The 72,089-nt window shown below is 38.2% G+C and overlaps 2 protein-coding genes across 2 annotated transcripts; both read right to left on the bottom strand.

The window, feature by feature from the left end:
• Window positions 1-42,042: 42,042 nt before the first annotated feature.
• On the bottom strand, window positions 42,043-42,993 carry LOC126061040 (olfactory receptor 150-like). The gene has a single exon (XM_049857422.1). It carries the CDS (start codon window positions 42,991-42,993, stop codon window positions 42,043-42,045), a length of 951 nt encoding a protein of 316 aa, XP_049713379.1.
• Window positions 42,994-68,426: 25,433 nt separating this feature from the next.
• LOC126061039 (putative olfactory receptor 8G2) lies at window positions 68,427-69,805 on the bottom strand. Its single transcript, XM_049857421.1, has 2 exons — window positions 69,790-69,805; window positions 68,427-69,109 (listed from the first exon to the last, which is right to left on the bottom strand). Exons 1-2 carry the CDS (start codon window positions 69,803-69,805, stop codon window positions 68,427-68,429), a joined length of 699 nt encoding a protein of 232 aa, XP_049713378.1.
• Window positions 69,806-72,089: the final 2,284 nt, after the last annotated feature.

The raw sequence follows: 72,089 nt of genomic DNA, 5'->3' as shown, positions 1-72,089 counted from the left end.
AGAAATCAGAACATAGACTTGGACAAGTGGAAGACAGAATTTCTGAACTTGAAGATAAAGCACTTGGCACTAATATATGTAAAGAAAAATCAGATAAAAGAATATTAAAAAACGAAGAAACCTTAAGAATCATGCGTGACTCTCTCAAAAGAAATAACCTACGAGTGATTGAAGTACCAGAACAGGGAGGGATAACAGAAAATACAGGGAGAGTTGTTGAAGATTTGTTGGCAGGAAACCTCCCTGATATTGTGAAAGATGAGAAGATATCTATCCAAGAAGCTCATCGAACTCCACAGAAGGTAGATGTTAAAAGGAAGTCACCAAGACATATTATAATCAAACTTGACAAAACCAAAGATAAAAAGAGACTTTTCAGAGCAGCTAGGGATAAACAAAAAGTCACCTACCAAGGAGAGCCAATAAGAATAAGTTCAGACTACTTGACAGAAACTATGCAGGCAAGAAGGCAAAGGGGTGACTTACATAGAAAAATTGAAGGAAAAAATTGCCAGCCAAGAATCATATATCCAGCATATATCATCTCTCAAATATGAAGGTGAAATTAGGACATTTCCAGATAAACAGAAGTTTAGGGAATTCGTAAAAACCAAACCAAAACTTCAAGAAATACTAAAGGGAGTTCTTTGGTTAGAAAATCTATAATATCAGGTATCAACCCAAGGCTAGAACAATGGGCAGAGCAATCAGAAGTCAACTCAGGGAAATCAAAAAAAAATAAATCAAGATGAAAAAAATGCTCAAAACAGGGTAACAGCGATGTTATTATGCAAAAGAAGAAAACAAAAACATTAAAGAGGGACTAAGAAATGTAGTTAGATCTTCCATATGGAGTGGAAGATAAGGCTAGACAAAGAAACTAAAACTCAAAGGATAGAAAAAAAGTACATCAAGCAAACAGCAATCAAAAAGGAGCAGAAGCGGCAATATTAATTTCTGACAAAATAGACTTTAAAGTTAAATCCATCAGAAAGGATAAGGAAGGACACTATATAATGATTAAAGGGACAATATACCAGGAAGATATAACCACATTAAATATTTATGCACCCAATGACAGGGCTACAAGATATATAAACTCTATCAGCATTGAAAACTGAGATAGACAGCTCCACAATAATAGTAGGAGACTTCAACACACCACTTTCAGTGAAGGACAGGACATCCAGAAAGAAGCTCAATAAAGACACGGAAGATCTAAATGCCACAATCAACCAATTTGACCTCGTAGACATATACAGAACACTCTACCCAACAGCAACCAAGCATACTTTCTTTTCTAGTGCACATGGAACATTCTCTAGAGTAGACCACATATTAGGTCATAAAGCAAGCCTTGGCAGAATCCAAAATATTATAGTATTATAAAGCATCTTCTCTGACCATATGGCTATAAAAGTGGAAATCAATAACAGAAAAAACAGGGAAAAGAAAGAAAAAACTTGGGAACTGAACAATATCCTGCTCAAAAAACACTGGATTAGAGAAGACATTAAGGATGGAAAAAAAGAAATTCATAGAATCCAATGAGAACGAAAACACTTCCTGTCAGAACCTTTGGGAGAGAGCAAAAGCAGAGCTCAGAGGTCAATTTATATCAATAAGTGCACACATTAAAAAAAAAAGAAAGGGCCAAAATCAAAGAATTATCACTACAACTTGAACAAATAGAAAAAGAGCAGCAAAAGAAATCCATAGGCACCAGAACAAAACAAGTAATAAAAATTAGAGCAGAACTAAATGAAACAGGAAAACAGTTGAAAGAATCAACAAGACCAAAAGCTTTTTCTTCGAAAAAATCCACAAAATTGATAAACCATTGGCCAAACTGACAAAAAAAAAAAAAAAGGAAAGGAAGCAAATAACCTGAATAAGACATGAGATGGGCAATATTACAACAGATCCAACTGAAATTAAAAGAATCATGAGGTTACTATGAAAAATTGTATTGCAAAAAATTTGAAAACCTAGAAGAAATGGATGAATTTCTAGAAACACACTACCTGCCAAAACTAACACAAACAGAGGTAGAACAACTAAATAGTCCCATAACAAAAGAAGAGATTGAAAAGGTAATCAAAAACTCCCAACAAAAGAAAGCCCTGACCCAGATGGCTTCACTGCAGAGTTCTACCAAACTTTCAGAGAAGAGTTAACACCACTACTACTAAAGGTATTTCAGAGCATAGAAAAGTATGGAATACTCCCAAACTCATTCTATGAAGCCAGCATATCCCTGATACCAAAACCAGGTAAAGACACCACAAAAAAGAAAATCACAGATTTATATCCCTCATGAACACAGAAGCAAATATCCTCAACAAAATTCCATCCAATAGAATTCAACAACATATTAAAAAAATAATTCACCATGACCAAGTGGGATTCATACCAGGTGTGCAGGGATCGTTCAACATTAGAAAAACAATTAATGTAATCCATCATATAAATAAATCAAAAGACAAGAATCACATGATTTTATTAATTGATGCAGAAAAGGCATTTGACAATGTTCAACACCCATTCATTATAAAAACTCTCAGCAAAATAGGAATAGAAGAAAAATTCCTCAACATAATAAAGGGCATTTATACAAAGCCAATAGCCCACATCACCCTAAATGGAGAGAGCCTGAAAGTATTCCCCTTGAGATTGGGAACCAGACAGGGATGGCCTTTATCACCGCTCTTACTCAACATTGTGGTGGAGGTCCTAGTCAGAGCAATTAGGCTAGATAAAGAAATAAAGGGCATCCAGTTTGGCAAAGAAGAAGTAAAAGTATCTCTATTTGTAGATGACATGACCTTATACACAGAACACCCTAAGGAATCCTCCAGAAAACTACTGAAACTAATAGAAGAGTTCAGCAGAGTGTCGGGATACAAGATAAACATACAAAAATCACTTGGATTCCTCTACACCAACGAAAAGAACATCAAAGAGGAAATTACCAAATCAATACCATTTACAGTAGCCCCCATGAAGATAAAATACTTAGGAGTAAATCTTACCAGAGATGTAAAAGACTTATACAAAGAAAACAATATACTTCCGCAAGAAAACAATATACTTCCGCAAGAAACCAGAAGAGACCTACATAAGTGGAAAAACATATCTTGCTCATGGATAGGAAGACTTAACATTATAAAAATATCTATTCTACCAAAAGCCATCTATACATTTACTGCAATTCTGATCCAAATCCCAATGACATTCTTTAATGAGATGGAGAAACAAATCACCAACTTCGTATGGAAGGGTAAGAGGCCTCGGATAAGTAAAGCATTACTGAAAAAGAAGAGAGTGAGAGGCCTTACTCTACCTGATTTTAGAACCTATTGTACTGCCACAGTAGTCAAAACAGCCTGGTATTGGTACAACAACAGATACGTAGACTAATGGAACAGAATTGAGAATCCAGACATAAATCCATCCACATATGAGCAGTTGATATTTGACAAAGGCCCCAAAACAGTAAAATGGGGAAAAGACAGCCTTTTTAACAAATGGTGCTGGCATAACTGGATATCCATCTGCAAAAAAAAAAAAAAAATGAAACAAGACCTGTACCTCACTCCATGCATAAAACAAGCTCAAAATAGATCAAAGACCTAAATATAAAATCTAAAACAATAAAGATCATGGAAGAAAAAATAGGGACAACTTTAGGAGCCCTAATACATGGCATAAACGGTATACAAAACATTACTAACAATGCAGAAGAGAAACTACAGAACTGGGAGCTCCTAAAAATCAAACACCTATGCTCATCCAAAGACTTCACCCAAAGAGTAAGAAGATTACCTACAGACTGGGAAATAGTTTTTAGCTATGATATTTCTGATCAGTGTCTGATCTCTAAAATCTACATGATACTGCAAAAAGTCAACTATAAAGAGACAAATAACACAATTAAAAAATGGGCCAAAGATATGAACAGAGCCTTCACTAAAGAAGACATTCAGGTTGCTAACAGATACATGAGGAAATGCTCCGGATCATTAGCTATTAGAGAAATGCAAATCAAAACTACAATGAGATTTCATCTCACCCCAATGCTGGCATTAACCCGAAAAACACAAAACAATAAACGTTGGGGAGGCTGTGGAGATATTGTAATACTTATACACTGTTGGTGGGAATGTAAAATGGTACAACCACTTTGGAAATCGATTTGGCGCTTCCTTAAAAAGCTAGAGCTAGAACTGCCATACAGTCCAGAAATCCCACTCCTTTGATTATATCCTAGAGAAATAAGAGCCTTTACACAAACAGATATTTGCACACCCATATTTACTGTGGCACTGTTTACAACAGCAAAAAGTTGGAAGCAACCAAGGTGCCCATCAATGGATGAATGGATAAATAAATTATGGTATATTCACGCAATGGAATACTACACATCAATAAAGAAGTGATGAACCTGTGAAACATTTCATCACATGGAGGAATCTGGAAGGCATTATGCTGAGTGAAATTAGTCAGTTGCAGAAGGACAAATATTGTATAAGACCACTATTATAAAAACTCAAGAAATACCTTAGGGAAGAAAATATTCTTTGATGTTTACGGGAGTGGGGAGGGTGGGTGTGAGAGGGATATTCACTAATTATATAGTATAGGAGAACCACTTTAGGGGATTGGAAAGACAACACAGAATACAGGCGAGGTGAGCACAACTGGACTAAACCTAAAGCTAAGAAGTTTCCTGAATAAACTGAAAGCTTCAAAGGCCAGCGTAGCAGGGCCAGGGGTTTGGGGACCATGGTTTCAGGGGACATCTAAGTCAACTGGCATAATAAAATCTATTAAGAAAGCATTCTGCATCCCACTTTGGAGAGTGGCGTCTGGGGTCTTAAACGCTAGCAAGTGGCCATCAATTGGTCTCAACCCACCTGGATCAAAGAAAAATGAAGAACACCAAGGACACAAGGTAATTGCGAGCCCAAGAGACAGAAGGGGCCGCATAAACCAGAGACTACATCAGCCTGAAACCAGAACTAAATGGTGCCTGGCTACAACCTATGACTGTCCTGACAGGGAACACAACAGAGAACCCCTGAGGGAGCAGAAGAGCAGTGGGATGCAGACCCCAAATTCTCATACAAATACCAGACTTAATGGTTTGACTGAGACTGGAAGGACCCCAGTGGTCATGGCCCCCAGAGCTTCTGTTGGCTCAGGACAGGAACCATTCCCAAAGCCAACTCTTCAAACTTCGGTTGGACTGGACTATGGGTTGGAGAGGGATGCTGGTGAGGAGTGAGCTTCTTGGATCAGGTGGACACTTGAGACTCTGTTGGCATCTCCTGCCTGGAGGGGAGATGAGAGGGTAGGGGGGCTTAGAAGCTGGTGAAATGGATACGAAAAGAGAGAGTGGAGGGAGGAAGCGGGCTGTCTCATTGGAGGGAGAACAACTGGGAGTATGTAGCAAGGTGTATGTAAGTTTTTGTGTGAGAGGCTGACTTGATTTGTAAACTTTCACTTAAAGCACAATAAAAATTTAAAAAAAGTTTTTAAGAAAATACATACATATATTGTGAGCTCTCACAAAAGAAAGCAATGATGATTCAAAGCCAGCATAAAATTGCTAAGGCATGCCAAGGATTCTTGTTTTGATGTTGACTGGGTTGGTAGAATAAAAGAATGCTATAGTTTTTTTTTAATATAGTTCTAGGTTATCTTGATTTTAGTAAAAAATTTGCTAAATCTCTTGTAATATTCTTATGTATATGATGTGGTTATGTGTGGTGGTTGAAAATATAGAAAATTATCCCATATTTAGATCATATTTAGCCTCAGGACCAAATATAAACAGAATAATCTTGAATTATCATTCTACAGGACTTTATACATAGTCTTGTCTTGAAAAATCATCTTATGAATCATTGATCGAAGCCATAGAAGAAATTACTATAAAATTCATAAATAGCATCTACATAGAAAAGAGTAATGAATACTTGTATGATGAAAATGATTAAAGAAGATACTGTTAGGCTGTGATTATGGACTGATATTTAAAAGAATAAATTTAACAATGTTAAACATATTTTTCTGTGTAACATCAATTTATTAATTTCATGGATATTTGGGCACTTATCACTCGTCAGAAATTATTTAGGGAACTGAAAATAGAGAGGTGAATAAGATAGGATTCCCTGCTCTTCAGAATCTCATGGTCTGGAAAGAGAGGCGGCCAAACTAGAAACTATAATAAATGTTAGGATTGCACAGGCCCCACAGTAACACAGTGAACATGGTACTAACTTAGAATGGGGGGGTCACTGCAGAGGCATAGCGAGAGGGGTCACAGGAAGGCACATGCTCCCAGGAGCAAGTCCAAGAGGGTGCCAGACAAGACTCAGAAGGACATTAAGAGGCATCACAATTAGGAAAGGCACGTGGCTGAGGCAGCTTGACGCGGGGGTGGGGGGGGGCATGTGTGCAGATACATTCATCTTGAAATTGTTGAAGGGGGCAACTAAGAGATTGCCCCTGTGCACTCATTACCATCCCTAAGCCTTAGATCACTGAAGGCTTCCACGAGAAACCTGAATCTAGAAGGATAAGTAGCTATAAGCCAGGCTTGCACAATATTCAAAATTGAGAAGCATTGAACTAACTGAACTTCGTGTTTGAAAGGTCTGGATCAATTGAAAAAAAATCTAAAAATGCAATGAATTCCAAAGGATTCGTTAAAAGGAAGATAATATCCAGAATAATGGACATGACAGACACAGAAGATCAACTTTATCTGGTGAACTGTGCTTAGCTCTAGGTGCTGTACTTTAGGATGAACCTTTACAAATAATAATTATTCAGGAAAATTGAAGATTTGGATCGAGATGATTTATAACAAATATCCACATGACTAATAACATGGTAGAGGATGGGACTTATTGTATGTTGCCTCAGATGGAAGAGCTATGTCTACAGTCTCAATATCAGAACCTTCCTAAGAAATAAAAGTGTCTGAAAGTAGGATAGGTTGAAATATGAAAAAATAAAAAAAGATAGTTTTCTGTCTTCAAATTCATTACAGCAAAAAATGAGTAACCATTTGACAGGTAGCTTTAGGAAATTCCTATATTGTTGTAAGGAGGCTAAGACTTCCTGAAGATTAAAAGGTTCTAGGACAGATGGGATTCAGTTACTCACCTTTTCTCCACGTGGAATGCTTAGCCAGGCTGCTCTGTATGGTTTAGACCAAGTGCCCCTAAAGGAAATAGCTCTTAGTAATGGTGATGCTGGCAGTACAGAGTAGAGACCCTTTGGTTCTCTTTTACAGAGGGCTCAGAATGCAGATCTCAGTTTCTGATTTGCTCATGTAAATATTATGAATCAAAGTCGTGATTCCCTAGTGTATGCAGCTCCCTCACAGTGCTACCTGAGACACTGGCCAAAGTGGCATGTGTTTATCCAGGGTTTGGATATACAAGAGGTCTCATCAAAAACATACAGATAGAAGGTCCCTAAAGATGTCTGTTCACCAGGGATGAGCTACTGGAAAAAAGAAGCAATTAAAATTTTCTTTTCTCATCCTTCTTATGATCCTCTCATTAGCTCCCTTGTGTATAATATTCTCTCTCAGTATTGAAATAGTAGACAGTCATTACAGTCATTACAGTATTGGCTAGAAATTAAGGTCTGGCACACATTGTTCTAGGAGGTTGTCATGACAACAGCTACCAACATGAATATAATTCCTGAAATATTTGAAGACATGGTTTTAATCTTTTTTCTATTTACTTAAGGTTCAGGGAAATAGTTCATTGGATTTGTTAGTGTTGCTCTCTTGGTTTTGAAGACTATTTTTTTGTGCATAAATTTTTGTTTACAATACCCAGGATTTACTGAATTTTTACTGAATGATTTACTGAACACTTACTATGCACAATTCTAAACCTGTTACATTTAGTAACACATTTAATCCTCACACGGCCCAGTGTGGAAGATAATATTTGATTGAATCATGTAGCAATTTCTTAAGATTTAACTTCATATATTATGCTCATTTAAAATCAATGGAGCTGAGGCATAGAAAGATAATTGGCATACACTTACCCAGGTAGTAAGATGAACTTTAGTCTTCTCATGAAATGATTACATTTAGTATGCTACATTTTTAAAGCATTCATTCATTTAACAAACAGGCAAAACATCATTCTGCATGTTAGAATATGAAAAACCGGTTGCCGCCAAGTAGATGCCGACTCATAATGACCCTATAGCACAGAGTAGAACTGCCCCATAGGATTTCCAAGGAAAGGCTGTGGATTCAGACTGCCAAACTTTTGGTTAGCAGCCTGGCTCTTAACCACTGTTCCACCAGGGCCCTGTGTGTTAGAATATACACTTAGAATACAAAACTATATTTTTAAACAAATTTGTTTCTGACTGAGCTTAATACATATTTGGTAAACTCTGGAGGTGCAGTGGTTAAAGCGATTGAGTGTTAACCAAAAAGTCAGTGGTTCTAAACCACCATTGTCTCCAAGGGAGAAAGATGTGACAGCCTGCTTCCTTAGAGATTTAGGGCCGTGAAAGAACTATGAGTCAGAAACTGCTCGACAGCAGTGAGTTTGGTTATTCTGGCTTTATACATCAAATAATGTTTAAAGTACTCTACAGCTTAGTCCTTCCAGGTTTATCTATATGCATTATCCTCTTTTATGAATGAGGAAACTGAAGCACACAAAGGTTAATCAGCTTTACAGCATGAAGGCACTATGAATAATTATGCAAAGACAAATGTTATAAACAAAAATTGTGCATGGTAAGCTGAGGTATGTGGTTACCCCTTATGAAAGCAAAACAAAAAACAAACTAACAAAAATTGAGTTTATTCTATGGCTAAAGACTCCTAAAATCATTCATTCAGTTGTCCATTAAAAGTATTTATTTCCTGTTATGCACAAAGCTTTGTGCTGTGCACTAAAGCTATAATGGTGAACAAACTAAATACAGTACCTTTTCTTAGGGAGATGACTGTCCACTACTGTGCTGTGCTCTCCAGTACAGCAGCCACTAGCCACATGTGGCTATTTAAAATTTAACTAAATTAAATTAAGTTAAATATTTACTCTCACCGTCACATTAGCACATTTCATGTCAAATACTTCTCATGACACAGTTCATGTAACATTTCTCAAGTCCTCAACATTCTAACCACTTAGGTGGTCCCTGTTAGTTTGTCAATTTCCGTTTCAAAAGGTGTTGTCCAGAAATTATCAAAATATAACATATGTAATCTGACTAGGGCTTCACATTTTTTCTACCAACGGATGCCTTCAGGACTTCCCTGACCTGAAAAGCCTTTGGTCATGTATATCAATCATATGATTTGTCTAGGAATTGGTTTTCTGTCTTTTGGGAGATAATACTAGTAAGAACACAAACTTTAGAGTCACTTGAATTATAGCTCAGATCCTTGTCTAGCCATTAACTGACTCCATGACACAGGAAAAGTGACTTAATCTATGTAAAATTAATTTCCTTATCTTCAGAATGACACTAATAACGGTACTTATGTCATGAACTTATTGCAAGAATTGAATAACATAATGTATGTGCCTGAAATGTGGCAAGTATGTAGAAAATATTAGTGATTATTATTATGCATTAGAGCTTTAGGTAACATGGACTCGTTGGTATTTCCAAGAAAATTATTCTAGACACATTTTTAATTTATATTCTGTGGCTACACTAAACTTTCTAAAAGTAACTAACCTCTTCATTTTCTTTCAAGTCCCCTTTCTTTACAAGACCAATATTTCAGGTCTTCCACACCTTGATTTCTATTTTATTTATTTATCTTGCATCTGAAGAGTGTCCAAAAATTACCACTGCTTCCCAGTGCCTTGACCATGATGCTCACAAATAGTACTGCCCAGTACTGTCCATGAAGCCAACAAATCAATAGCCTGAGCTCAGGGAATGAGGCTGATGGCAGTCTGATGCTTTTGGAATAACTGTCTACTGTAAGGACTGCTTTATTAGAGTCATTTTGCTAATTTTAATCCAAGACATTTTTTTCCTTCACAAGTAAAAACAAAATTACAAATAATCGAAAATGATGGTTAGAATTGGAACTCTGAAAAGGATTGGATTTATTCAATACTCACATTGCAATATGAGTATGTGATGTTCTTGATATAAAATAAAGTTATCCTTTCGCTATGGCTATCTTTGCTTTATACTTCCACACTTACGAGAATCATAATCAATCAAGAAATATTTAATAAGTAACTAAAATGAGATTGGTCTTGATGGAATACAGGGAAGGAACACAACTTCGTGGTGGTCAGTTAGAAGGCTATACTAAAACATGTCACAAAATAGTAAGTGATTCAAAACTAAAATGTATACTTGAGTCAGAATCTGAATAACAGGCCATTCATTATTTGCTTTAGAAGTCAGACAGGGCAGCATGGAGAATGGAGAGTGTTAGTATCAATTAGGTCTTGAAGGTAAAGAAATAAAAGTTAAACAGGACATAGAAATCATAATTTTAAATGAATGGAGTAGAATGATTATAAATAGGATGTGGGATGAAGCAGCATGCTTATGGAAGACTGTTCTGAGGAGAATGAGCTTTTTTTTTTTCCTGCAGCATAGTAGGAAATGAAGTGGGTGGCGTTAGGTAGATAGGGCTTTGGAAGCTATATGGAGTAGTTTCTTCAAAGAAACTACTATATGGAGTAGTTTCTTCATGAAATTGGTTAATTCATTTATTTCCATTATCTGGTAAATACCAAATTCTTATTATGTGCCAAAGAATAAGCTGGCTATCGTTAAAAAAAAAAAATTTTTTTTTTTTTTTTAAGATGTAAAAATGAGTTACACTTGGGCTCTATGGTCAAGATGATTACTTTCCAAGGCAGGAAGGAGACATTTACTTGTTTTTCTATTGTTTTCTAATTCTGTCTTCCTTCTTCCCTCCTTAGTGCCTCAGTTTACTCTCCCCTAACTCTATTTTTGACTGTGTTAGTTCTCTAAAATTAATTGCTTCTTTATAGAACCATGTAGAAATACAGCCATAATTAGTTATTTCCATTTTATTTTCTAGATGTGATATTAAAATTGACATCGGTTTTTGGAAATCAGGGGTGAATCATGTTAGACAGAAATAAATTTCTGAATGAATGATGAGTCCTAAATACATGTGGGGATAAGCTTATTACATTTTTAGTTACTACTGCAGGTTGTGGACTCAATAGCCTATTTTCCTTCAATGGTATTTGATTCCTTCAATGGTATTTCCTTCAATGGTATTTGATTCCTTCAATGGTATTTCTTTCAATGGTATTTGGTATTTGGAGAAGTTACAATATAAAAACATCTATTTAAGTGACCTCGGGCATGCCATGATCTTCATTGCCTCATTTCCAGAGAAAAAGGCTTGAACTCTCTTGCCTCCAAGGCTCCTTTCATTTTTGTCAAGCTTTGAGAAAAAATGGAATCCACAAAACAAGGGATTGAAGTTCAGTAACACATTGGTCTAGGCGACCAGCAAAGTATTAAATGCCTTTCTTGGAAATTATAAAAAAATAATACAGTTAATGGTTTACTTTCACTTCTTCCTAGAGACAGTGAACTTACTGACGGCCCCTCTTCTTGTTTTTGTATTTCTAAGGCTTTTTCTCACATTTAAAAATTGAAACCTTTTACCATCCCCACTCGATGGTTTTTGCCATGATTAATCTCAGTTCCCTTATTTCTTTGGACTGAAGACAGATAATACTCTGATACTAGAATTCATCTGCAAGTCCTGTGTTTCAGAGAGCTCACAGCACAGCTTTACCTTGGACTCCCAGAAGACAAGGAACCATGAGATTTATCTAAAGTTTTTTGTCTGGAATTCTTATAGGATGCTAAATTAATCAATCATTGAGGAAAAATATTTCTGAGTCTCTATTAGTGATAAACATCACAGATTTTAATTCTCTCAGGTATAAATAAAAATTCAGGAAAGGAATATTTACATGGAATCTAAATTATTATCACCCTTCATCATTAAACAGCAACGATGCCATTATTTTGACTACTTTTCCATATCTTGAAAGGTCATTGTAAGTCAGTTCCATTTGTAGCCCTCTAGTTTAATCTCTACATTTAGAACAAACAACAGCACACCCATCCAATGATACCAGATTTACTCTGTCTTGATCTTGAGCCCACTTGCTTCTTTGTTACGGATGGAAAGGTAATCTTTCCAATTCTCTGTTATTCTGTTTTTTATTTGGATGGATGCCCAGCTGGAGGAGGCAAGAGTTTGCCTTTCCTGTCAACTTTAGCCCACAGGTTTACCTCTAGCATCCTCTACTCACTGAGCATTCAGGAAAGATCTTTCTGTAAGAGGAAAGAAGAAAATATATTCCTGTTGTGACATAAATAGTTTATGTTCCTAAACTATGAGTTAATTCTGCTTCTACCAAAAGTCTGTGCATGTGTGGTTGGCTGTTCAGTTATATATTTTCTATCATTTGCCCAGAGATTCATCATTTATAAAAATACTTTCACATGCATTATCTCATTTCACTGAATACATAAAGATTTGGTACAAATTGTGAGTCTTGTTTTACAGATAAAGAAGATAAAACTCAGTTAATGTTAGTGATTTTTCCACAGCTGGTAAGCAGGAAAATCAAGATTACTACCTAAAAATGAAATGTGTTGCCATTAAGTCAATTCTGGCTCATAGTGACCCTATAGGATGAAGTGGAATTACCCCATAGGGTTTCCAAGGAGCTTCTGGTGGATTTGAACTGCAGACCTTTTAGTCAGCAGCCACATCAATTTTATATTAGGGATTTTCCCAGTACCCATTGATAAGGTTTTTGGGATGAAATCAAAGGACTTCTCAGCATGCTCCCCGGGTGAAAGAAGTACTAGTCTACTAGATCTTGTCTTTAGCAAAATTCCTTTCTGCTTCTAGCTTAAGGTAGATTCTTTATTTGTTTACTTTTTGGTTTTTTTTATGATACAAAATAAATGGCAATTGCTAGACGCTAATATTTTGTTGGAACACTGGTGGTGCAGTGGTTAAGTAATTGGCTGCTACTCAAAAGGACAGCAGTTTGAATCCACTAGCCATTCCCTGGAAACACTATGGGGCAGCTCTACTTTGTCCTACAGGATAGCTGTGAGTTGGAATTGACTAGAAGGTAACAGGTTTTTTGTTTTTTTTTTTGGAGAAATTGATATTGTAAAGAACCTAGAATAGACAAAATCAAAGTTGAAAAACACAGTGTTGAAAGACAGACTGCCTGACCAAAGATTCTCTATAAAGCAGTCATATACAATGCAGTGTGAAAGTGGCATAAGGATAGACAACTAGATCAATGAAACAGAAGAGAAGGTCCAAAATAGGCCCATTCATAGTCTATTGATTTTTCACCAAAACCTCATAGCAATACAATAGGAAAAGAAAACTCTTCAAAAATTGTGCTGGAACAACTCAATTCCCATATGGAGACAAAGTGAGCCTCAATGTTTATTCCAGATGCTAAACAAAAATTACTTTGAGATGAATCATAGATCTAAGCATCATAAAAAAATGAAGCTATAAAGCTTCTAGAAAAAAAATAACAAACTATCTGGTAATGTAAATGTAATATTTGGCTCTTTTTATGTTACCTTATTTTATAAACCTGTTCCCATGCTGCTACACAATTTTAACAATCGGTAATATTGAGAACCATATAGTATTGTATTAAGTCAGTATGCTATAATTTACTTAATAAGTTATCCCTCTGTGCACATTAAGCTGTTTTCTTTTGCTGTTGCCATTAGAAATAATCTGGTAGACAAGCATGGCCAACATGGTGGAATAGTCAGTTCCTCGTCCCTCTTGAAAAAACACAAGTGAATTGATTATATATGATAATCTAGAAGCCCTGATGATCAAAGACAAAGTTGAGAAGTCTGCCAGAGCAACAGGGGAGAAAAAGACATTTCAGAAGCACTGAAAAAGTGCTGGTCATGAGGTAGCTGGCACCCTGCAAGCTGCATCATTTGGAGCATGTGGACTAAGGCAGTAGTAGTGCTCAGGACTCGATTCACCATGTTGGGAGAGACGAGGGGGAGGAGAGTCTGCACATGCCTCTGGAGCCAGAAGGAAGTGGTGCTGGACCTGGAAATTTATGTGCAAGCATTTAACCTACCTTGCCAGATCAAAATAACCCCTTCTCTTTCAGGACTTATGAAGCTGAGAAGCACAACTTTCCCCTCACCCACTCCCATCCCTGATCAACTGGGACACCAGTCCAGCAGTATTCAACAACTGCCACATGCCCTAAGCTGGAACTAAGGGTTAACTGCACCCAAACCAATCATGCAGATTTGTGGGGGGGAGGGCAGTGGAGGGGAAAGTGAAGTCCCCTAAGCCAGGAACTCAGGACTATCCACAACCAAATCAGTCTCCTGGCTTCAAAAATCACCGCGGTCCCTAGGCTAGGAACTTAGGGCAGGCACTGCCCCTTTGCTTAGGTACTGGCATAAGGGGCCCACAGACTTCTAATGCCCTTCTCCCCTGCCTAGACCTGTGTGGGCTAATTCAACAGCATAGGCCCTCATTAGCGTAGAACAACAACGAATATATCTGAAGCCTATTTTTAACTCCAGCAGTTAAGGGGGAGTTGCAGATTCATGACATTTGGCACCACCCTGCCCATTAAGCAGGCTCCTCACCCACCTACATCATGGGGCCTGAGGGCTGGAAATATCACCCATTCCATCTAGCCACCCATGACAGGGATCCAGGAATAAGTGGGGCCTCCTAGTCCTTACAGCCAACAGCACTGAGTGCCCAAAATCCAGCTGCAAAACCCACTCACCTATGAACCTCAGGGGACAGGGACATGACTTCTACCTAGGAGGGGCACTCTTCAGCCCCCTGCCTTGCTCAGCACATAGCCCCTACTGTAGCCAGATACCCATGGCTGCTCCAAACAATCCTACGCAACCCTGACAATCTAGCACTGTAGGTGAGAGTCTGCAGCACACACTCAGACACTTGGATGCCTGAGCTGAATCTGCACAAGAAAAGTGAACAGACTCCTGGGCTCACACACCTAGTAGCTGTTCTAACCACCTGGTGATAGGACATAAGAGCTTCAAAGATGCCAATAACCAAAGTAGCTCACATGCCCAGCCTACTTGGGCATGTCAAAACAAAACAAAACCTAGGGCACTGTAAGGAAGCATACAATAAATAAATATAATAACTTATTCATGGCTCAGAGACAATGGTTAATATCAAATCACATAAAGAAGCAGGTCAAGGTTGCTCCAGCAAGCTACCAAAACAAAGAACTGGGAATCCTTCTGGAGGAACAGAAGGTCTTGGAACTACTGGACATAGAACTCAAAAGGTTAACATACAGAACTCTTCAATAGATCAGAAAGGAGAGCAGGCAAAACTCAGATCAAGCCAAGGAGCACACAGACAAAGCCACAGAGAAATTCAGGAAAACAATACAAGAACAGAACAGGCTACTAGGAAACAAATACAAACAGTAACTAGAAATCCAAAAAGTTAACAATAAAATTTTAATATTAGACAATTCAATAGAAAGTCATAGGAGCAGAATTGAGGCAATGGAAGTTAGAATTAGTGAGACTAAAGATAAAGTACTTGACACCAATGTATTTGAGGAAAAATCGGAAAAAAAGAATCTTAAAAAATTAAAAAAAAACTATAAGAATTATGTGGGACAACATCAAGAGGAAAAACCTATGAGTGATTGGAGTACCAATAACAGGAGGAGATAACAGAAAATACAGAGAGAATTGTTGAAGATTTGCTGGCAGAAAACTTCCCTGATATCATAAAAGACCAGAAGATATCTATCCAAGAAGTGCATTGAACCCCACACAGGGTAGTTTCCAAAAGAAAGTTACCAAAACATATTATAAACAGACTTGCCAAAACCAAAGATAAAAACAGAATCTTAAGAGCGGCTAGGGATAAACGAAAAGTCACCCACAAGCGAGAGGCAATAAGACTACTTAGCAGAAACCATGCATGCAGGTGGGCAGTGGGATGAAATATATAAAGCCTTGTAGAAAAAAAAAATTGCCAACCCGGAGTTATCTGTCCAACAAAACTGTCTCTCAAATATGAAGATGAAATTTGGGCATTTCTAGATAAACAGAGGAAACCCTGAGCAGTTCGAATCTGTCAGGTGCTCCTTGGAAACTCTACAGGGCAGATCTACTCTGTCCTATAGGGTTGCCATGAGTTGGAATCGACTCGACGGCACTGGGTTTTTTTTTTGTTTTTTTTTTTTTGGTTTAGATAAACAGAAGTTAAGGGAATTTGTAAAACCAAACCAAAATTACAAGAAATACCAAAGGGAGTCATCTGGCTACAGAATCAACAATATCAAACAACAACCCGAGACTAGAACAAAGAACAGAACAATCAGATATCAACCCAGATAGGCAAGTCACAAAAATAAGTCAAAACTGAAGTCCTAAAAATAGGGAAACAGAGAAGTCAATATGTAAAGGATGGCAAAAAAGGGCTAAATAGTGTAGTCATAGAACTCCCATATGGAGAGGAAATTAAGGAGACATCAAAAGACAAAGTGTTGTTTTAAGCTTAGAAAATGGAAAACAAATGATAAGGATAAAATGAAATAAGCCCATACCTCATGCCATGTACAAAAACTAACTCAAAAATGGATTAGAGACCTAAAAATAAAATCTGAAATGATAAAGATCATGGAAGAACAACAGGGACAAGGCTAGTAGCCCTAATATATGGCATAAATAGTATATAAACCATAACTAAAAATGCACGAACAACAGAAGAGAAACTAGATAACTGGGAGCTCCTAAAAATCAAACACTTAAGCTCATCAAAAGACTTCAACAAAAGGGTAAAAAGACCACCTACAGATTGGGAAAAAATTTTGACTACAACATATCCAATGGGGGTCTAATCTCTAAAATCTACAAGATAATGCAATACCTCAACAACCAAAAGACAAATAGCCCCATTAAAAAATGGGCAAAGGATATGAACAGACACTTCACCAAAGAAGACATTCAGGTGGCTAACAGATACATGAGGAAATGCTCAAAATCATTAGCCATTAGAGAAATGAAAATCTCACCCCAACAAGGCTGGCATTAATCCAAAAAACACAAAATAATAAATGCTGGAGAGTTTGTGGAGAGAGTGGAACATTTATACACTGCTCCTGGGAATGTAAAATGGTACAACCACTTTGTAAAACGATTTGACACCTCCTTAAAAAGCTAGAAATAGAAGTACCATACAATCCAGCAATCCAACTCCTTGGAATATATCATAAAGAAATAAGAGCCATCACACAAATACATATATACACACCCATGTTCATTGCAGCACTGTTCACAATAGCAAAAAGATGAAAACAAAGTAGGTGCCAATCGACAGATGAATGGATAAACAAATTATGGTACATACACACAATGGAATTCTACCTAACTGTAAAGAGCAATGATGAATCCACGAAACATCTCACAACATAGATGAATTTAGAGGGTATTATGCTGACAGAAGTCAGTCAGTCACAAAAGGACAAATATTATATGAAACCACTATGATAAGAACTCAAGAAAAGCTTTAAACACAGAATAAAGCATTCTTTGATGGTTATGAGGGTGAGGAGGTAGAGGGAAGGTAATTCACTAACTAGATATTAGATAAGAATCATCTTCAGTGAAGGGAAGGACAATATACAATACATAGGAAATCAGCACAACTGGACCAAAACAAAAGCTAAGAAGTTTTCTGAAGACAAAAAACGCTTTTAGACACAGAGTAGCTGGGGCTGGTGCTTGGCGACCATAGTTTCAGGGGACAGACAGCTAGGTCAATTGGCATAGCAAAGTTTTTATTAAGAAAAGGTTCTGTATCCCACTTTGATGAGTGGCTTCTGGGGTCTTAAAAGCTTGCAAGCAGCCGTCTAAGATACATCCATTTTTTTCAACCCACTTGGAGCAAAGGAGAATGAAGAACACCAAAGACACAAGGAAAATATTAACCCAAGAGAAAAAATATCCACAGAAACCAGACTTCATCAGCCTGAGACCAGAAGAACTAGATGGTGCCTAGCTACCACCAGTGACTGCCCTGACAGGGAACATAACAGAATCCTGGAATGAGAGGGAGAAAAATATGCAGCAGAACTCAAATTCATGTAAAAAGATCAGACTTAATGGTCTGACAGAGACCGGAAGAACCCCCAGAATTATGGCCCCCAGATACTCTTAACCCAGAACCAAAACCATTCCTGAAGCCCACTCTTCAGACAAAGATAAGACTGGACAATAAAACAAAAAATAGTATTCCTGAGGAGTGTGCTTCTTAGTTCAACCAGAAACACGAGACCAAATGAGCAGCTCTTGTCTGGAGGCAGGATGAGAAAGCAGGGAGGGGCAGGAACTGGTTGAATGAACACAAGAAACCCAGAGTGGAAAATGGGAGTGTGCTAACACGTTGTAGGGATTTCAACTAACGTCACATAATAGTATATGTATAAATTTTTGTATGAGAAATTAACTTGAGTTGGAAACTTTCACCTAAAGCACAATTTAAAAAAAAAGAAAGAAAATCTGCCTTAATATTTTGTCACTGGGAATATTTTGGTATCATAATTTTCCAACACTGAACTTACTGAGTCAAAGTGTATGAACACATTTATTATTCTTGATTCTTTTTTAGAATTATTTTTCTGAATGATGCACCGATTTATTTTAAGCCCTTAAGTGAATCATTCCACTTTATTCCTTTGTGTTTTCATTAACCTTGCTCACTTTCTCCTTTCCTTATTCTTAGTATAAATACTAATTTAAGATTTCTTTCCTCATTGGAAGTTTTTAATTTTTTTTCTGATATAATCCCTGTTTTAAAATAAATCTCTCTCTTCAATCCTCTCATAAAGCCCTGTCTGTTCATATATCATTGCAATAATCTCTTAGAGGGCATGGCCAATATCTTATTCAGTTTGTAATCCCAGTTTCAGTCACTGTGCATAACCTGAATAAATAATAAATACACATTGGGTGTATGCATGAATAAAGGAATATTTCCAACGATTTATGAATGTTGCTGAGTTTCTGTAGCCTGGTTAATATGTATTTTGATTGTTTAATATTATTTTCCTAATTGAATGTTAAAATGGTACCATAGCATTACATGTTTAGTACATTTTTTAAAAAAATTAAGAGTGAGGTTGAGCATCTCTGTTTGTTAACTATTTTAGTTTTCTCTTGTGTGAGCTCTCATGTATTATATTTCATTATATGTATGAAATTATTGGTATGTTACTTTTTTCTGTTTAATTTTGGTCTATGTGTAATTTCTATGATATCATTTAAAAATATGAAATATACTAAATTATGTCTACTTCTCCCACCATTTGATAATGTGTAATTCATCTTCCTCCACTTATTGAGTTTCTTCTGTGAACCCAGCAGAGGGACAGCATATTCAAAGACACCAACATGTAATAGATTCTGTATGTCAGAAGATACTCTGAAAGTTGCTCTTGAATGTCAAGTAGCTAAAGCAAAAGGAAAAAACTGATGAACAGAAAATTTCAAAGGACTGCTCGAGAAGAGAAAGTAATATAATGACATGTGCAAAAACTTGGAGATAGGAGAAACAAATCACCAACTTCATATGGAAGGGAAAGAAGCCTCGCATAAGTAAAGCATTACTGAAAAAGAAGAAGAAAGTGGGAGGCCTCACTGTACCTGATTTTAGAACGTATTATACAGCCACAGTAGTCAAAACAGCCTGGTACTGGTACAACAACAGGCACATAGACCAATGGAACAGAATTGAGAACCCAGATATAAATCCATCCACATATGAGCAGCTGATATTTGAGGCCCAGTGTCAGTTAGTTGGGGAAAAGATAGTCTTTTTAACAAATGGTGCTGGCATAATTGGATATCCATTTGCAAAAAAATGAAACAGGACCCATACCTCACACCATGCACAAAAACTAATTCCAAGTGGAACAAAGACCTAAACATAAAGACTAAAATGATAATGATCATGGAACAAAAAATAGGGACAACCTTAGGAGCCCTAATACATGGCATAAACAGAAAACAAAACATTACCAAAAATGACAAAGAGAAACCAGATAACTGGGAGCTCCTAAAAATCAAACACCTATGCTAATCTAAAGACTTCACCAAAAGAGTAAAAAGACCACCTACAGATTGGGAAAAAAAGTTTCAGCTATGACATCTCTGACCAGCGCCTGATCTCTAAAATCTATATGATTCTGTTAAAACTCAACCACAAAAAGACAAACAACCTAATCAAGAAGTGGGCAAAGGATATGAACACACACTTCACTAAAGAAGATATTCAGGCAGCTAACAGATACATGAGAAAATCCTCTCAATCATTAGCCATTAGAGAAATGCAAATTAAAACTACCATGAGATTCCTTCTCAGTCCAACAAGGCTGGCATTAATCCAAAAAACACAAAATAATAAATCTTGGAGAGGCTGCGGAGAGATTGGAACTCTTATACACTGCTGGTGGGAATGAAAAATGGTAAAACCACTTTGGAAATCTATCTGGCGTTTTTTTAAACGTTAGAAATAGAACTACCATACGACCCAGAAATCCCACTCCTCAGAATATACCCTAGAGAAATAAGAGCCTTCACACAAACAGATATATGCATACCCATGTTTCTTGCAGCTCTGTTTACAATAGCAAAAAGCTGGAAGCAACCAAGGTGTCCATCAACGGATGAATGGGTAAATAAATTGTGGTATATTCACACAATGGAATACTACGCATCGATAAAGAACAGTGACGAATCTGTGAAACATTTCATAACATGGAGGAACCTGGAAGGCATTATGCTGAGTGAAATTAGTCCAAGGCAAAAGGACAAATATAGTATAAGACCACTATTATAAGATCTTGAGAAATAGTATAAACTGAGAAGAACACATACTTTTGTGGTTACGAGGGGGAGAGGGAGGGAGGGTGGGAGAGGGTTATTTACTAATAAGATAGTAGATAAGAACTACTTTAGGTGAAAAAAAATTTTTTTTTTTTTTTTTAAGGGAAGGACAATACTCAATACACGGAAGGTCAGCTCAACTGGACTGGACCAAAAGCAAAGAAGTTTCCGGGATAAACTGAATACTTCGAAGGTCAGCGGAGCAAGGGCGGGGGTTTGGGGACTATGGCTTAAGGGGACTTCTAAGTCAATTGGCAAAATAACTCTATTATGAAAACATTCCGCATCCCACTTTGAAGTGTGGCGTCTGGGGTCTTAAATGCTAACAAGCGGCCATCTAAGATGCATCAATTGGTCTCAACCCACCTGGATCAAAGGAGAATGAAGAACACCAAGGGCACACGATAACTATGAGCCCAAGAGACAGAAAGGGCCACATGAACCAGAAACTTACATCATCCTGAGACCAGAAGAACTAGTTGGTGCCCGGCCACAACCTAAGACTGCCCTGACAGGGAGCACAACAGAGAACCCCTGAGGGAGCAGGAGATCAGTGGGATGCAGACCCCGAATTCTCATAAAAAGACCAGACTTAATGGTCTGACTGAGACTAGAGGAATCCCAGCAGTCAAGGTCCCCAAACCTTCTGTTGGCCCAGGACAGGAACCATCCTGAGGACAACTCATCAGACATGGAAGGGACCGGACAGTGGGTAGGAGAGAGATGCTGATGAAGAGTGAGCTACTTGTATCAGGTGGACACTTGAGACTGTGTTGGCATCTCCTGTCTGGAGGGGAGATAGGAGGGTAGAGAGTGTTAGAAACTGGCAAAATTGTCCCGAAAGGAGAGACTGGAAGGGCTGACTCATTAGGGGGAGAGTAAGTGGGAGTATGGAGTAAGTTGTATATAAGCTTATACGTGACAGACTGACTTGATTTGTAAACGTTCACTTAAAGCTCAATAAAAATTATTAAAAAAAAAAAAAAAAAACAACCTGGAGATAGAAAAGCAGGTTGCAATATTGAAGGATTTTATGAGGAAAATATTACATGAATCGGGAAGCATCAAAAGAAGATGGAAGGGATACACGGAGACACTATACCAAAAAGAACTGGTCGACATTTAACCATTTCAGGAGGTACCAGAGAAGCAGGAAGCAATTGTACTGAAGGAAGAAGTCCAAGCTGCATTGAAGGCATTGGTGAAAAACAAGGCTCCAGGAATTGACGGAATACCAATTGAGATGTTTCAACAAATCGATACAACTCTGGATGCACTCACTTGTCTATGCCAAGAAATTTGGAAGACAGCTATCTGGCCAAGTGACTGGAAGAGATCCATATTTATGCCTATTCCCAAGAAGGGTGATCCCACTGAATGTGGAAATTATTGAACAATATCATTAGTATCATACCCAGGTAAAATTTTGTTGAAGATCATTCAAAAGCAGATACAGCAGTATATCGACAGGGAACTCCCAGAAATTCAGGTCAGATTCAGAAGAGGATGTGGAACCAGGGATATCATTGCTGATGTCAGATGGATCCCGGCTGAAAGCAGAGAATACCAAAAAGATGTTTACCTGTGCTTTATTGACTATGCTAAGTCATTTGATTGTGTGGATCATAAAAAATTATAGATAACATTGAAAAGAATGAGAATTTCAGAGCACTTTATTGTGCTCATGAGGAAACTGAACATAGATCAAGAGGCAGTCATTTGAACAGAACAAGGGAATACTGCATGGTTAAAAGTGAGGAGAGGTGTGTGTCAGGGATGTATCATTTCTGTATGCTTAGAAAATAGTCCGAGAAGCTGGACTGTAAGAAGAATGGGGCATCAGGATTGGAGGAAGACTCATTAACAACCTGCATTATGCAGATGACACAACCTTCCTTGCTGAAAGTGAAGAGGACCTAAAGCACTTACTGATAAAGATCAAAAACTACAGCTGTCAGTATGGATTACACCTCAACATAAAGAAACAAAAACCATCACAACTGGACCAATAAGCAATATCATGATAAACGGAGAAAAGGTTGAAGTTGTCAAGGATTTCATTTTACTTGGATTTACAATCAACACCCATGGAAGCAGCAGTCAAGAAATCAAAAGATGCATTGTATTGGGCAAATCGGCTGCAAGAGATCTCTTTAAAAGGTTGAAAAGCAAAGCTGTCACCTTGAAGATGAAAGTGCACCTGCTCTAAGCCATGGTGTTTTCAATCACCTCCTACACATGTGAAAGCTGGATGATGAATAATGAAGACCAAAGAATTGATGTCTTTGAATTGTGGTGTTGGAGAAGAATACTGAATATACTGTGGACTGCCAACAGAACGAACAAATCTGTCTTGAAGGAAGTACAACCAGAATGCTACTTAGAAACATGGATGGCGAGACTGCATCTCACATATTTTGGACATGTCAGGAGGGATCTGTCCCTAGAGAAGGATGTCATGCTTGGTAAAGAATGTCAGTGAAAAAGAGGAAGACTCTCAATGAGATGGATTGATACAGTGGCTGCAACAATGGGCTTAAGCATAACAATGATTGTGGGGATTGTGCAAGATCAGGCAGTGTTTTTTTTTTTTTTAATATAATTTTTATTGTGCTTTAAGTGAAAGTTTACAAATCAAGTCAGCCTCTCACACAAGAACCAATATATACCTTGCTACACACTCTGAATTACTCTCCCCCTAATGAGACAGCCCGCTCCCTCCACTCTCTCTTTTTGTGTCCATTTTGCCAGCTTCTAACCCCCTCCACCCTCTCATCTCCCCTCCAGGCAGGAGATGTCAACATAGTCTCAAGTGTCCACCTGATCCAGGAAGCTCACTCCTCCTCACCAGCATCTCTCTCCAACCCACTGTCCAGTCCAATCCATGTCTGAAGAGTTGGCTTCAGGCATGGTTCTTGTCCTGGGCCAACAGAAGGCCTGGGGGCCATGACCGCTGGGGTCCTTCCAGTCTCAGTCAGACCATTAAGTCTGGTCTTATGAGAATTTGGGGTCTGCATCTCACTGATCTCCTGCTCCCTCAGGGGTTCTCTGTTGTATTCCCTGTCAGGGCAGTCTTCAGTTGTAGCCAGGCACCATCTAGTTCTGGTCTCAGGATGATGTAACCTCTGGTTCATGTGGCCCTTTCTTTCTGTCTCTTGGGCTCGTAATTGCCTTGTGTCCTTGGTGTTCTTCATTCTCCTTTGATCCAGGTGGGTTGAGACCAATTGATGCATCTCAGATGGCTGCTTGCTAGCGTTTAAGACCCCAGGCTCCGCTCTTCAAATTCCTACATCAAAAGTTTAATAGTAGATTTCTCTCTGTGATTGGATTGAACATGATCATTTGTTTTCTTCATTATACTTTTCTGCGTTTTCCAAATTAAAATGTAAAACTTTTTTTAAAATGATTTTTATTGTGCTTTAAGTGAAAGTTTACAAATCAAGTCAGTCTCTCACATATAAGCTTATATACACCTTACTCCATACTCCCACTTACTCTCCCCCTAATGAGTCAGCCCTCTCCCTCCTTCCAGTCTCTCCTTTTGTGACGGTTTTGCCAGTTTCTAACCCTCTCTACCCTTCTGTCTCCCCTCCAGACAGGAGATGGCAAATGTTTTGTTCTGTTATATATTAGGTAGCTTTGAGCCTGAACCGACGCAATGGCATTTCACAACAACAAAAATAACATCTAAAACCTGGAGCCCTGGTGGCACAGTTGTTATTCATTTGGCTGCTAACCAAAAGGCTGGCAGTTTGAAATCACCAGCTACTCCTTGAAAACACTATGGGGCAGTTCTACTCTGTCGTATAGGGTCTCTATGAGTCTGAATAGACTCAACAGCAATGGGTTTTTCCTAAAATCTATCGTATTCTCTATTTGTTACTTCTCTTTTACCTGAACATACAATCATAAATATAATTTTTAAGAAAAATTATGAAGGCTTACTGTTCTTTAAAACGAAACATTAAGCTTAGCCACACTGAATACCAACACATTCCCGTGGTGATCATTGGTTCCGTAATAGTCAGGAGCCCTATGGGTCAGTTATCAAGGCCTATCTTTAGTTTTCATGGTGTCCTAAATATAACCGCTCATCAGAGTTTGCAGTGGTCTTCAAGCCCTACTTACAATTTGCTTAAACTGAACACCAGATATATTGCTATAAGGGCCATTCTTTCCTTATTTTATATGAACTTCCTGATCTCAGTAGAACTTGATTCCATTGTATTAGGTTCCTCCTCATAACATGTCCAAAATACATGAGACAAAATCTTGGCATCTTTGCTCCTAAGGAGCATTCTGGCTGCACTTCTTCCAAAACAGATTTGTTTGTTCTTCTTGCAGTCCATGGTATATTCAACATTCTTTGCCAGCATCATAATTCAAAGGCATCAATTCTTCTTCTGTCTTTTTTATTCGTTGCAGACCTTTTGCATGCATATGAGACAATTGAAAACATCATGGCTTAGTTCAGGTGAACCTTAGTCCTCCAAGTGACATCTTTGTTTTTTTCACACTTTAAAAGGATCTTTTGCAGCAGATTTGCCCAATGCAATAAGTCATCTGATCTTTTGATTGCTGCTTTCCTGGACACTGATTGTTGAAATGAAATCCTTGACAACTTCAGTGTATTCTCTGTTTATCATGATGTTGCTTATTGGTCTGGTTGTTAGGATTATAGTTTTCCTTATGTTGAGGTGCAATCCATATTGAAGACTGTGGTTCTTGATATTCATCTGTAAGTACCTCAAGTTCTCTTCATCGTAAATCCCAAGAGGATGAAAGGAAAAATCACACTTAGGCAAAACAGAACGAAACAACTAAAAAGCTGAAGACAAAGGGAAAATCAGAATTGCAGTAAGGAAACAATTATTACCTTTAAAGGAGCAACAATTTGGAAACCCTGGTAGTGTAGTGGTTAACTGCTACGGCTCCTAAACAAAAGGTCAGCAGTTTGAATCCACCAGGTGCTCCTTGGAAACTCTATGGGCAGTTCTACCCTGTCCTATAGGGTTGCTATGAGTCGGAATCGAGTCGACGGCACTGGGTGTTTCGGGTAAGTGAAAGTTTACAAATCAAGTCAGTTTCTCACATATAAACTTATATACCCACTTACTCTCCCCCTAATGAGTCAGCCCTTCCAGTCTCTCCTTTCGTGACCATTTTGCCAGTTTCTAACCCCCTCTACCCTTCCATCTCCCCTCCAGACAGGAGGTGCCAACATAGTCTCAAGTGTCCACCTGATGCAAGTAGCTCACTCCTCATCAGCATCACTTGCCAACCCATTGTCCAGTCCAATCCATGTCTGAACAGTTGGCTTCTGGGAATGGTCCCTGTCCTGGGCCAACGGTAGGTTTGGGGACCATGCCCGCTGGGATTCCTCTAGTCTCAGTCAGACCATTAAGTCTGGTCTTTTTATGAGAATTTGGGGTCTACATCCCACTGATCGCCTACTCCCTCAGGGGTTCTCTGTTGTGCTCCATGTCAGGGCAGTCATCTGTTGTGGCCGGGCACCATCTAGTTCTTCTGGTCTCAGGATAACGCAGTCTCTAGTTCATGTGGCCCTTTCTGTCTCTTGGGCTCATAATTACCTTGTGACCTTGATGTTCTTCATTCTCATTTCATCCAGGGGGATTGAGAGTCAATGATGCATCTTTGATGGCCCCTCGTTAGCGTTTAAGACCCCAGATGCCACACTTCAAAGTGGGATGCAGAAAGTTTTCTTAATAGAATTTATTTTGCCAATTGACTTAGAAGTCCCCTGAAACCATAGTTCCCAAACACCCGCCCATGTTCAGCTGACCTTCAAAGCATTCAGTTTATTCAGGAACCTACTTTGCTTCTGCTCCAGAACAGTTGTGCTGACATCCCCGGTATTGAGTGTTGTCCTTCCCTTCACCTAAAGTAGTTCTTATCTACTAACTAATCAGTAAATAACCCTCTCCCACCCTCCCTCCCTCCCCCCTCTCATAACCACAAAAGAATGTGTTTTTCTCAGTTTAAACTATTTCTCAAGATCTTATAATAGTGGTCTTATACAATATTTGTCCTTTTGCATCTGACTAATTTCACTCAGCATAATGCCTTCCAGGTTCCTCCATGTTATGAAAGGTTTCACAGATTTATCACTGTTCTTTATTGATGCATAGTATTCCATTGTGTGAATATACCATAATTTATTTATCCATTCATCCGTTGATGGACACCCTGGTTGCTTCCAGCTTTTTGCTATTGTAAACGGTGCTGCAATAAACATGGGCGTGCATATATCTGTTCCTTTAAAGGCTCTTATCACTCTAGGGTATATTCCGAGGAGTGGGATTTCTGGGTTGTATGGAAGTTATATTTCTAGCTTTTTAAGGAAACCCCAGATTGATTTCCAAAGTGGTTGTACCATTTTACATTCCCACCAACAGTGTATAAGAGTTCCGATCTCTCCACAGCCTCTCCAACATTTATTATTTTGTGTTTTTTGGATTAATGCCAGCCTTGTTGGAGTGAGATGGGATCTCATCGTAGTTTTAATTTGCATTTCTCTAATGCCTAATGATCGAGACCATTTCCTCATGTATCTATTAGCTGCCTGAATATCTTCTTTAGTGAAGTGCGTGTTCATATCCTTTGCCCAGTTTTTAATTGGGTTGTTTCTCTTTTTGAGGCTGAGTTTTAACAGAATCATACAGATTTTAGAGATCAGGAGCTGGTCGGAGATGTCATAGCTGAAAAATTTTTCCCAGTCTGTAGGTGGTCTTTTTACTCTTTTGGTGAAGTCTTTTGATGAGCATAGGTGTTTGATTTTTAGGAGCTCCCAGTTATCTGGTTTCTCTTCATCATTTTTAGTAATGTTTTGTATTCTGTTTATGCCTTGTATTAGGGCTCCTAACGTTATACCTATTTTTTCTTCCATGATCTTTATCATTTTAGTCTTTATGTTTAGGTCTTTGATCCATTTGGAGTTAGTTTTTGCGCATGGTGTGAGGTATGGGTCCTGTTTCATTTTTTTGCAGATAGACATCAAGTTATGCCAGCACCATTTGTTAAAAAGACTATCTTTTCCCCCAATTAAGTGACACTGGGCCTGTGTCAAATATCAGCCGCTCATATGCAGATGGATTTATATCTGGGTTCTCAATTCGGTTGCATTGATCTCTGTGTCTGTTGTTGTACCAGTACCGGGCTGTTTTGACTACAGTGGCTGTATAATATGTTCTACAATCAGGTAGAGTGAGGTCTCCCACTTTCTTCTTCTTTTTCAGTAATGCATTACTTATCCGGGGCTTCTTTCCCTTCCATATGAAGTTGGTGATTTGTTTCTCCATCACATTAAAAAAGGTCATTGGAATTTGGATCAGAAGTGCATTGTATGTATAGATGGCTTTTGGTAGAATAGACATTTTTACTATGTTAAGTCTTCCTATCCATGAGCAAGGTATTTTTTTCCACTTATAGGTCCCTTTTAGTTTCTTGCACTAGTACTTTGTAGTTTCCTTTGTATAGGTCTTTTACATCTTTGGTAAGATTTATTTCTAAGTATTTTATTTTCGTGGGGACTACTGTGAATGGTATTGATTTGGTTATTTCCTGTTCGATGTTCTTTTGTTGATGTAGGGGAATCCAACTGATTTTTGTATGTTTATCCTGTAGTCTGAAACTCTGCTGAACTCTTCTATTAGTTTCAGTAGTTTTCTGGAGGATTCCTTAGAGGTTTCTGTGTATAAGATCATGTCATCTGAAAATGGAAATAATTTTACTTCTTCCTTGCCAATCCAGATGCCCTTTATTTCTTTGTCTAGCCTAATTGCTGTGGCTAGGACCTCTAGCACAATGCTGAATATGAGCGATGATAAGGGGCATCCTTGTCTAGTTCCCGTTCTCAAGGGAAATGGTTTCAGGCTCTCTCCATTTAGGGTGATGTTGGTTGTTGGCTTTGTATACATGCCCTTCATTATGTTGAGGAATTTTCCTTCAATTCCTATTTTGCTGAGAGTTTTTATCATGAATGGGTATTGGACTTTGTCAAATGCCTTTTCTGCATCAATTGATAAGATCATGTGGTTTTTGTCTTTTGTTTTGTTTATATGGTGGATTATATTAATGGTTTTTATAATATTAAACCAGCCTTGCATACCTGGTATAAATCCCACTTGGTTGTGGTAGATTATTTTTTTGATATGTTTTTGAATTCTATTGGCTAGAATTTTGTTGAGGATTTTTGTATCTATGTTCATGAGGGATACAGGTCTGTAATTTTCTTTTTTTGTGGTGTCTTTACCTGGTTTTGGTATCAGGGAATGGTGGCTTCATAGAATGAATTACATAGTAATTCCATTATTTTCTATGCTTTGAAATACCTTTAGTAGTAGTCGTGTTAACTCTTCTCTGAAAGTTTGGTAGGACTCTGCAGTAAAGCCAGCCGGGCCAGGGCTTTTTTTTTGTTGGGAGTTTTTTGATTACCTTTTCAATCTCTTTTTTCCGTATGGGTCTATTTAGTTGTTCTACTTCTGATTGTGTTAGTTTAGGTAGGTAGTGTTTTTCTAGGAATTCATCCATTTCTTCTAGGTTTGCAAATTTGTTAGAGTGCAATTTTTCGTAATAATCTGATATGATTCTTTTAATTTCACTTGGGTCTGTTATGATATGGCCCATCTCGTTTCTTATTCAAGTTATTTGTTTCATTTCCTGTATTTTTTTAGTCAGTCTGGCCAATGGTTTATCAATTTTGTTAATTTTTTCGAAGAACCAGCTTTTGGCTTTGTTAATTCTTTCAATTGTTTTTCTGTTCTCTAATTCATTTAGTTCAGCTCTAATTTTTATTATTTGTTTTCTTCTGGTACCTGATGGATTCTTTTGTTGCTCACTTTCTATTTGTTCAAGTTGTAGGGACAGTTCTCTGATTTTGGCTTTTTCTTCTTTTTCTATGTGTGCATTTATCTATATAAAGTGACCTCTGAGCACTGCTTTTGCTGTGCTTCAGAGGTTTTGATAGGAAGTGTTTTCATTCTGGTTGCATTCTATGAATTTCTTTATTCCCTCCTTAATGTCTTCTATAACCCAGTCTTTTTTCAGCAGGGTATTGTTCAGTTTCCAAGTATTTGATTTCTTTTCCCTAATTTTTCTGTTATTGATTTCCACTTTTATGGCCTTGTGGTCTGAGAAGATGCTTTGTAATATTTCGATGTTTTGGATTCTGCAAAGGTTTGTTTTATGACCTAATATGTGGTCTATTCTAGAGAATATTCCATGTGCACTAGAAAAAAAAAGTATACTTTGCAGCTCTTGTGTGGAGTCTGTATAAGTCTATGAGGTCAAGTTGTTTGATTGTAGCAATTAGGTCTTCTGTGTCTCTATTGAGCTTCTTACTGGAAGGCCTATCTTTCTCTGAAAGTGGTGTGTTGAAGTCTCTTACTATATTTGTGGAGGTGTCTGTCTCACTTTTCAGTTCTGTTAAAGTTTGTTTTATGTATCTTGCAGCCCTGTCATTGGGTGCATAAATATTTAATATGGTTATATCTTCCTGGTCAATTGTCCCTTTAATCATTATGTAGTGTCCTTCTTTATCCTTTGTGGTGGATTTAATTTTAAAGTCTATTTTGTCAGAGATTAATATTGCTGCTCCTGCTCTTTTTTGCTTGTTGTTTGCTTGATATATATTTTTTCGATCCTTTGAGTTTTAGTTTGTTTGTGTCTCTAAGTCTAAGGTGTGTCTCTTGTAGGCAGCATATAGATGGATCTTGTTTCTTTATCCAGTCTGAGACTCTCTGTCTCTTTATTGGTGCATTTAGTCCATTTACATTCAGCATAATTATGGATAAGTATGAGTTTATATGAGTTTAGTGCTGTCATCTTGATGCCTTTTTGTGTCTTGATGACAGTTTCATTTTTCCACTTTTCGTGCTGAGACATTTTTCTTTGTAAATTGTGTGTTCCTCATTTTCATAGTAGTTGAATTTATGTTTGCTGTCATTATGTTTTCTTGGTTTTTATTTTGAATTATGGAGTTGTTATACCTCTTTGTGGTTACCTTAATATTTACCCCTATTTTTCTAAGTAAAAACTTAACTTGTGTCGTCCTATATCGCCTTGTTTTCCTCTCCATATGGAAGATCTATGCCTCCTGTATTTAATCCCTCTTTTTGATTATTGCAATCTTTTACATAATGATTTCAATGATTTCCTGTTTTGAACATTTTTTTCTTTTTAAACTTAATTTGCTTTTGTGATTTCCCTATTTGAGTTGATATCAGAATGTTCTGTTTTGTGACCTTGTGTTGTGCTGGTATCTGATATTATTGGTTTTCTGACCAAACAATTTCCTTTAATATTTCTTGTAGCTTTAGTTTGCTTTTTGGAAATTCTCAAAGCTTATGTTTATCTGTAAATGTTTTAATATTTCCTTCATATTTGAGAGAGAGTTTTGCTGCATATATGATCCTTGGCTGGCAGTTTTTCTCCTTCAGTGCTCTATATATGTCATCCCATTGCCTTCTTGACTGCATGGTTTCTGCTAAGTAGTCTGAACTTATTCTTATTGATTCTCCTTTGTAGGAGACCTTTCTTTTATCCCTGGCTGCTTTTAAAATTTTCTCTTTATCTTTGGTTTTGGCAAGTTTGATGGTAATATGTCTTAGTGATTTTCTTTTTGGATCAGTCTTATATGGGGTTCGATGAGTATCTTGGATAGATATCCTTTCCTCTTTCATGATGTCAGGGAAGTTCTCTGCCGACAGATCTTGAACTATTCTCTCTGTATTTTCTGTTATCCCTCCTTGTTCTGGAACTCCAATCACATGCAAATTATTCTTCTTGATAGAGTCCCACATGATTCTTAGGGTTTGTTCATTTTTTTTTAATTCTTTTATCTGATTTTTCTTCAACTATATTTGTGTCAATTGCCTTATCCTTCAAGTCCCGCACTCTGCATTCCAATTGCTCGATTCTGCTCCTCTGACTTCCTATTGAGTTGTCTAATTCTGTAATTTTACTGTTAACCTTTTGGATTTCTGAATGCTGTCTCTCTGTGGATTCTTGCAGGTTTTTGATTTTTCCACTATGTTCTTGAATAATCTTTTTGATTTCTTCAACTGCTTTATCAGTGTGTTCCTTGGCTTTTTTCTGTAGATTGCCTCATTTCATTTCTGAGGTCATCCCTGATGTAAATTAGTTTTTACATTCTGCATCTGGCAATTCCAGGATTGTATCTTCATTTGGGAAAAATTTTCATTCGTTAATTTGGGGATTTGTAGAAGCAATCATGGTCTGCTTCTTTATGTGGTTTGATATCGACTTCTGTCTCTGAGCTATCTATAAGATAGTGTAATGATTTTTTTTTTTATATTTGCTTAATGAGTCTTGTTTTGTTTTCTTTCAATATACGTAGATGGGCTACTAGATTGTGCTGTCTTGATTGTTGTAGCCCTTGAATCACTTATGTCCTATTACCAGGTGGTTTGGGCTGTTACCAGATATATAAGCCTAAGAGTCCATTCACTATTCTTGAGTAGAATCTGTTTTTTGGTCACCAAGTGTTTGGTGTAGAATGTCACCTATTCACTTAGAGGAGTAGTAGTGGTAGTTGTGTGCACCAGATTCTAGTAGCAGCAGGGCGTCACACTTCGGGGGGGGGGCAGGATGCTGACAGGCTTCCCCCAAGTGCCAGTGAGGTAGGTGTGCGTCTATTTCTAAAGCACTTTGGTGGGTGGGCTCTGCAGCTGTACCTCAGGCACCCAATGCATGTACCTCTACAGATTGGTAGATATCACTACCCTGAGACCCCTATGGCAGGAGGCTAGGTGGTTTGGGTGGAGCCTCAGCCCTCAGTTCCCCGTTGTGGGTCAATGAGGGCTCTGTTTAATAGGTAGAGATATCAGACTTGGGAAACTTGTCTTTCCAGTAATCCCCTAAAACAATTACAGTCAGATCCGTATCAGAATTGCCATTGCATTGTAATAGCCACCTTGTTCCCTGTAGGGATGAAAGCCCAAGACTGTGGATCACATATGGTTGGCTGGAGCTGGTTCTGTATTTTTAGTCCAATTTCCAGAAGTCAGGGAAGGATTTTTGGTTCCATGGCTTTTTTTTAGCTGCTTCTTTCAGGCCAGGAGAATGGGTTAGGAAAAGACAAAACAAAATAACAAACAAACAAAAAAAACCCACGGAGTACTTCACTCTCTGGCCCAGGAAATTCCAATGTTAATGAAGCCACCTGGGAAGGGGAGGAGAGGGATCAGATAGATAGGAGAGAGTAGCACCCAGCAATATAGACAAAGTTACTTATCTTGCTTGGTGAGAACTGTTTTATCTGAGATTCTCAAGGGGCATGTAGCCTGTGTGCGTTGGCTGGGTCGAGATTGCCCCCAAGGGTCAGGCCCATGTCCTGTGCTTGTGCTGTCTCAGAAGCCATGGTCAGTTTCTCAGCTCCCAGTCCAAAGCCCAGAGCCAAGGTTCCCCAGCAGGGACACCGCACTCCAGGCTCGAAAACCAGTTGCTGCCTCCCCGTGACTTCTCCTCCTGTCAGCCGCATTGCTGCGCTGCCTGCTTGCACTGGCTGAACTCCCCTGAGGTCACTTCTAGGGGTAGGGCTGTGTCCCGTGTTTGCGCCATCTCAGGATGCAGTGCTCAGCTCCCCTGCGTCCAGTCCAAAGCCCAGTGGCAAGGTTTTCTGACTGGGATGCTGGCTCCAGGCTCTGAAAAGAGTTGCTGCTTCCCCGTGGTTGCTCGTTCTCTCGTTAGCTGCGTTAATGTGCAGCCTGCTTGCACTGGCTGAGTCTCTGTCACTCAGGTCAACTCTTTAGATCTGTGTGTGATGGTCAGGGTTCGTAGGTTGTCAAGTATGAGATCGAGTCACTTGTTTTTCCGAATCTTTGTTGAAAGAGGGATCCCAGGTATCTTCTACCTAGTCAGCCACCTTGGCCCCACCTCTTCCCTTATATTTTATTTTGATGAGTAGGATAGTTTGTCTTCTTTGTGGTTACCTTATTATTTACCCCTATTTTTCTAAATTTAAAACTTTTATTCTTTGTATCACCGTATTTTCCTCTCCATATGGAAGGTGTGTGATTACATTTCTTAGTCCCTCTTTATTATTTTAATGTTGCCTTCTTTTATATAATAACATCGCTGTAGCCCTCTTTGGGGCTTTATGTTTAATAATCTTACTTTGTTTTTTGAATTTCTTTGTCCGAGTTGGCTTGTGGTTGCTCTGCCCAGTGTTCTAGTCTTGGGTTGATACCTGATATTATTGATTTCCTAACCAATTAACTCTCTTTAATATTTCTTGTAGTTTTGGTTTGGTTTTTATGAATTCCCTCAACTTGTGTTTATCTGGAAATGTCTTAATTTCACCTTCATATTTAAGAGATAGTTTTGCTGGATATATGATTATTGGCAGGTAATTTTTTTCCTTCAATTTTTTAAAATATGTCATCCCATTGCCTCCTTGCCTTAATGGTTTCTGTCGGGTAGTCCGAGCTTATTCTTATTGGCTCTCCTTTGTAGGTGACTTTTCATTTATCCCTCACTACTCTTATAATTCTCTCTTTATCTTTGGTTTTGGCAAGCTTCATTATAATATGTCTTGGTGACTTTCTTTTAAGATCTACCTTATGTGGAGTTCGATGAGCATCTTGGATAGACATCTTCTCATCTTTCACAATATCAGGGAAGTTTTCTGCCAACAAATCTTCAACAATTTTCTCTGTATTTTCTGTTATCCCTCCCTGTTCTGGTACTCCAATCACTCGTAGTTTATTTCTCTTGATAGAGTCCCACATGATTCTTAAGGTTTCTTCATTTTTTTTAATTCTTTTACCTGGCTTTTCTTCAAATATATTATTGCCAAGTAATTTATCTTCGAGTTCAGAAATTCTAGCTTCCGCTTGCTCAATTCTGCTCCTCTAACTTTCTACTGAGTTGTCTAATTCTGTAATTTTATTGTTAATCTTCTGAATTTCTGGTTGCTGTCTGTCTATGGATTTTTCCAGCTTATTAAACTTTTCATTATGTTCCTGAATAATCTTTCTAATTTCTTCAGTTGCTTTATCTGTATGTTCCTTGGCTTGTTCTGCGTTTTGTCTCATTTCCTTCCTGATGTCTTGAAGGGTTCTGTATATTAAACTTTTGTATTCTGCACCTGGTAATTCCAGGACTGCACTTTCATCTAAAAGATCCCTGTATTCTTTGTTTTGGGAGCCTGTTGAGGTGATCATGGTCTGTTTCTTTATGTGATTTGCTATCGCCTGTTGTCTCCAAGCCATCTATAAGTTATTGTATTAGTTTATGCTTGCTTACTGTGTCATAGCTACTTGCTTTGTTTCATTTTGTTATACCCCTATGGGTTGCTTGAGTGAGCTACCTTGATTATTTTTGCCCTTGGAGCTCTGGTGTCCAGTCCCCAGCTGGCGAGAGCTGTTATCAGGTATATCAGTGTAGGAGTCCATTCAGTTTTCTTGTATGAATTCAGCTCAGGTTTCCAGGTAGCTGATCATCAAGTGTGTGGTACAGGCTCTGTTCTACAGTCTTAGAGGGTCAGGGTGATTGGCATATATACCGGTATCTGATTGCAGCTGGGGGTCACACTCTGAACAGTGCAAGGGGCTGAGAACCGACCCTCAAGTGTCTCTGAGGAAAACACATCTCTGTTCCCTAGAGTGTGCTGGTGGGTGGGTTCTGCAGAGGGACCATGGGCACCCGAAGTTTTTGGTTGTAAGGACTGGGAGGTACCAGTTATCTTTGGACCCTTGTCACGTGTGGCTGGGTGACCAGAGTGGAGCTACTAGTCCTTAGGTCCCTGATGTGGGTAGGTGAAGATCTTGTTTAATAGACAAAGTATTGTCAAACATCAGACACCCACCTCTCCACTGCACAGCTGAAATGGCTGGAGTTTGCCAACAAGGGCCTATTCTCCTGAAATAGGCCCACACAGGTTCATGCAGAAGGGAAAGGTACTCAAGGTCCATGGACAGTTTATGCCTGGACAGGAGCCCTTTCTGTCCTGAGCTCCCCCAGTTAATGGAACTAGGAAATTATCTTTTCTACCAACTGCAAATTTTTTCCTTCCCCAAGGCCGGGAGGGTGGTCTAGGTGCTCACCCCTGGCTTGGGGGTGGAGAGGGGCACAGTAAAATATATGCAAGTACTTAGCTTTTGCTGAGAATACCATTCTCCTCAGGTTGTGCTGGTGTGAGTAGGCTGTGTGGCTGGCTGACTGTCCCTGTGGAAACTGTGGCCAAACGCTAGTACCAGCCCACTACCGCCTTCGCTGCAGCTCCAGGAATGGTGCCTGAGGGCTCCCCATGATTCAGGTCCAGTATCTCATCACCTCTTCTGAGCGGTGTCTTCCTCCCCCTGCCCCTTGGCTTGTTGTCTAAGCTTGCCTTTGATGCTCAGGGCTCCCAGCTTGTCACAAATACACTCCTTTCACTTGTTTTTTGGAGTCTTTGTAGTAAAGAGGGCTCCCCGGAAGCGTCTGTCTATTCCGCAATCTTGGCTCTGCCTCCTTCAATTTGTTTTTCATGCTTCCTGATTTGTTTAATATTTCCTCCCTGGAATCCTTCAGTATTGCAATAGGAGGCCTGAATTTTTTCTTCAGTTCTTTCAGCTTGGGAAATGCTGAGCATGTTCCTCCCTTTTGGTTTTCTATCTACGAGTCTTTGCACATGTCGGTATAATACTTTGCTTTGTCTTCTCAAGCTGCTGTTTGAAATCTTCTGTTCAGCTCTTTTACTTCATCATTTTTACCTTTTGCTTCAGCTACTCGACATGCAAGAGCAAGTTTCAGAGTGTCTTCTTACATCCATTTAGGCCTTTTCTTTCTCTCCTGTCTTTTTAATGATCTCTTGCTTTCTCCATGTATTATGTCCTTGATTTCATTCTGTAACTCTTTTGGTCTTCAGTCATTAGTGTTTATTCAACACATGAAATCTGTTCTTGAGATGGCCTCTAAATTCAGGTGGGATATATTCAAGGTCATACTCTTGTCCACTTGTAATTTTCTTCAGTCTTAACTTGAACTTGCGTATCAGTAATTGATGGTCTGATCCCCAGTCGGTCACTGGCCTTGTTCTGTCTGATGATATCGAGCTTTTCCATCACCTCTTTCCACAGATTTCGTCCATTTGATTCCTGTGTATTCCATCTGGTGAGGTCCATGTGTATAGTCACCAGTTATGTCAGTAAAGAAAACAGTGATCGCAATGAAGAAGTCATTGGTCTTGCGAAATCCAATCATGGGATCTCTGGCATTGTTTCTATCACCAAGGCCATAGTTTCCAACTACGGATCCTTCTTTGTTTCCAACTTTCCCAGTCCAATCACCAGTAATTATCAGTGCATCCCGATTGTATGTTTGATCAGTTTCAGACTGCAGAAGTTGGTAAATATCTTCAATTTCTTCATCTTTGGCCTCCGTGGTTGGTGTGTAAATTTGAATAATAGTCATGTTAAGTGATCTTCCTTGTAGGCGTATGGATATTATTCTATCACTGACAGTGTTGTACTTCAGGGTAGATCTTGAAATGTCTTTTTGACTATGAATGCAACAGCATTCCTCTTCAAGTTGTCATTCCCTGTGTAGTAACCATGTGATTGTTTGATGTGAAATGACTAATACCAGTCCATTTCAACTCACTAATGCCTAGGATTGATCTTTATGTATTCCATTTCATTTTTAAGGATTTCCAATTTTCCTAGTCTCATACATTCCAGGTTCTGATTATTAATGGATATTTGCAGCTGTTTTTTCTAATTTTGAGTCATGCCACATCAGCAAATGAAGGTCTGGAAGGCTTGACTTCATCCATGTCATTAAGGTTGATTCTACTTTGTGGAAGCAGCTCTTCCCCAGTTGTATTTGGAATGCATTCCAACCTGAGGGGCTCATCTTCCAGCACTATATCAGACAATGTTCTGCTGCTATTCATAAGGTGTTCACTGGCTAATTCTTTTCAGAAGTAGCCTGCCGGGTCCTTCTTCCCAGTCTGTTTTAGTCTGCAAGCTCAGCTGAAGCCTGTCCACTGTGGGTGACCCTGTTGATGTTTGAATACTGGTGGCCTAGCTTCCAGCATCACAGCCACACAGAAGCCCCCACAGTACAAGAAACTGACAGATGAGTAGGGGCATTATGCAGATTATTTAAATTCTCTGTAAAGACTGAATTACATTTTTAATTATAAATCTTATATTTTTAAATGTTGTTGTTGTTAATTGCTGTTGGGTCAGTTCCAACTCATATGGACACTATGTACAACAGAACAAAATGATGCTGGGTCCTGTGCCATCCTCATGATCTTTGTTATGTTTGAGCCCATTGTTATAGCCACTGTGTCAATCAATCTTGTTGTCAACATATTTATTAAATGTTATATCATTTTCATATAAAATTACAATTAATAAATACAATAATTACAATAATTTGCTTAGTTGAGTTTACCTTAAATGTTTTAGTTACTGATCTATGTGGGGCTTTAATCTGTTTAAGTCATTTTTGCAAATTAGAGTAAAAAGGGAAAAAACGTAGTAAGAGAATGATTCATAAAACCTGTGGAAAAATTTCCTTATCCATAATTCTACAAGAAACCTTAGTGGCACAATGGATAAACCACTAGGATGCTAACCAAAGGTTCAGTTTTTCCAACCCACCAGCCACTCCAAGGGAGAAAAGGGGCTGGCAATCTACTTTTGTCAAGATTATAGCCTTGGACATCCTATAAGGAACTTCTATTCTGTCCTATAGGGTTGCATTGAGTCAGAATCGACTCATACATACAACACACAACAGCAACAATTATATAAGTATAGACCAAGATTTATGATACAATGGAAAACACAGTCTTCTGTTCTCATGAATTTTACAATTTGGTAGAAATATCTACAAGTATTCATTAAGAGCAAACAGTATCAAAAGGGACAATATTACTATAGAATACATGATGTTCTAGAAATATGGCTAATGATAGTGTGGAGTGGTCAAAAATGCATGGAGAAATTTGACTTTAATCACATTTAACACCATTATTCTTCTAGGATACAATGCCTAATCCAAATGTTAAACTCTTGAGAGACCAACATAGAGTTGTCTGTCACTAAATACAAATTTCATAAGGTGTGGCTGAAACTGCTAATCATTCTTTATATTCATTCTCCTTTCTTTCTCGTTAATCAATGTCCTGAATCTTAGTTTGGCACATGGCTATATAGGATAACCATGGCATTTCTTAACCTCCCTTTCATCTGGGTTTGGCCATGTGACTAAGTCTAGCCAAAGGGATATTAGTGGATATTACTGTCACTTCAAAGTAGTGTTCTTCAAGCGAGGGGGCACTCCCTTCTCCTTCACAGCTTCCTTTCTGCTGACTGGGTGGTGGAAATGAATGATGGATTTGGAGCTATTACCTAAGACCATAAGGTAAAATCTACATGTTGGAGCCAATAGAGGAGCCTGTTAAAAGAAGCTTATATCCTTGATGAGTGAGCCACCACACCAGCCACCAGCCCTGAATTGTCTCCTGGTTTAAGGCACTCGTGTGTGTGTGTGTGTGTGCGTGTGTCTCACAGCCAAAACTAATCCTAATACAGAAGTTCAAAGTCAATTCTGTCCCTGTGACACACAGATGGCCCATGAAAATGCTAATAATAAATGCAGACTTGCTTTCTTTTGGAAATTAAAATATACTTAGAAGGAATGAGAGTCAAACTCAGTATGAGAACATTATCCAAGTTCATCATAGGGCTTAGTGTTCGAATATATTTAATATATCATATTTTTCCTATTATTAAAACTTTTGATTATATGTATCCATCTGTAAAGGTATTTTATAGCACTATGCATTTTGTACTTTTCTGAGTTCTTAAAGTCTTCCTCCTTCAAGGTTTTTCTCCCCCCTATTTTTTTATTTATAGTGGTAGAGCTTTATTTCCATTTTGCAATCTGTCTAATATGTATTCTAATATTTTAATCATGTATACCAGTTCTTAGGATAACTAGAGATGGTTCATGCACTTTTATGCTCATTAACGACTTTAAAATGTGTTGTTGTAAAAACAGGTCCTCTGAAACACATACAATTCTTATAAACAGTTATTTCAACCTATCAGTTCAAAAAAAAGTTTCTCACTGGGTGTCGTTTGTTCAATGACTGCATTAATACAATAAAAATTACACATACAGCTTGTAAAACATATTCATGTAGTACACATTTATGCATATAATACACATACATGTACATATAGGTTATACATAAATACATACAAACATATAGATCACATACATATATAAATGTATACAGATATACACACAAACAGATTACTTTTGTAGGATTAAGACATGAGATATGGAGACAAGACTGATTAGTACATAGAAAGCCAAGATAGAAGTTTCTTCTAGTTTCCAAAGAGGAAAATATACTCATTTCTCATTACAACTTGTGATTTTATATGGTGAGGTAAAGAATGATGTCCCATTGTGGTACCAATGTTTCATATTTAATGGCAAGCTGAAGACAAAGCGAGCACAGTTTTAGACATGTCAGTCCAGTCAGATGATTTTAAAAATACACTTTTACCAGATATAAACGCTCACACTTCATCAAAAAAGATCCAGTGTCCATGTGCTCTGCCTCTGGGCATAGCTTTATAGACATGAGCAGACAAGAGTGTGTTATCTGGAGATGTCCATGTTTGTCTCCTTAATTCAACAGTTCTGGAAGCTTTGAATCTCAGAAGCATTAGAAAGAAAACACCACAAGTTCTTATCTAGAAGGAGTTCTAAAAGTAAAGTGAAATATCTGGTCCTGAGGAGTCTGAAGAAACATTCTAGGGAAAGATGGGAAATATATCCAGATGCTCTACCACCAGCAAGAGAAGATGTGGGAGCTCAGTAACTGGCAGGAAGAGCTAAGTGGGAGCTGGTGCCACCAACTGCTGAGGGGTATTAATTGGAACAACTCCATGGCACAGGTTGCTATTCTGAAAAACACCAATGGGAGCCTAGCTGGGAAAGGGTAAGAGGGGGAATTTATTACTTGGAAGTCTTCCCAAACTATCATCTGAGTCACATTTTCTGTTTTAAACTCCTCTTTACTAGGTAAGGATGGAGATCCACAAATTTTTAGTTGAAGCTCCAGACAATTATTGTCTACAAAATAATTCTGCCAACTTTTTTTTTTACCAGAATAAATATTGAAAATTTGAGTAAGAAGGGTACATGTAATTAGAGAGAAATCAGTTTTCCAGTTTTAACATTTGCATGTAAATAACGCATCCATATGATTTCAATGCATAGTCAAAGAATGTCACTTCTACATCTGTGATTCTATAATATTGGTGAAAAGAAAAATCTTTAGAAATAAGGGAAAATGAATATAGGATTCTGGGGAAATGAAGGTGGTAGCACAATGTTAAAACTGTGACGAAAAGAATGTTACATAAAGAAATAACTAAAAATACACAATGTATTCAGCCCTGATAAGTCTATCAATCTCTTCCACCACACAGTTATCTTGCAGGCAGGAATCATGTCTTACCATTCATCACCTGCCCCCATATTCCCAACTACAGTTCTCTGTATTTAGTCACTAGTAGGGATTGAATTTTATAGAAGTCAAAAGATTAAAAACTATTTATTTTAGAGATAACTTTTCTTCAGAAGTGTTTATTTGAATACTTATTAGTGAACAAGAGCCAATATACAAAGTAACAAGAAGATTAAAGGAAAAAGAGCAAACAGATCTTTCTACAAATAGGTAAGCCTTATCTAACAAAGTGCTGTTTCCCGTGTATATAAGTTATAATTTTCCTACATTAAGGCCTTTGAAGATTTATTTAAAAAAATGATTAGAAGTATTACTCCAGGTGACCTCTGGGACTTCCTAGAATTGATGCTACCCTCCATCAGACTGCCCTCCATGTGACACTGTGAATCCAGTCTTATCCTCGGGACCTTTCTTCAAAATCAAGCATTGGCAATAATCTCACTACTTCTATATATATATGTTACAGTCTCTGGACTCCTTTCTTACTGAAACTTCCTCAAGAATTAAAAATCTTTCCTAATGCAAAATAGTCTTTTCTCAATGATTTTATTTAGAGCAACTTTGACATCCTTATTCCTCAGGCTGTAGATCAGGGGGTTCAACATTGGCACAATAATGGTATAAAACACAGAAGACACTTTGCTTTGGTCCATGGAGCTGACATTTGATGGCTGCAGGTACATGAATGCTGCAGAACCATAGAAGATGGTAATAGCCAAGATGTGGGAGCTGCATGTGTTGAAGGCTTTGGACCTGCCCTCAGTGGAGTGGATTCGCAGGATGCTAACAATGATGGAGATATAGGAGCCAAAGATGGTCAAGGTTGGTGCAAGAATATTAAATACACTGAGGCACAAAAGAACCACTATATTGATAAAAGTGCTGGAGCAGGAGAGCTCCAGAAGAGGAAAAATGTCACAGAAGTAATGGTTGATTATTTTAGCCTTGCAGAAGATCACTCTTTGCATGCAACCTGTGTAAGCTGTGGCACCAATCAAGCCCATCATATATTCCTCAACTATCAGCCAGGAGCAGACCTGATAAGACATGGTGACATTGTAAAGCAATGGATTACAGATGGCAACATAGCGATCATATGCCATCACAGCCAACATATGACTTTCTGATACAATAAAAAAAATAAAGAAGTAGAGCTGAGTCATGCATTCAGGGTAGGAGATGGTGTTCTTCTCTGTCACCAAGTTCACCAGCATTTTGGGGGTAATGACAGTGGAATAGCAGAGGTCAATGAAGGACAAACTGCTGAGGAAATAGTACATGGGGGTGTGCAAGTGAGAACTGAGCACAATCAGTGTGATCATGCCCAGGTTCCCCACCACTGTGACCACATAGACTCCTAGGAAGAAAAGAAAGAGGGGCAGCTGGAGCTCTGGTTTGTCTGTTAGCCCAGCGAGGATGAACTCAGTCACTGTGGAGTGATTTCCTGCTGCCATTTTGCTCTGGGAATTCTATGGAGGAAAAGAAGAAGAAATTTGAGATAGGTGTTTATTTATGCAGTGTGAAACAGATGCAAGTCTTATTCATTCAGGTATCTCCAATTCTCTCCCCTTGTTCTTGGTCTCTGTTGGAAGTTAATACTCTGAGATTCCAGTACTATGTGTCGTGTAAATGGCCATCAGATGGAATTATATCTTTTTTTTTTTTTTTTCTGTAACAGTAGGTCTTAGTCTGACCACTCTCTGAACATCCAACTAACAGCTCTGATAACTTAGAATATTGAATGTTCTGACCCTGCTGGTACATTGGTTTAGCACTGGGCTGCTAACTGGAAGGTTGGCAGTTCAAACCAACTCAGTGGCTCTGCTGGTGAAAGACATGAATATCTGCTCATGTGAATGTTACAGCCTGGAAAACCATATGGAGTAGTTCTATTCTGTGATGTGGGTTTGATATGAATTGAAAATTGATTCAGTGGCACCTAACAACAGTGACAACAACAACGTACATTCCATGCCTTATCTGCAATCCTCTCAACTCTTCTGCAGAATGAATACTACCAGGAAACATGTACCTGTTGCCATGAAGTTGACTCTGACTCCTGTCAACCCCATGTGTGTCAGAGTAGAACAATGTCCACAAGGTTTTCAATGGCTGATTTTTTAGAAGTAGATCAGCAGGGCTTACTTCTGAGGCACTTTAACCATTTGCACTATCCAGGGATACCGAGTCTACAACAATTACTAGTATACTTATTTTATATATTAGGCCCATAGTGGTTAAATATTTGCCCATAGTTAGGCATATTATAAACATATGATCAGTATATGAGAGAAGACCTATCTGTCTCTACATAGGTTGTTCCCCGTTTCCCCTTCTGTTTCTTCTTTTGGCTACTCATGTCTGCTCTCCTGTCTTATCCCTTTATCATAGCAGAGAAACAATTCACTCTAATTGATGTGAGGAAAGTATTAATGTAAAGTACAAAAATAACATATTGACCACTAATGTAGACTGGTTTGCCTTTAGAGAGTACCTTATCTACTGGCAACAATTCAAAAATATTGAAATGGTGGCTCTAGAAGATAACTGAGCAGCTAACATTAAGTATATCACTCAAATTGATCCCCACATCCAGGAAGGAAATGCACTTTCTAATGGGTAGTCAGAAGTTCCGATAACTAAAGGTAAAACTCATTCATTTCCAAAGCACCATGTGCTAAGTACTCTTGTATAACTTGAAGAGGTCCATTACTCTTTGAGCTTTTGTTCCAGTGGAGCATGGCTACAGAGTGGAAATCTTTCATGATATTTCGACCATGTTGTCTTTGCAAGTCTTAGGCGTGCTGTCTCAGTGTATTTTGCATTCACCTTCCAATAAGATCTTTTATGAATCTCTTGATGGCATTAAAAACCAAAGCAGAAAGAATGTGTTTATTTCTGAGATCTGAGTTTTGAAGAAGTTGATGAGTTCCTGGCATGGGTTACCATGATGACTGTTCTATGTTCAAAAGGAAGAGATCCAAAAGAAATCATCAAAGATTGATGGTGTATCATAAACATGGAAAAGAGTGTTAAGATAAGAATGAATGTTAGAGTTGTATTACTATTTAATATAGGGTGATATTACTGGGTGCTTACCATGTGATTAGAACTGTCCAGACACTTTATAAGTATTATTTATTTCCTCAGTGACCCTATGTGGTATGAGCTTATTTCCATTTTATAGATGAAAAAACTGAAACTGGAGAGACTTGAGTTGTTCATGGTGACTCTGTGGATTTTCAGTATGCTTGTGGATGAGTTTCCTAATAGTGCAGATAAATTTGACATAACTGTAGAAATTTAAAGCTAAAGTAAAAAAATTGAACTAATACTGATACCTTCTGAAAATACCATTCTGTTAAAAAAAAAAAAAAAAACGTGCAAAATACATGCTAGATTCAAAAAACATAAGGGCTGGAAAAATTGTGATAGCAATAATTAACACTTTTGTGTGATTCCATTTAGATCAGCACCTAGACTAGATCCTACAGAAATGAATCCTGCACTTGTCATTTATCCATGCTCAGGTTGCTCAATGAATGATAGATGGATAAAGGGACATAACTAAGTTCACAATTTGAAATGAATCAAAGTCATTACCTTTCCCAAATTGTTGGTTTCATATAAAATTCTCCTTCTAAAAGACCCTCAACGGGGTGGATTGACATAGTGATTGCAACAATGAGCTCAAGGATAACAATGATTGTAAGGATGGTGTAGGATCGGGCAGTGTTTTGTTCTGTTGCGCATAGAGTCGCTATGCGTCGGAACTGATTCGAGGACACTTAACAAGAAAAAAAAAAACAAGAGTAAGGTGTTATTCTGCCTCTAAAATATTTGCTGAAGGTATTTGTGCTTACACTGTGCAAGTGATACCTGAAAACAAGTAAATATAAAGCCAACATCATACCGTCTGGGGAGTCCTCTACTTTCATGTTCCAAGATGTTTCAAGTAAAATACTAATGATGAAGGTTATTATAAAGTAATCTCAATCTTTGGTATTGGCAATTTTCACATGCTTACTGCTTTTCAGATTATTGTTAAAATCCTCTAAAATTTTAAATAATTATATTTTGAAAGATATTTTGTTAATAGGAAATAGTTTTCTCTATTTATAAGAGTAGAATTTACCCATGACTGTGAAGGAATCCTTCTACAGTGAGGGCCTGTTAGTCTCTAGATAACATCAGAACTGCAAAATTATGATTTTAAAAGTGATTTGTCCAGGGTTTAATAATAGTACCAGGAGAAATGCTTACCTTCTCAGGTACACAATTATTTGACTTGTTTTGAAAAATAAAGCAATATTTGCAACCGTTAAAATTGTTGCTAGCTTGTTAAATATGCTTCCGAAAACACTAAAAAATGTCTTATGAATTGGAAAATGCTGCAGGTTTAACCTTTTAAGTAATTGTATCACCACAGAGCTTTTCTTTGGTGCAATGAAGGCACTGACATGATGAATATATTATGCTCAAAGCCACTTTAGATTAAAAAATTGTTAATTACAACATTACCAAATGATTGCTTTCAATTGTAGTAATGGAGTAAAGTAGATAAATATTCAAAAGAAAATTATTAAGTTAATTTCATTTCAAAATCACATACATAAGGTAGTGCACATTTGAGATAACATACAAATATGTCAAGCAGTCTTAAAGGATTTTTTGGTGGGGGGGTCACTCTAGACCCTATAGTAAAATTTGAGTTTCTTTCTTATATAGTAAATACCTAGTGTATAAAAACCATCTAAAGTTAAAATAATATCTTGCATAGATTTTTTTCACAAAGAAAATCTTAAATCACTTGAATCATTTTTCACAACTTAAATTACATTTTAGGTATTTCAGAATTCCATTTTGTTTCCAAAAATATTTTAAAACTTTCTAATAGCTAAAAAATACAAAGTTCTGAAATCAAGGACAAATAAGCTTAAAACTTTGGAAAAATACAGCCCTAAGAAATCTGAGTGGTACAGAGTTTGAATTTTAAACAAAAAATGTGTATGCAAAATAAAATCAAAAGCCGAACCCAATGCCTTTAAGCTGATATCAACTCAAACCAAAAAAAAAAAGAAAATAGTCACTATCAAGTTCACTCTGATTCATGGCAAACTCCTGTGTGTCAGAATAAAATAGTCCTCTATAGGGTTTTCAATGGCTGATTTTTTTGGTAATAGATTGCCAGGCCTTTTTTTCTGAGGCATTTTGGAGTGGATTTAAACCTCAAATCTTTGGGTTAGTAGACATATATTTTAACCATTTTCACCACCCAGGAACTCCTTATACCTAGTAGTTATACTAAGTTACTAGTATACTGTATCAAAAATAAATTTCAAAAATGATCTTTATATATTTCCAGTATAATAATGTAACTCACATGCCTCCAGAGTAGATGATGCACTGGGCACCATTAAAAAATATATTTAAAAGAAATGAGTAAATTACAATCATACACATTAGCAGCATTTTGCTCCTATGCTCCCTTCCACCTGAGCCATTACTTTTAAACCTGAGGAAAATGTGTTTGTCTTACATCCTTTCCTGAGTCATTTCACAGTACAGCCTGCTTCTCTGCTGTTGCCTGGCACCCATCTTTCAATAATAATATCTCTATATTGGGTCTTTCTCACCTTGGCCACTCACTATTTCCTGGAACTGTTAGGACTGCTCTTGCTATCCTTTTTTTTTTTTTTAAGGTACCATTAATACATGACTGGTGGATATAAAGCACTCTTATTAAAGTTTTGGGTGTAGAAAGTTATTATACCAGAGGCAGAATGCAACTTCACACTGAGTGTTAGAAAGCCATGGCCATGAGGAATGTCTTACTATCCCTGCCACTCCAGCAGCCTGAGTTTATCTGCCATGTTCTATCTTTCTACATCAGCAGTTGTAAATCACTGAGCTTGGGAAGAAGTAGTCCAGTAGATGCATTTTGTTTTGGTAATAGAGTGCTTTAGAAATATATTTGAATTTAGAGTCTTTCACAAAACATGAATTTTTTTTTTTAATGTAAATCTGTTGCTTGCTTGATCCATAAAGGCATTCAAGTTTGTGACTCCTTGCTAGACTCTTCTTCCAGTTCTTTCACCTTGGGAACCATCTCTTCCTTGAGGGGACAAATGGAAATTCAAAAATTCCCTTTTATTAAAATATGACAAATTAACCTTTATTTTCGACAAGATTCCTCAAATTTGAATGATTCCAAGGGTCGGCTGGATGTAAGAAATTAGAAGTTTATAATGCACAACATGATGAGTACATACCCTGCTGAAAAACATTTTTTTTCAAAAAAAAAAAAAAGCCTGCAGCTAACATCATACTTAATGATTAAAGACTGAATGCTTTCCTCCAAATATCAAGAATAAGAAAAGAATGTTCACTATAGCCATTCTATTCAATAGTATACTTGAGGTTCAGAGCAGAGCAAGTAGTCAGAAAATGAATTAAAATGTTCCCATACTAGAAAGGAAGAGGTAAAACTATATCTATTAAAATATTATATAAATTTGTATATAGAAAATCCATAAAAATTATATTAGAGCTAATTTAAAAGCTCAGCAAAATTGCACCTTAAAGATCAACCTAAAAAATTCAATTGTATTTCTATATACAAACAATCCTGTTGTTGTTAAGCACCATCTATTTGGTTCCAACTCATAGCAACTCTATGCATAACAGAATAAAACACTGCCTGGTTGTGTGCCATCCTCATAATCATTGCTATAATTGAAGCCATTGTTGTAGCCACTATGTGATTCCATCTCACTGAGGGTCTTCCTCTTTTCTGATGATCCTCTACTTTACCAAGCCTGATGTGCTTCTCCAGGAACTGGTCCCTCCTGAAAGCATGTCCAAAGTATGTGAGATGAAGTCTTGCCATCCTTCCTTCTAAGGAACATCCTGGCTTTACTTTTTGCAAGACAGATTAGTCTGTTCTTCTGGTAGTTCGTGGTGTATTCAATATTCTTCATCAATGCCATAATGCAAATGCACCAGTTCTTCCATCTTCCTTATTTATTGTCCAGCTTTCACATTCATATAAGGCAAATGAAAAGACCATGGCTTGGATCCAAACCAAAAAGCCTGTTGCTATTGAGTCAATTCTGACTCTTAGTGACACTTTAGGATGGAGTAGAACTGTCCCATAGGGCTTCCAAGAAGTCACTAATGGAGTCGAACTGCCAACCTTTATGGTTAGGAACTGAGCTCTTACCCACTGTGCCACCAGGTCTTCAAGGTGACATTTTTACTTTTTCATACTTTGAAGATGTCTTTTGCAGCCTTTGCCCAATGCAATGTATCATTTGATTTCTGATATTGGCCATTTTGAATTGAGCAACCATATGGTCTGCAAAGAAGGCCAGTTAATACACAATTAGTCAATTTTACACACAAACCACTAATGCCAAAGATTAAGAAAAAAAATGAAGATTTTTACCAACTTCTGCCATTTGGAACTGACCAAAGGCAATCAAAATGCATTGATATTTACTGGCCATTGGAATGCAGAAGTTGGAAACAAAGATAAATGGTCAGTAGTATGAAAATATGGCTTTGGTATTAGAAACGACATGAAAAGACTGCATGATACAATCTTGCAAGGTCAAAACTTATTCATTAGAAATACCTTTTTACAACCACATAAAAGGTGAGTAAACAAGTAGACCTTGCCTGATGGAATGCAGAGCAATAAAATTGATTACATCTGTGGAAAAAGACTATGGAGAAGCTCAATATCATCAGGCAGAACAAGGCAGAACAATCAATTGCTCATATGCAAGTTGAAATTGAAGCTGAAGAAAATTAAAACAAGCTCACAAGAGCCAAAGTATGACCTTGAATATACTGCACAGGAATTTAGGGGCCATCTCAAGAATAATTTGACACATTGAACACTAACGACCGAGACTGCATGGTACCTAACCACAACAACATCTAGAATATGTTAAAAAATTCTCAAAACTGGACAACAAAAAGACAAACATCCAATAAAAATACTAACCAGTAGGGCTCCCATTAGTCAATACCAAAAAAAACACAAAAAACAAAAAAACCCAGTGCCGTCAAGTCGATTCCAACTCATAGTGACCCCATATAGAAGAAAGGAAATCAAAACCACAATGAGACACCACTTCACACCCACTAGGATGACTGTAATTCAAAGGACAGGCAATAACAAGTTTTGAAGAGAATGTGGAAAAATTCAAACCCTCATGCTGTGCTCTGTCCTGTAGGGTCACTATTAGTCAATTAGAATCAACTCAGCAGCAATAGTTTTGGTTTTGTTTTTTAATCAGGAATTATTAATAAATTACATATGTGAAGTACACATACGTTCTATTTAAAATTTCCTCTCATGTCTTTTATCAGAGAAAACAATGAAAAATATAAAAATAAAATAAACATGACTTAAAACCAAACCAAACACATTGTCATCAAGTCAGTTACAACTCATAGTGATGCTCTAGGACAGGGTAGAACTGTCTCATAGGTTTCTAAGTCTGTAAATCTTTACAGAAGCAGACTGCCACATCTTTCTCCCATTGAACAGCTGGTGGATTTGAAATGCCAACTCCCAGCAGATCTAAGTGAGATATCCAGTAACCTGTTGCCTGATATCGGCTTTCCTCTGACTCCCAGATAGTCAGGTTGCCATCTGCAGACGGCATCCCTCTCCAGCTCTGGGTCGATTCTGAACTTTACTCTGAGGAATATAAAGATGTCTAGAGTACAAGCAGTTTGCACTTGGTTACCAGCTGAAAGGTTGGTGGTTTGAATCTACCCAGAAGTGCCATGAAAGAAATGCTTGGCGATTTGTGTCCATAAAGATAATAGCCAAAAAACAGTATACACCTCATTTCTGTTCTACAACATTGGAGGACACCACAACCAGAATCAAATTAATGGCAATAGGTTTAGAGTACAAACCTGTCCATTCATGATCAAGTCAACCCTGCTGTTGCTCTTGTAACCCCAGATATTGTGATTTATTTGACCTCTATTAAAGGAGCTGAGCTGCTGTATCCTCCCGTATCACTTTTCATTGGTCAATTGACTGATTTTCCTGTATTCTTTGCTTCACAAAGCTGACCCATTAATAACAGCCCCCATCAGAGAAGCCCCAGTATCTATTGTGCAGTCTTGGTAACTCGAATTGCAGGTATGGGGCTGTCATCCATTACTGCATTTTTACATAAATATCATGTGCCTTCTACATTTGTTTGCCACCCAAGCCCTTCCCCTCTTGAGGATTTTTAGTAACCGTGCTATGCTAATTTTTTTTTTTTTTTTACAGAATTACGTTAAGAAAAAATTGGCATAGCAAACTTCTGAAAATACCTCCGCGGAAGGGAATGGTTGGCAATAAAACCTAGAAGGCACATGTCATTTGTGTAAAAATACAGTCTATGTGATCAGTCCTTTCCCCCTGGAAATCTGACTCTGACACATTCTTTTCATTCCTGCTGCTTCCTGTCCTGCCACCCTGTTTAATACCACCTGTCTGTTTGAATGCCCTGCGACTGCTGTTTGTGGAGGATTTGCATAATCACCTGCCCTATGTCAGTGGTTTTAGTATATGTTGACTGTTTCACTTTAGAGATCAATGAATCCTGAGCAAAGCAGTTTAAGAAAAAATACACATATTTGTATCCTAAGCTCTCGTAAAAGAAAGCAGTGATGATTCAAAGCCAACGTAAGATTACTAAGGTATGCAGCATTTTTATTTTGAGTTTTGCTGGGTTGCTAAAAGAGTGTTATAGTCCTAGTTTATCTTGATTTTAATAAATTATTTGCTAAATCTCTTCTAATATTCTTATGTAATGACGTAGTTGTGTGGTGACTAAAATACAGAAAAATATATGTGAACTCCAAGAGCAACTTAAGACTAAATATAAAGTGAATAATCTTAAGTTGTCATTCCGTAAGACTTCATACATAGTTTTGTCTTGAAAAAACATTTTATGAAAAATTGGATGAAGCCATAGAAAAAAATATTTTAAAATTCATAGATGGCATCAACATAGAAAATAGTAATGAATACTTATATGATGATAATGATTCAAGAAGATATTGCTAAGCTGTGCAAATTGACTGATATTTGAAAGAATAAGTTGAACAGTGATAAATGTAAAATTTTATGTGGAACATCAGTTTATTCATTTCATTAATATTTGGGTACCTAGCATGACCCAGAAATTATTTAGGGCACTGTACATGGAGGGTTGAATATGATAGAATTCCCTGCTCTTCAGAATCTCACAGTCCGGAAAGAGAGAAGGGCAGATTAGAAACTGCAATCAATGTTATTATCGCACAGGTCCTACAGGAACACAGCAAATACGATACTATCTCACAATGTGGGGGTCATTGCAGAAGCATAGCAGGGGGGACAGAGAAAAGCACTTGTTCCCAGGTAGCAGATAAGATGACATTGAGAGGCACCACAAATATGAAAGGCACCTGACTGAGGCAACCTGATGAAGTGGGGGGAGACATTTTTACTGACAGGTCATGGCTTTCAATGTCCATTCTCGAAAATGGGGTGGAGGCGCAATTTAGAGATTGCCTTTGAGAGCTTGTTACCCTTTTTTGCCCCTGGATTATTGAAGGCTTCCAAGAGAAACCTGAATATAGAAAAATAAGTAGGAGTAAGCCAGGCTTGCACAATGTTGAAAATTGAGAAGCAGTGAACTAACAGATCTTCATGTTCAAAAGATCTACATCAAGAGAAAAGACACCCAAAAATGCAATGAATCCCAAAGGATTCATTGAAAGGAACGTAATATCCACAATAAGAGACTTGATAGCCACACAAGATCAGTTGCATCTGGTGAACTGTGCTTAGCTGTAGGTGCTGTATTTTACAATGAACATTTACAAATAATAATTGTTCAGAAAAGTTAAAGATTTGGATCAGGATGATTTATGACAAATACCCATATGACTAATAACACGGTAGAGAGATTGGCCTTATTGTATGTCACCTCAGATGGCAGAGCTATGTCTAATGTCTCAACATCAGAACCTTGCTAACGATAAATGTGCCTGAAAGTAACATAAGTTGAAAGAGGAAAAAAAAAGATAATTTTCTGTCTTTGAATGCATTATAGGAACAAATAAGTAACCATCTGACAGGTAGCTTTAGGAAATTCCTGTATTGTTGTAAGGAGGCTAAGACTTCGTGAAGATTAAAAGGCTGGTTCTAGAACAGATGGGATTCAGATACTCACCTTTTCTCTGTGTGGAATGCTTAGCCGGGGTGCTCTGTATGCTTTAGACCAAGTGCCCTTTAAAATAAATAGCTCTTAGTAACGTTGGTGGTGGCAGTTCAAAATAGAGACCCCTTGGTTCTCTTTTAATGAGGCCCAGAATGCAGATTTCAGTTTCTGATTTGCTCATGTAAATATTATGAATCAAAAGCAATGATTCCCTAGTCTTGCTACCTGAGACAGTTGTTAAAGTGGCATTTTTTTTACCCAGAGTTTGGATATACAAGAGGTCTCATCAAAAACATGTAGACAGAAGGTCCCTCAAGGTTTCTGTTCACCAGGGATGAGCTTTTGGGAAAAAGTAACAATTAAAATTTTCTTTTCTTGCCCTTCTTATGATGCTCCCATTAGCTCCCTAGTGTATAACATTCTCTCTCAGTGTTGAAATAGTAGACAGTCATTACAGTATTGGTTAGAAATTAAAGTCTAGCAGACATTGCTCTAGGAGGTCCTCAAGAAAACAGCTTCCAGCATGAATATAGTTGCTGAAATTTTTGAAGCCATGATTTTAATCTTTTTTCTGTTTATTTAAGGTTCAGAGAAATAGTTTATTGTATTTGTTAGTGTTTCCGTAGTTTTGAAGACTATTTTTTTTGTGAATAAACTTTTGTTTATAATTGTAATACCCAGAATTTACTGGACACTTACTATATGCTACACACAATTCTAAACTTGTTACATTTATTAATACATTTAATCCTCACATAGCCCAATGTGGAAGATAATATTAGGTTGAATCATGTAGCAATTTCATATGATTTAACTTCATATATTATGCCAATTTAAAAAAAAATAATTAAGCTGAGGCACAGAAAGGTAATTTGCTTACACTTATCCAGTAGTAAGATGAACTTTAGTTTGCTCTCAAAATGATTACATTTAGCATGTTAAATTTTTAAAGGATTCATTCATTTATTCATTGAACACATGTGCAAAGCACGATGTTATATGTCAGGATATACACAGAGAAATATAAAGCTGTAATTCTCCAAATATATGTCTACAACTGAACTGAAAACATACTTTGTAAACAGCCATATAGCACTTACTGTACAAATTATGTTGAAAGCACTCAGCTGCATTAGTCCGCCTGTGTTTATGTATATGCATTATCCTCTTTTATGAATGAGCAAACTGAAGCACAGAAATGTTAGTTAACATTTGAGTGTGAAGGCACTATCAATAATTACGCAAAGACAACAGCTATAAACCAAAATGTACATGGCAAGCTGAGACATGTGTTTACCTATTCCGGAAAAAAACAAAAAGCAATAATGTTGGTTAAAGACACATGACATCATTTATCCATTAAAAAAATATTTTATTTTCCTGCTATGCTCAAAGTTTTGTGATAGGTACTAAAATGATAATATTGAGCAAACTAAATATAATATCTTTTCTTAAGGAGATTACTGTCCACTACTGTGCTATACTCTTCAATAAGGCAGTCACTAGCCACACTTGGCTATTTAAAATTAAATTAAACAAGGTTAAATATTTACTCCCACAGTCACATTAGCACATTTCAAGCGCTCAATAGCCACAAGTGACCAGTGGCATTACCACTGAGAACATTATCATTATTGCTGGAAGTTCTATTGGACAATGCTAGTCTAGTGGAAGAGGGAGAAATGATGAAATAATCAATTTTACATAAAATCATAACAATGACATTTACTGTGGAGAACAGGTCCATTTCACAGTGAAACCTTGCTGGTTTGGGCCTCAAGGATCCACACATTTGCATAACTAGAGGAAATCACTTAAGTGATAGAACCCAGAAGTTCTGCTCCAAGATTATGTTATATCCATCTTGACAGCAAAGTGGATGAGGTGTGGGGAATTTCTGGTCCCCACAGCACTAAACTATCTCCCTCTGTCAAATACCTCTCAGGTAACGTTTCTCAAGCCCTCAACATTCTGGCTACTTAGGTTGGCTCTATTAGTTTGTCAATTTCCCTTTCAAAGTGTTGTCCAGAAATTATCGAAATATGACAAATGTAATCTGACTAGGGCTTCACATTTTACCTAACAATTGGTGCCTTCAAGCCTTCCCTAACCTGAAAAGTCTTTTGTCATAGGATTTTGTCTAGAAATATGTTTTTATCTTGTGGGAGATACTACTAGTTAAGAACACAAACTTTGGAGTCACATGAACTGTAGCTCAGGTTCTTGCTCTGCCCTTTACTGACTGCATGACACAGGAAAAGTGACTTAATCTATGTAAAAGTCAGTTTCCTTATCTTCAAAATGATGCTAATAACAATACTTATATCATGGGTTTATTGCAAAAATTGAATAACATAATGTAAGTATCTGAAATATGGTAAATATGTAGAAAATATTAGTTATTGTTATTATGCATTAGCACTTTGGCTAACAGACTCTATAGTACTTCCAGAAAAATTATTCTAGACCTATCTTTCATTTATTTTCTGTAGCTACACTAAACTTCCTAAAATAATAAAGCTTTACATTTTCTTTCAAGTCTCCTTTCTTTACAGTACCAATATTTCAGGCCTTCAACTTCTTTATTTCAATTTTGTTGCTGTTTTTTGTTTGTCTGTTTGTTTTTACATCTGAAGAGTATCCAAAAATCACCACTACTTCCCAGAGCCTTGACGATGATGCTCACAAATGGTACTGCCCAGTACTATCCATGAAGCTAACAAATCAATAGCCTGAGCTTAGAGGATGAGGCTGATGGCTGTCTGATGCTCTCAAAATAACCGCAAACTGTCTGCTGCAGGGACTGCTTTCTTAGAATCATCTTGCTAATTTTAATTGAAGACATTTGTTTCTTTGCCTGTAAAAACAAAATTATAAATAATCCAACATAATGGTTGGAATAAGAACTCTGAAAGTGATTGAATTTGTTCATTGAAATATACATTATTATATGAATATGTGGTGCCTTTGAAATAAGCTAAAGTTATCCTTTCATTTGGGTTATGTCTACTTTTATAAAAATCTTATTCAATCAAGAAATATTGTTTAAGGGAGGCAGGGACAAGATGGCGGAATAGTCAGGTGCTCTCTGTGGTCCCTCTTACAACAAAGACCTGAATAAACACATGAATCAATTATTTGCGACAATCTAGGAGCTCTGATCATCAAAGACAAAGCTGAGGAGTTAGACTGAGTGGCAGGAGAGGGAGAGACAGTTCAGAAGCAGTGAAGAAGTTCAGGCACCCTGCAGGCTGGGTCAGCTGATGCATGTGGGCTAAGGTGAGCAGTAACGCCCAGGACAAGTTTCACCACATCAGGAGAGGTGGCAGAAAATCTTCTCAAGCCTTCAGTGCCGGGGAGATTGGCACTTAGTCTGTGAAAGTTAAGTGCAAGAGTCTAACCTACCAATTGGGATAAACATAATCTCTCCCCCTCCCAGACTTTCACAGTGGAGGTGCCACTTTCACCTCAGCCACCGTCTCCCTGCTCTACTCTGATACCAGTCTGCAAGTATACAACAATTGCCATGTCCTCTAAGCCAGAACTAAGAGGTATCAAGCCCAAACCATTCTTGCATATTTAGTAGAAAAACAAAACAAAAAACAAATCCCCTAATCTGGGAACTCAGGATCTCAGTCTCACAGCCTCAAAAAATAGCCATGCCTAAGTCAATGGGCAAAATAATTCTATTATGAAAACATTCTGCATCCCACTTTGAATTGTAGCGCCTGGGGTCCTAAATGCCAACAAGCGGCCATCTAAGATACATCAATTGGTCTCAACCCACCTGGAGCAAAGGCAAAGGAAGAACACCAAGGTCACACGACAACTAAGAACTCAAGAGACAGAAAGGGCCACATGAACCAGAGACCTACATTATCCTGAGACCAGAAGAACTAGTTGGTACCAGGCCACAATCGATGTCTGCCCTGTCAGGGAGCACAACAGACAACTCCTGAGGGAGCAGGAGACCAATGGGATACAGACCCCAAATTCTCATAAAAAGACCATACCTAATGGTATGACTGCAATTAGAGGAATCCCAGAGACAATGCTCCCCAGAACTTCTGATGGCACAGGACAGGAACCATCCCCGAAGACAACTCATCGGGCATGAAAAGGACTGGTCAGTGGGGGGGAGAGAGATGCTGATGAAGAGTGAGCTAATTAAATCAGGTGGACACTGGAGAGTGTGTAGGCAACTCTTGACTGGAGGGGGGATGGGAAGATAGAGAGAGAGGTAAGATGGCAAAATTAGCACGAAACGAGAGACTGAAAGGGCTGACTCAATAGGGGGAGAGCAAGTGGGAGAAGGGAGTAAGATGTATGTAAACCTACATGTGACAGACTGATTGGAATGGTAAATGTTCACTTGAAGCTTAATAAAAATTAATTAAAAAAAAAATAGCCATGCCTCCTGAACCAGGAACTCAGGGCAGACATTGCTCTCTGCCTAGTTACTGGCATAAGCGGTTACAAACTTCCAATGCCCTTCACCCCTGCCTAGCCCTGTGTGGGCTGACTCAACAGCATAGGCCCTTTAGGCCCTCATTAGCTTAGAACAACAGGATATATACCTGAAGCCTATTTTCAACCTAGCAGCCAAGGAGGATTTGCAGATTCATGATATTTGACACTGCTCTGCCCCTTAAGCAGGGTCCTCAACCACCCACATCAGGGACCTAAGGGCTATGGTTTCACCCACTCCACCTAGCTACCCACGACAGGGGTCCAAGAGTAAGATGTGCCTCCAAGTTCTGAAAGCCAACAGCATTGGGTGCCCAAAGTCCAGCTGCAAAACCCACCCACCTATGTCTTCTAGGGGACAGGGACTCACCTTCTACCCAGACACTCAGAGGTAGCTGTCCACCCCCTGCTTTGCTCAGTGCACAGCTCCCTACTGCAGCCAGATACCTGTGCCTGCTCCAATCACACTACATAGCCCTGCCAATCTAGGACTGCAGGTGAGGGTCTGCACCACACACTTGATGAGTGACGACCTGGACATCTGAGCTGAATCTGCATAAGAACTTGTTCTCTGAAGCCAGCATAACCCTGATAACAAACTCAGGTAAAGATACCACAAAAAAAGAAAAATGACAGACCAATATCCCTCAAGAACATAGAGGCAAAAATCCTCAAAAACTTCTGGCCAATAGAAATCAATAACATATTAAAAAAAAAAAAAATTCATCATGACCAAATGGGATTCATACCAGGTATGCAGGCATAGCTCAGTATTAGAAAACCAATCAATTTAATCCATCTGTCTTAGGCTGGGTTCTCTAGAGAAGCAAAACCAATAAAGTATATCTGTGGTTCAGGAAAGAGCCTTCTTCTGATTCAGATAACTGCAGGGGCTGACAAACCCAAGATCAGCATGCCAGAGAGCAGGGTTGTTGCTCACAGGCTATAAAGATCAACAAATGCCAAGGTAGGCAAGCAAAACCACAGGTAAGCTGCTAGCTCAAGCCCCAAGAACCAGAGGTCACATGGAAAGGAACCAGCTGCAGGATCCAAAATGAGCAAAAGCACCCCAAGCCCTACCTGAACATCCATCCACACTCTATACAGGGCACTTCCCCAAGGAAACTCCCTCTTTACTGCTTGGCTACTCACAGCAGACCCCATCATGGGGGTGATCACATATCAAATCTCAACAAGGAAGTGATCACAACATTATACAACTGCCAAAACACTGAGAATCATGGCCCAGCCATATTGACACAATCTTAACCATCACTCCATCACATAAATAAAACAAAAGATAAGAACCACGTGATCTTATCAATTGATGTAGAAAAGGCGTTTGACAAAGTCCAACACCCATTCCTGATAAAACCTCTTAGCAAAATAGGAGTAGAAGGGTAATTACTCGACATAATAAAGGGCATTTATACAAAGCCTACAGCCATCATCATCCTAAATGCAGAGAGTCTGAAAGCATTCCCCTTGAGAACGGAAACCAGACAAGTATGCCCTTTATCACCATTGTTATTCAACATGGTGCTGGAGGTCCTAGCCAGAGCGATAAGGCAAGAAAAAGAAAGAAAGGGCATCCAAATCGGTAAGGAAGAAGTAAAAGTATCCCTATTCACAGACGATATGATTTTATACACAGGAAAGCCCAAAGAATCCATAAGAAAACCGCTAGAACTAATGGAAGGTTTCAGCAAAATCTCAGGATACAAGATAAATATACAAAAATCAGTGGGTTCCTCTACACCAACAAAGAGAACTTCGAAAAGGAAATCACCAAATCAATACCATTCACAGTAGTCTGCAAGAAGATAAAATACTTAGGAATAAACCTAACCAGAGACATAAAAGACCTAATCAAAGAAAAACTACAAGACATTACTGCAAGAAACCAAAAGAGATCTAAATAAGTGGAAAAATATACCTTGCTCATGGACAGGAAGGCTCAGCATTGTGAAAATGTCAGTTCTTCCCAAAGTGATCTACAGATACAATAAAATCCTGATCCAAATTCCAATGGCATTTTTTAATGAAATGGAGAAACAAATCACCAACTTCATATGCAAAGGGAAGAGGCCCCTAATAAGTAAAGCATTATTGAAGAAGAAAAACAAAGTGGGAAGCCTCACACCACCTGATTTTAGAACCTATTATACCTCCACCATTATTAAAACAGCTTGGTACTGGTACAACAACAGATACATAGACCAATGGAACAGAATTGAGATCCCAGAGACAAACTCATTGCCCTATGAGCAGTTGACAAAGGCCCAAATTCCACTAAATGGGGAAAAGACAGTCTCTTTAATAAATGGTGCTGGCATAACTGGATAAAAAAAAAAAAATACCAAACTGCAAAAAAATGAAACAAGACCCATACCTCATGTCGTGTACAAAAACTAAGTCAAAATGAATCAAAGAACTAAATACAAAATCTAAAATGCTGAAAATCATGGAAGAAAAAATAAGGACAATGCTAGGACTGCTAATACATAGCATAAACAGAATACAAACCAACAATGCACAAACACCAGAAGAGAAACCAGATAACTAGGAGCTCCCCAAAATCAAATATTTATGCTCATCCAAAGACTTCACCAAAAGAATAAAAAGACAACCTACAGGCTGAGAGAACACTTTTGGCTATGACATATCCCATAAGGGTCTAATCTCTAAAATCTACAAGATAATGCAACACCTCAACAACAAAAAGATAAATAACCCAAATTAAAAAATGGGCAAAGGAAATGAACAGACACTTCACCAAAGACGACATTCAAGTGACCAATAGACACACAAGGAAACGCTCACAATCATTAGCCATTAGTAAAATGCAAATGAAAATTACAATGAGATACCATGACACCCCAACAAATCCAAAAAACACAAAGTCATAAATGTTGGAGAAATTGTGGAGAGACTGGAACACTTATGCACTGCTGGTGGGAATGTAAACTGGTACAAATACTTTGAAAAATGATTGGTTCTTCCTTACCAAAACCAAAAATCCAAACCCAGTGCTGTTGAGTCAATTCCGACTCATAGTGACCCTACAGGACAGATTAGAACTGCCCCATAGAGTTTCCAAGGAGTGCCTGGTGGATTTGAACTGCCGAACGCTTGGTTAGAAGCTGTAGCACTTAACCACTACGCCACCAGAGTGTCCGGTTCTTCCTTAAAAAGCTAGAAATAGAAGTACTACATGATCAGCAATCGCACACCTTGGAATATATCTTAGGGCAATAAGAGCCCTCACATGAATAAATGTATGCACACCGATGTTCATTGCAGCACTGTTCACAATAGCAAAAAGACAGAAATAACCTAGGTGCCCATCAACAGATGAAGAGATGAACAAATTATGGTACACACACACAATGGAATAGTATGCAATGATAAAGAACAATGGTGAATCCGGGAAACATCTCACAACATGGATGGATCTGGAGGACATTATGTTGAGTGAAATTAGTCAGTCGCAAAAGGACAAATATTGTATGAGATCACTATTATAGGAACTCAAGGAAAGGTAAACACAGAGGAGAGAATTCTTTGATGGTTACAAGGATGGGGAGGAGGAAGGAGGGGAATTCACTAACTAGACAGTAGACAAGAATCATCTTGGGTGAAGGGAAGGACAACACACGATACAGAGGAAGTCAGTACAACTGGACCAAAGCAAAAGCTAAGAAGTTTCCCAAACATAAGCAAAGACCTTGAGGGACAGAGTAGCTGGGGCTGGGCCCTGGGGACCATAGTTTCAGGGGACTTCTAGGTCAATTGTCATAACAAATAAGAAAATGTTCTGCATTCCACTTTGGTGAGTGGTATCTGGGGTCTTAAAGCCTGTGAGTGGCCATGTAAGATGCATCAATTTATCCCAAAACACTTGGAGGAAAAGAGAAAAAGAACATCAAAGACACAAGGAAAATATTAGCCCAAGAGGCAAAAGGGCCACATAAACAAAAGACTTCATCAGCCTGAGACTGGAAGAACTAGACGGTGCCTGACTACCACCAAAGACTGCCCTGTCAGGAACACAACAGTGTCTTGGATGGAGCTGGAGGTAGGTGTGGAGCAGAACTCAAATTCTAGTAAAAAGACCAGACTTAATGGTCTGACAGAGACTGGTGGCACCCCTAAAACTATGGCCCTGGATGCTCTGTTAACCCAGAACTAAAACTATTCCTAAAGTCCACTCTTCAGACAAAGATTAGGCTGGACTATACAACATAAAATAATACTTGTGAAGGGTGTGCTTCTTAGTTCAACCAGATACAGGAAACCAAATGGGTGGCTCCTGTCCTGAGGTGGGATGAGAAGGCAGGAAGGCACAGAAACTCGTTGAAGGGACACAAGAAACCTAGGGTGGAGGGGGGGTGGTGTGTGCTGTCATGTTGTGGGGGTTACAACTAATGTCACATAAAATGTGTGTGTAAGTTTTTGTATGAGAAATTAACTCGAGATGTAAACTTTCAACTAAAGCACACACACACACAAAATTGACTAAAAAAAATATTGTTTAAACAACTAAAATGAGATTTGTCTTGAAGGGATACAGGCAAGGCTCAAGCCTTCGTGGAAGTTAGTTAGAAGGCTAGAATAAATGTGTCACAACACAGTAAACAATGTAAGATTCAAGTGTGTACTTGAATCTGAATTTGAATGACATGCTGTTCGTTATGTGCTGTAGGAGTCAAAGAAGGCACCATGGAGAAAGTTAGAATCAACTAGGTCTTGAAGACAAAGAAAGAAAAGCTAACCTGGATATAGGAATCATGATTTTAAATAAATGGAGCACAGTGATTGTAAATAAGACATTTGGAGCCGTGTGCTCATGAAATATGAAGACTGCTCTGAGGAAAATAAGCATTTTATTCCTGTAGAATAGTGGCATTCGGTAGATAGAACTTTGAAAGCCGTGTGGAGAATTTTTGACATGAAATTAATGAATTCATTTATTTTCATTATGTGGTAAACACTGAATTCTTATCATGTGTCAAACAATAAGCTGGATGTCATGAGAGACATAAAAATGAGTTAGACAAGGACCCTATTATCCAGATGTTTACTGTACTCTCTAAGGCGGTAAGGATGCATCCACTTATTTTTCTATTGGTCTCTAATTCTATCTTCCTAGTTCCCTCCTTGGTACCTCAGGTACTTTTCCCTAACTCTATTTTTGATGGTTTTAGTTATGGAATGGAACCCTGGTGGAATAGTGGTTACGAGCTCAGCTGCTAATCAAAAGTTCAATAGTTCAAATCCACGAGCTGGACCTTGGAAACCCTGTGGGGGAGTTCTACCCTGTCCTATAGGGTTGCTATGAGTCGGAACCGACTCTCCCACACCTAACAACACAACAGGTTGAATAGCTATTCTCTAAAATTAATTGCTTTTTATAGACCCATGGAGAATAAATACAACCATAATTAGTTATTTCCATTTTATTTTCTAGATGGGATATCAAAATTGACATTGGTTGTTGGCAATCAAGAATGAATCCAATTGGACAGAGGTGCATTTCTGAATGATGAGTCCTCAATATGTGTGAGGATAAGCTTACCTACATTGTCACAAATCAAATTACGTCCCTCTAAAAATGTGTGTATCAACTTGGTTAGGCCATGCTTCCCAGTAGTGTGTGGTTGTCCTCCATTTTGTGATTGTAATTTTATGGTGAGAGGGTTAGGGCGGGATTGTAACACCACTCTTACCCAGGTCTCCTCCCTGATCCAAGGTAAAGGGAGTTTGGCTGGGGTGTGGCCTGCAACACCTTTTATCTCTCAAGAGATAAAAGGAAAGGAAAGCAAGCAGAGAGTTGGGGAACTCAGACCACCAAGAAAGCAGCACCAGGAGCAGAGTGTATCCTTTGGACACGGGGTCCCTCTGCCTGAGAAGCTCCTTGACCAGGGAAAGATTGAAGACAAAGACCTTCCTCCAGAGGTGACAGAGAGAGAAAGCCTTCCCCTGGAGCTGATGCCCTGGATTCGGACGTGTAACCTACTAGACTGTGAGAAAATAAATTTCTCTTTGTTAAAGCCAGCCAAGTGTGTTATTTCTGTTATGGCAGCACTAGACGACCAAAACATATATGTTCAGTTACTATTGCATCTTTTGGACTCAATAGCCTATTTTCCTTCAATGGTATTTAATTCAGTGTGGAGGAGTGACAATATAAAGGCATCTATTTATGCAAACTTGGGCTTGTCATTACCTTTGTTGCCTTATTTCCAAAGAAAAAGACTTGAACTCTATTACCTCCAAGGTCCTTTCCACTTTTATCAAGCTTTGAGAACAATGGAATTCACAGTACAAGGGATTGAAGAGCTGTAACGCATTGGTCTAGGTAATTTGTTAATACTAAATTTGTTATACTATAAATACCTTTCATAGATATCTGAAAAATTATATAATTAATGGTTTACTTCCTTTCTTCCTAGGGAAAATGAACTTACTGATTGCCTCTTCTTGTTTTTGTGCTTCTGAGGCTTTTTCTCACATTTAAGAATTGAAACCTTTCACCATCCCCCTTCCATGGTTTTTGCCATGTTCAATCTCAGATCTGTTATTTTTTTGGACTGAGTATAGACTATACCCTAAAACCCACAACATGTCTGCAAGGCCTATGTTTCAGGGATCTCACAGCATAGCTTTCCCTTGGACTCCCAGGAAACAAGGAACCATGAGATTAATCTAAATGTTTTTGTCTTTCTGGAATACTTAAAACAACCAATGCCAGTGCCATTGAATTGATTTCAAACCATAGCGACCCTATAGCACAGATAGAGCTTCCCCATAGGTTTTCCTAGGAGTGGCTTGAGGATTCAAACTACAGACCTTCTTGGTTAGAAGCCAAATGGTTAACTACTGTGCCACCAGTGCTCCCTGGAATACTTACCTATTGCCGTGGAGTTGATTGTGACTCGTAGCGACCCTATAGTACTGAGTAGAACAGCTCCGTAGGGTTTCCAAGGAGTGGCTGCTGAATTCGAATTACTGACCTTTTGGCTAACAGCCTAGCTCTTATTCATTTCTCCACTAGGATGCTAAATTAGTCAATCATTGAGGAAAAATATCTCTGAGTGTCTATAAAGTATAAGTCAAAATTCAGGAAAGGAATATTTACACTGAGTCTAAATCGTTAACAGCATTTATTATTATACAGCAATGGTGCCTTTATTTTGACTACTTATGTATATCTTGAGAGGTCATTGTAAGTCAGTTCCATTTGTAGCCACCTACTGTAATCTCTACATTTAGAACAAACACCAGCATACCCATCCAGTGACAGCAGATTCACTCTTTTTTGCTTTTGGGCCCACTTGCTTCTTTGTTATGAATGGAAAGGGAATGTCTCCAATTCTCTGTTATTCCCTCTTTTGGTTGGGTAGATGCCCAGCTGGAGGAGGCAAGAGTTTGCCTTTCCTTTCAGCTTTAGCCCGAAAGTTGACCTCTGTTACCCTCTACATACTGAGTATTCAGGAAAGGTCTTTCTGTAAGAGAAAAGAAGAGAATATATCCCTGTCGTGACATAAATGGTTTATACTCTCAAGCTCTGAGTGACTTCTACCAAAAGGCTGTGCATAGGTGGTGTGCTGTTCAGTCATGTACTTCTCACTTGTCTAGAGATTCACCATTTATAAAAACATATTCACATGCATCATCTCATTTTGGTGAATTCCTGTAAAGATTTGGTACAAATTGTGATGGTTAAGGTTGTGTCAACTTGCCTGGGCCATGGTTCTCAGTGGCTTGGCAGTTATGATGTAGTTTGGCAGCTATGTAATGATGTAATTACCTCCATAATGAGTTCTGAGATAATGTAATCACATCCATGATGATATGTGTTATGAACAGCCAATCAGTTGAAAGGGAGTTTCTTTTGAGTTGCACTTGCATCCAATATAGGTGGGCTTTCTGGCAAAGTTTGAGGGCTTTTTCTTGCTCTGGGTGCTATACCTGTCTCCTTTTCATCTGACCTCAGGTTCTTGGGACTTGAGCTAGTGATTTCCAGCCCGTGTTGGTACTCCTTAGCCTTTACAGTTGCTGAGCCAGTGGCTTGCCAGCTTACCTGTGATCTTGTATTCCCCAACCCCTGCAGCTATGTGAGTGAAGTCTCCAGTCTGACCCACATATTGAGGACTTACCAGCCTCTACAGTTATGTGAGCCATTTCCTTGATATAAATCGCCCTCTCTCTGTCTATATATGTATATATATTTGTTGTTGTTAGGGGCCCTTGAGTCGGTTCCGACTCGTAGTGATCCCATGCACAACAGAACGAAATGCTGCCCACTCCTGCGCCATCCTTACAATCATTGTTATGCTTGAGCCCATTGTTGCAGCCACTGTGTCAATCCACCTCGTTGAGGGTCTTCCTCTTTTCCGCTGACCCTGTGCTTTGCCAAGCGTGATGTCCTTCTCCAGGGACTGATCCTTCCTAACAACATGTCCAAAGTATGTAAGACTCAGTCTCGCCATCCTTGCTTCTAAGGAAGATTCTGGTTGTACTTCTTCTAAGACAGATTTATTCGTTCTTCTGGCAGTCCATGGTATATTCAATATTCTTCGCCAACACGACAATTCAAAGGCATCAATTCTTCTTCCTTATTCATTGTCCAGTTTTCACATGCATATGATGTGATTGAAAATACCATGGCTTGGGTCAGGCGCACCTTAATCTTCAAGGTGACGTCTTTGCTCTTCAACACTTTAAAGAGGTTCTTTGCAGCAGATTTACCCAAAGCAATGCATCTTTTGGTTTCTTGACCGCTGCTTCCGTGGCTGTTGATTGCGGATCCAAGGAAAATGAAATCCTTGACAACTTCAATCTTTTCTCCGTTTATCATGATGCTGCTCATTGGTCCAGTTGTGAGGATTTTTGTTTTCTTTATGTTGAGGTGCAATCCATACTGAAGGCTATGGTCTTTGATCTTCATTAATAAGTCCTTCAAGTCCTCTTCACTTTCAGCAAGCAAGATTGTGTCATCTGCATAACGCAGGTTGTTAATGAGTCTTCCTCCAATCCTGATGCCCCATTCTTCTTCATAGAGTCCAGCTTCTTGAATTATTTGCTCAGCATACAGATTGAATAGGTATGGTGAAAAAATACAACCTTGATGCACACCTTTCCTGACTTTGAACCAACCAGTATCCCCTTGTTCTGTCTGAACAACTGCCTCTTGATCTATATAAAGGTTCCTCATGAGCACAATTAAGTGTTTTGGAATTCTCATTCTTTGCAACGTTATCCATAATTTGTTATGATCCACACAGTCGAATGCCTTTGCATAGTCAATAAAACACAGGTAAACATCCATCTGGTATTCTCTGCTTTCAGCCAGGATCCATCTGACATCAGCAATGATATCCCTGGTTCCATATCCTCTTCTGAAACTGGCCTGAATTTCTGGGAGTTCTCTGTTGATATACTGCTGCAGCCGTTTTTGAATGATCTTCAGCAAAATTTTGCTTGCCTGTGATATTAATATTGTTCTATAATTTACTTGCAGAATGGTCCTTAGGAGGGTGATGGTGAAACTTCATCTCAAATATTTTGGACATGTTATCAGGAGGGAGAAGTCCCTGGAGAAAGACATAATGCTTAACAAAGTAGAGAGCCAGTGAAAAATAGGAAGACCCTCAACAAGATGAGTTGATACAATGGTTTCAACAATGGGCTCAAGCATGATAAAAATTGTGAGGATGATGCAGGACGAGACAGTGTTTCATTCTGTTGTATGCAGGCTCTCTATGAGTTGGAACTAACAACAACAACATATTCAGAGGACAGCAGCACAGTCATACAGGGAGCTAGTGATGCTTGATGGGTAGAGAATACTTAGGGACTCCTTAGACCTCTGACATTTACCTTGGTCTGAGTAGCACTTGAAGTAAAATCATGAATCTTGGAGTCAAACTTCTCAAGTTTGTTTCCAGGCTTAATTGCTCTTTGTTCGAGACTTGAGACAGGTTATACAAAGTCTTTAAGATTCAATTTCTTCATCTTGGAAAGGGGTATATTACTAGTACTTGCCCTGGAGAATATTGTAAATATTAAATAAAGTGATGGACTTAAGTTGTCTAGTACAGGGTTTGGCATTTTGTAAAATCTCAATAATGTATGTTATTGTGATGGTTGATATTGTGTGTCAACTTGTCTGGTCCAGGATTCTCAGTGTTTATATGTGATCACTCCCATGATCAAATCTGCTATGAGTAGCCAATCTGTTGAAAGGGAGTTTCCTTGGCAGAGTGGACTGCATCTGAATATAAGCAGATGTTCTGTCTTTTTTGATCGTTCTGGATCCTCTGGCTGTCTCCTGTTTGTCTGACCTCTGGTTCTTGGGGCTTGAGCTATCAGCTTACCTGTGATTTGGGATTCATAGGTCTTCACAGCCTTTAAGCAGGAGCCCTACTGTCCAACCTGCTGATCTTGGGTATGCCAGTGCTTATGGCTACATGTAACCATAGAAGCCTCTATCCTGATCCACTGACTTGGGACTTTCCAGCTTCTACAATTGCTTGAGCAGTTTCCTTGACATAAATCTCTCTCTATATATATTTATTTATTCATTTATATATATATATAATATATATTTATTCATTTTAGTGGTTTTGCTTCTCTAGAGAACCCAGCCTAAGACAGTTAATCTCATTATCATCATTGTTCTTTTTGTTTGTATATTGTAGAAAAATGAAACTATAGTTTTTGTAATTGTAAACAGCCATTGATTTTATTCTCCATATTTCTCCACATATAGTGAGTGTAATATGAGCCTGAAGGAAGAAGTGGCCTGAAGGGGAATTTTGGACATGTATTACGTGGGAAAAAGAAGTGTCAATGAACCCACAAATTTTAAGAATTAACTGAACAAATTACACATATCAGCATTCCAAAGACCTGTTTACAATAGGACATTGTAGCATTGATTCTATTCATGAGCTTGCTTTCCCTTCCAGAATTTTCTTCAGAGAAATTTGATATCCTTCTTCCTCAGACTGCAGGTCATGGGTTCAGCACGGACAAAAAAAATACTATAAGACCCAGAAGACAGTTTGCTTTAGTCCATGGAGCTGGCATTTGCTGGCTGCAGGTACATGAATGATGCAGAACCATAAAAACATGTAACAGCCAAGGTGTAGGAGCCACAAGTGCTAAAGGCTTTGGACCTGCCTTCACTGGAGAAAACTGCTAATGATGAAGATGTAGAAGGCAAGGATGGTTAGAGCAGGAGTCAAAATGTTAAATTTACTCAGACTCAGAACCAGTAATTCATTGATACAGATGCTGGAGACGTATATCTCCAGGAGGGGAAAGAGATCACAAAAATAATGATTAACCACATTGGTCTTGCAGAAAAAAAGTTCCAGCATGAAGCCTATATGAATTGTAGACCCAATGATGCCCAAAATATTAATTCCCACTGTGAGTGAGCTGTGATAAGACATGATAACGTTATAAAAGAAGGGGTTACAGGTGGCAACATAGCTGCCATACACCATTGCAGCCAGCATGTGACACTCTGCAATAACAAAAACAATAAAGAAATAGAGCTGAGTTATTCTTTCAGTGTAGAAGATGGAGTTCTCTGTCACAAACTTCACCAGCATTTTGGGGGTAATGACAGTGGATTGGCAGAGATCAATCAAGGACAAACTGCTGAGGAAATAGTACATGGGGGTGTGCAGGTGAGAACTGAATACAATCAGCATGATCATACCCAGGTTCCCCACCACGGTGACCACATAGATTCCTAGGAAGAGGAGCAAGAGTGGTAGCTGGAGTTCAGGATGTTCTGTTAGCCCAGAGAGGATGAACTCAGTTACTGAGGAATGATCTCCATGGTATATTATCCTGTCTGCAGGTTGTAAAACAGAAAAAATAAATTCACTTTTTAATGTGTGTATGTGTGAGTGTGTGTGTGTGAGTGTGTGTGTGAGTGTATGCACGTGTGGGAATGTATATGGATGGGAGAAAGCGATTCTGTGGAGATCTTTATTTTCACCTTCATCAGAAGAAGTTATAATGCCAGAGATCTCTTGAACCTCTCCTGTGACTCTGGGAACAACAATGATTATGACTGACCACAGGAGAAATTTTAGACTGCAAGAATCTTATAATTAAGATATTTTATAAATTTTTAAGAGAAAGCACAGGTTTCTAGTTTTTTTTTTTTTTTTTTTTGTCAGAAGGAATGGTACTAGTGTTTTTTTCTTAAGAACTTTTTCTTTTGCTCCCATATTCTATATGTATACATTAATCTCATACATACTAAAAGGCACAATGATTACATTTCTATCTGTCTCAGAATGATCCCGGTGAATAGTTCCAAATACTAACCTTGCAGTACTCTTTGACGCTGAGTGAGGCATAACCTCACGGTCTCCTTTGGCAATTATTGTGACTCACTGGTCTTGATCTCTTATGGTGTTGGTGTTCAAGGCCGTCAGGCATTTGCATTGTTTGGTTGATATGACAGAAATAATTTATAGTCTTGATATGCATGCTAAGGGTCTGAATAGAAACAATCATAATTACCTTCCACTAGATTCATATCTCACAGATATTAACTCTTGGGGAAAAAAATTACAATTTCCTCTTCCTCATTGGTTCTCAATTGTTTAATATTCTCACATAACTGCAATTTATTGCTCTTATTTCATTATGGATTTCAAACAAAGATGTGATAGGTATTACTAGAGCTCAGGTGGAATTCATGCTAAGCTACTGAAATTTTGAAACTTTCAAAATTTCAGGAAATGTTGAAGACATAGAAGAAATATATTTTCTAATTTCCCACAGGGAAAATAAAGTAACCTAAAATATAAGACTTAAAACTACCCCCCCCCACGCAATGGTACCTTCTAATGGTATTTGTTGTTGTTAGGTGCCGAAGAGTCAGTTCTGACTCATAGTGAAACTAGGTATGACAGAACAAAACACTGCCTGATATTGCGCCACCCTTACAATCCTTGTTATGCTTGAGCCCATTGTTGCAGCTGCTGTGTAAATCCATCTCTTTGAGGGCCTTCCTCTTTTTCACTGACCCTGTACCAAGAATGATGTCCTTCTCCAGGGACTGATCCTTCCTAACAACATGTCCAAAGTACATAAGACACAGTCTCGCCATCCTTGCTTCTAAGGAGCATTCTGGTTGTACTTCTTCCAAGACAGATTTGTTCGTTCTTTTGGCAGTGCATGGTATATTCAATATCCTTCACCAACACCACAATTCAAAAGCATTAATTCTTCTTCAGTCTTCCTTAGTCATTGTCCAGCTTTCACATGCATATGATGCGATTGAAAATACCATGGCTTGGGTCAGGCGCACCTTAGTCTTCAAGGTGACATCTTTGCTCTTCAACACTTTAAGGAGGTCCTTTGCAGCAGATTTACCCAATGTAATGTGTCTTTTGATTTCTTGACTGCTGCTTCCATGGCTGTTGATTGTGGATCCAAGTAAAATGAAATCCTTGACAGTTTCAATCTTTTCTCCATTTATCATGATGTGGCTTATGGGTCCAGTTGTGAGGATTTTTGTTTTCTTTATGTTGGGGCATAATCCATCCTGAAGGCTGTGGTCTTTGATCATCATTAGTAAGTGCTTCAAGTCCTCTTCACTTTCAGCAAACGAGGTTGTGCCATCTACATAACACAGGTTCCTAATGAGTCTTGCTCCAATCCTGATGCCCTGTACTTCTTCATATAGTACAACTTCTCTGATTATTTGCTCAGCAAACAGTATTTAGATATCATGATGTATTCATAAAACAGTAATACTTGGAATAGTTTCATTTGGAGGCTGAATGAAAGCATCTTTCAGGTATTGTCCTGAGTTCCTAACAAATCTACTGTTTAGAGATAATGCCTTTTTTTCTTTTAAAAGTAAAGAAGTTTAAAAAAAACTGAAAACATATGTATTATAGAGATTATTTTAATTCTTTATAAAGACTGAATTACTTTGTTATGTATAAAATTTGCATTGTGAAATACTGATTCAAAATGTTTATTAAAGGTTATATCATTTTCATATAATAATTACTAATGATAAATACAATAACTGCAATAATTTACTTAGTTGAGTTTACCTTAAATGTTTTAATTATTGATTGAAGGGGGCTTTGATCTGTCTATTTTTAAATCACTTTGCAAATTGGAATGAGAAGGGCAACAACTTAGTAAAGAATACTTCATAAACCCTGTGGAAAATTTTGCATATCAATAATTATATAAGGAACCTTGGTAGCACAGAGGATAATGCACTAGGCTGCTAACCAAAAGAACAGCAGTTCGAACCCACCAGCTGGTCCACAAGAGAAAAGACCTGGCAATCTGCTTCTGTAAAGTTTACAGCCTAGGAAACCCTATGAGGAAGTTCTACTCTGCCCTATAGGGTCGCTATGAGTCAGAATCATCTCAACGGCACACACAACAACAACAATTATAAAACTATGGACCAAGAAATATGATCCAACACAAAACACAATTTTCTGTTCTCAAGAATTCAACAGTCTTGACAGAGATATCTACAAGCATTCATTAACACTAAACAATACCAGAAAAGACATTACTCTAGAATGTGTGATGAACTAGAAGTGTGCCTGATCATAACCTGGAGCAGGCAAAAATGCATGAAGAAATAGACAGTTGAGTTTTTTATTAAAAGGTATGTAAAATTTTGAAAAGCAGGATGGAATCCAGAGGCCATTTCAGGACAGGGAAGGAGCATGAATGAAGGCAAGGCCATAGACATGAGTCCAGCTTTGTTGAGGTATTCTATGAACTACCCCACCCAGCATAGTTTACACCTTTCTAGCATATCTGAATAGTTATTAAAA

Source organism: Elephas maximus, chromosome 17 (assembly GCF_024166365.1).
Source record: "Elephas maximus indicus isolate mEleMax1 chromosome 17, mEleMax1 primary haplotype, whole genome shotgun sequence".
NCBI classification, from domain to species: Eukaryota; Metazoa; Chordata; class Mammalia; order Proboscidea; family Elephantidae; genus Elephas; species Elephas maximus.
The sequence above is the reverse complement of the archived record's forward strand: the minus strand, read 5'-3'. Positions and strand labels throughout refer to the sequence as shown.

Coding starts and splice junctions, on each gene's coding strand:
- LOC126061040 (XM_049857422.1), bottom strand. CDS start 42,993: ATGGCAGCAGGAAATCACTCCACAGTGACTGAGTTCATCCTCGCTGGG.